This window comes from Varanus komodoensis, unplaced genomic scaffold (assembly GCF_004798865.1).
Source record: "Varanus komodoensis strain SLA01 unplaced genomic scaffold, ASM479886v1 scaffold17, whole genome shotgun sequence".
Taxonomy (NCBI): Eukaryota; Metazoa; Chordata; class Lepidosauria; order Squamata; family Varanidae; genus Varanus; species Varanus komodoensis.
The window spans coordinates 2,864,350-2,936,438 of NW_025335505.1; positions in this window are offsets into that span (position 1 = coordinate 2,864,350).

Consider the following 72,089-nt stretch of genomic DNA (forward strand, 5'->3'; position numbering starts at 1 on the left):
CTATGTTTCAAGACAAAAGCCCTTCACAAAGTAGCTTATCATTCTATAACATACTTCTTATGATATAGAAGTACTTTAAATAATGTGTTATATAGAAATGTTTTACATACAGAAAAAGTGGGACTCTAGTCTAACTGGTCATTTGCAAATGCTACACTGTACAAAGTCATTTTACAAGAGGAAAAATCTCACTCACCCATTCAGAGTATTCACCATCGTTTATTTACTTCACATGGTAAATCTTTCGGAAAACTTCCACCTGTAATGTAAGATTTTCTACTTAGATAATGACACTTTTGGGGGGAATTGTATGCATTTGCTGCTGTGTGTTTGCATGTGTGCCTTTAATATTTGAGCGAAAGTTGTCACCTTGGGAATTATAGAGAGTTATTAATGAGGTGGTGAGGTTGGTTCTCTTCTCTTCTCTTCTCTTCTCTTCTCTTCTCTTCTCTTCTCTTCAATTTGCCACAACTTTGAGTGGCAGCTTTTGTGGTTGCAGCCACCTGGCAGAATTCCTTAGAACAAAATGCCCTTGGGAGCGAGGAATCTCCTCAGAAACCCTGTTGGATATCTATGACCAAGTAACCTGCCAATTGAAATGATGATGCAGCATTTTAGAGTAAAAGAAAGGAAAAATAAAGAATATCCATACTCTGCTACTTCATTCAAAAGTAAATGCAATCCAAAACAAAACTAGTGTGACATTTATTTACCTCCTGAATAAAATTGATATTCTCTTCGTTCCCCCCAGAGGTGTGTAACAAAGCTGTTGCCACACATGAATTCCCTAGTGAAGAGAAAGAATATCTCCCCAAAACACGGCCAAACACACCCACACAGGTGTTGGACTTCCGCTAGATTTCCCTTCACATTTTTCAATTTCATTTCCCATCAGCTCTATCGGCTTTTGCTTTCCTTCTTGAAGCAGCAGTAGATGTGAAGGAAAGGTGCCACTTGTGTAGCATGCTGGACTTGCCCCTAGCAGGTGCCCTATGAATGCTGGGCATGCTCTTCAGGAACTCAGACTTTGGGCTGCTCCAAAGTGCCGCCCAAAACAGGGAATCAGATGGATTTTCCATGCAAAATGAATTTCTTGAGCATCCCTATCAGAGAAGTGCATAATCTCAAAGACAGCTGTACTACAGTCTGAATATCCATTCGGATAATGTATATGAGATTGGTTTACTTTAGCTTGCAGACCAAATTAATTTCTTGGCCAGCTCCATTTTTGCCTGCTGAGATTTCATTCTTACAATAAAATATAGAAAAAGTTCAATCACAGTATATTTTCTATTATAATGGTTAATGTTTCAGAAATATGAATATCTCATAAACATTAGGAATGAGTGGCTACAATTTGGAGAGAGAAGAACATGTAGTGCATGGGCAAAATCCAGATTTTATTCCATATTATTGAGTAATGGCATAAGCATATGGCATTACAGAGGCTGGCTTGTGTACAGGTGCAGATGATTATTCCTCAGAAATACAAAAGTAATTTCACATACCAGCTGACACTTTTGCTGGACACTTTCCAGATGTTTAGTGAAGACATACAGCATGAAATTGGTCCCCAATTTAGGCAAACCTTCAGGCAATTTGCATTTTGAGAAGGTTCCTGATTGTTATTGGTTATGACTAATACTTTATGAACAAAAACCAGCCTATGAGTGTGTGGATGGGAAAACAAACTTTGTGAATAAACAAACAAACAAATATTTTAAAAATGAGAAAATGTTTGCTTTGTCTCATGGGGCAAAACTGTCATCCATCTCCACCTGATGTTTGTTTCCTTGAGACACACCCCCAAGTAAGTGCACATAGGATTTGAGCCTAGAGAGCGCATCTGACTAAAGGACAGCTTGGACTTTTTACAAAGTCATGGAAATATTTTAGCAACAGGTTATCTGAAGGAGTCCAAGGCAAAATAAGTCGGACACAGCTTCTTTCGCCAAGCTTTGGCAAGAACTGTTTTTGAAGTTCAGTACCATCAGTACCAGCTCATCATTATATAAACCTGTTCCAGAGAAATTCCCATCACCAATTAGCTACAGAAATTATTCATACAGTACTAAATTTTCCACCTGCTTTGTTTTTCAGGGAAATTGGAGTCCTTTTGACAAAACATTCCCCAACTGCTCTTTTGTTTCTTTTTCCAGTTTCCACTTAAGCTCCTGCTTGTTTTGCTGCTATTTTAGCACCATTTTGTTTGTGTTATTTTGGGGATTGTCCTTAACCAATCAGGGTTCACAAGTTGAGTGTGATGCCACACTGCTAAAATGGCAACACATCCATTTCACAAAGCCATTTGAGAGTGAGGGCAATGAGCATCACCCTCATTCTGAATGGATACATATTTTGATGTTTTATGCTGACTGCACCCCAAATCACTCAGGTCATGGAACCTTTTCTAAAGATGAGAATTTTGAAGGCAAAATCAGATGCCATTTTTCCATGGATGCACCTTATTCAGAAGAGCTCCATAAGTAATAATTTTGATGAAATGTGCTTTGAGTCCATTCTAAGAACACATCCACACAGAAGCTCACCATGTTTTCTCTTTATTTTAGTGACAAACGTGTGGGCAGAAAGATGTCTTCAAGACAAATACAGTGTGGTATGGAAGAACCTGAACACATGAAGCTATATCCTGAGATACTGTAGCTTCATCTAGCTTAGTATTGCCTATTCTAGCTATAAGTAGCTTCACAGCATCTACGGTAAAGGACTTCTTCAAATCACAAGCCATGCAGGTCTTCCCTTTAATTCAATGCTGGAAGCTTCATCATCAAAAAACAGTCTAAGAGTGTGCAGAGTGTTATAAACATGACACAAGAAGCCACAGTGGTTTCTTGTGTAGGATGGTCTGTCATGTTGCTGAACCTTGTCATGGCATTTTAGCATGGTTATGTTTGGTTTTTAGAAACAACAATGTTTCTAAACAGCCAGGCAACAGCCAGAGTAGGCCTGGGTGGACCCCAGACCCCAAGTCGAAAGGAGTATGAGAAGAGAGTTAGAGCCAAAAAACAGTTTTATTCTAGTGCACTTTAGAATAAAAGACAGACACGGGCAAACATCCCCAATCAGAGCCTTGAAAGTTACAACCCAGTACATGCTTTTTATACCCTGCATAAGCAATCAGGTTACCTAATACACATCTAACACATGAGTACATCAATGCAGGCACCCCTCACCCCTCACTGTTTGCTTTAAAGAGTCTTTCTTCTGTCAAGGACCAGACGTTTTCCGTGTCTCTTATCTGCTCGACATTCACACAGGCTCACCATGTTATTACTCCTTGCACATTTGCAACTTTTATGGAGGCTATAACCAGTTTCCACTGTCCCTTTGATTACTGTATTCAAGGTCAGGCTAGCTTGTTGGCTGCAGGTTACACAAAGTTCATTTTGTTCTTATCCCCGCTCCCTTCTGGGACAGGAAATTCAATATGGCTGTGGTGCGTTTACTGTGTGACCTCCCTCTGGCCAACTACTTTTGGGGTGCTGAGACTGGTAACAATAATAAGAAAGAATGGTCTGTTCTATTGTTACCATGCTTCACCATGGTTACTCTGATCATCCAGATCCATCATTGTGGTTTCTATGGTCCTGATATTAAGCTACCACTGAGTCCCTTGGAAATGGTGGGAGCAGAATGAGCTGCTCCAATAATCCACTGTGAGGCTAAATTGCAGGTATGATGGCTAAAGGGATGCATGGCAACAGCAGGAGGACTCAACAAGGAGACTTGACACCATACTAACACAGAAACAACTTGATCATTTTCCAGACACATCCAGAGGGAAAAAAGCATTGCGGAAACTATGTGGGGTTGCTTGTCATGAGGTGTAAATTCAGCCAGTGAACTGCATAGCCTTTTACCAGCCTTCATGAATACCACCTGGAAGCCTTGGGGGAATGGTTTCCCTCCCTATGTGCCTTCCCTCCCCTTAAGATCTAGGGTGGAGGTCCTTCTCCGGGAGCCCTACCTGAAGATCAATTTGGATGCTGTGCTCCTCTCTGTTTTATTGTAAGACTGTCCCAAGACCTTGGTAGTTGTCAGCATATAAGTTATAAATAAATAAGTAAATAAATGCTCCCCAACATCTATCAGAACCTTTATTAAAACCAAATAGCACTCATAGATTCTATGGAGCTACTTGCTTCCTAATGAGCATTGCAACAGAACTATACAAAATGAACCTCTTCTTACCCATATTTTTATAACAAAACAGCATGAACTACAACAACAACAAACTACTACTACCCACGCACCCAATCTCCTGGCAACAGCCCCAATACAAATAAAACTGGCTGAGAGCCACTAAGTTCAAATGTCCTTTTGAATACAACACAAAAGAAGGAATGCAAAATGGCCTCTTCAACTGGTCTGGATACAGAAGAGTCAGCTGCATACACAGAATCCTCAAAATCCTGGAATAAAAGACCAATTAAATTGTATATACATGAATTCATTATGTGGATTCATCTTCACCCATGACCCCCAAAACAAACAAGTAGGAATTTTACCTAAACCAAGTCAGAAGAGCAATTCTCTGTGAAACTTTCTGCACGATTGTCTAACTTGTCCTGAAGGAAAACAACCAGAGCTAGCTAAAACATTTTGGAAAGGGGCTGGCCTTTGCTGCCACACTACAGTCTTAATCTATAAAAGAGTTATTTTTCTTGGATATGCTTTTAGGACAGAATCTGTCTGTAACTGGCAAGCCCAGAAGATAATCAGTACACTATGCAGGAAGAGGGGAATGACCAATTTTGGCCATCTGAGTGGCAACACTGGAAGGGGAGGAAAGGAATCTGAGGCAGCATCAGGCCATTTCATATCTTATTGGCATCACTCTCCTCACCTCCCTGCTCCTCAGACCTCTCTGAGGTCACTTCTATGGCATTGGAGAAGCAGCCAGTATTGGCTGCATTGCTGTATTGGCTGTGCTGGGACAGAGTGCTCTGAGCACAGAGGCCAAGCTCTGAAGTCAATGCTGATTTGCAACATCTTCGCTGGGACCAAGAATCTGTCTTGGGGCCATAGGATTGCTCTATCCTTATGCAATATTTCTATACCACCTTTCATTCTTTTGGGGCAGTGCAGGGTAGATTTCACAACAGTGCACCATTAATTATAATAACAAGAATACAATAAAACCATAATACAGTCCATAAAATCAGCTTACAACAGATTAAAACACTTGGATAAGAACAAACGCAAGCTAATGCAGCTTATCCTGAGATACTCTGATTTTTTTCTAATCATATTAATTAGATGTACTACATTTCTGTTTTATAAGCCTAGCAAAAAACATGGGCAAAGCTGTATTATTGGAACTTACGTGAATTGTAAATGCACTTGTTTCCCACTGGAGGGTCAGGTCTGCTGAAATGTGGCTGGTGACTTATTTCTAATATGAACAGAAGCAGAGGTAGCAGCTCTGTTTTGTTACAAACCTGATCAGATCAGATAAACTGGGATCAGGTACTGTCGAAGTAAAAGGCTCAGATAATGCAATATAAACAGCATAGACACAACATGTCTCCAGTGATCCCCTATTTTATCTTTTGACTGAGGCTCAAATATAATGGGGATCACGGACTTACAGAATGGATGGTGTTGCTTTGCACCTTGCTGGGAAAAAGAAGCCATCTTGAACAAAGTTTAACAAGCTAACCCCAACGAATGGTACTTATCCAAATCAGGGAATTGAAATGTGGAGTGTTCAGGGAGTGATAATTATTTTAACAGTGGTTATTTGGGTGATAATAGAGTTGATGAGTTAATATATATATGCAGAGTGATTAAAAAACCCAGCTTTATCCATATTCATACCACAGGAAATAAAGTGGAATCATTCGATACATTGTATTTTCACTATTTCACATTGATGTTTGTCTGTTGCTCAAGGATGGCCATCAAAAGGTCATTAGCAGAGCGTTTCTGTGCCCTCTGAAAACACAATTGACATCTCCTCTGCTATCCTGTCTTGCCCTACAAGGATGTTCAAGGAATTCTGCCAATCTGAGGTTCACACATTTTGTGAAGAGGACAATATCCATGACAGCAGATACCAAAAGAAATATGTTCATTTTTTAACCTGTGTGTAGCTTTTGATATACTATGTACAGTTTTGGTCCCTGAACATTAAGGAGGACAGGGGAGAGTTGGAATAGGGGCAGAAAAGGTCAATCAAAATAATCAGGGGACTGGAGCAATTCCTATGCAAGGAAAGGCTGCAATGTTAGGAGTTATTTCATTTGGAGAACTGTAGACTAAGTGGAGATGCATAACATTATGCATGTCATGAAGGAAGTATATGCAAATTTTCCTCTTCTCTCAAAATACTGGCACTTGGGAGCATTTAATCAAGTTGAATTGTAGGACATGAAGGGAGGGAGGGAGGAAGGGAGGGAGAGAGGGATTCATTGCACAGCACAATAAACTTACACAATTTGCTTCCTCAAGATGTGCTAGCAGCCACCATTTTACACAGATTTAAAGATTGCTAAAGGTTGTTTACACAAATGCATGGGGTATATTCTTTCAATAACTACATACTACTTCCAGGATCAAAATGGCAGCATGCCTCTAGAGATGTGCAAATCAGGGACTAGGGCTCACAATAGTCCCTAAATTCCATCTCCATGCTAATTCCACTTGAGTCTATGCAATTCCTACTCGATTCCCATGCAATTTTCTTTCCAGGTGAAAGTCTATGCATAATCTTGTGAGCATTTGAAAAAGAATCCACATCAGTTGTGAACCTGTAAAAAAATACATGTTCTTCTTCCCTTGACTAAAGTTCATCAGTGTACATTTTTCTAAAGAACAATTTCATGCATATTTTTCTGATGTCCCCATAACGATGGTACATTTTTCATTTGTGGTCTTTAAATCATGGCAAACTTGGAAATGGATACAATCTGCAATGAAAGTTCATAAAATGTATGTTCACATATGCTACCAACTGAGTAAAATCCCGATCAGCAGAGGTATAAAAGGGGACTCCACCATGTTTCATGGGTCAATTATCATTTTGCTGTGATTGAACCTCATTTTCCAGAATAAATCAGAGTTTTGTACCTGTCATCCTTGTCGGGCTTAATTGAGCAAAGCGCACCAGGTCTGGACCCCTTGAGTGCCTCACCACCATGACCTCAAAATGCATACTTGAAAAAAAAACACAAAAAACTCACATCTGTAAGTTTGGAAATCTGTGTAAATTTGGGAATTCCTGGTGCCACTTTGATGTTTGGCATCTGTACATTTTTTGCCACATATATTGACCAGCAATCTCAAAGGCACATGCAAATCCAGGAGAGATGAGCAGCAAGTTGATGTTTGCAGAATCTTGGTGAGCTCAAACATTTGCTTGTTTGCCCAACCCTATGAAGAAGAAATCTCAAATTTAATCCCCAGAACCTTCAGTTAGCAGGATTAGGGACCAGATGGTGGTAGTCATGTTTTCCTCTGCTCCCTAGACAGCACTGTCAGACAAACTGACAATCCCAAGCTAAATGGGCTCGGCCTTGAGCCTTATATTCTCATGTTCAGCCTTGAGAAGACTGAGGGAGATCACGATATCCCTCTAGAAGTACCTCAAAGGCTGTGACAAAGAGGAAGGTCAAGATACTTTCTTGAGGATACCAGAATGCAGGACATGGAATAATCAATTCAAGCTGCAACAACCCAGATTCAGGCTGGACATCAGGAGAAGCTTCCTCAGTCACTGTCAGAGCAATATGACAGTGGAAGCAGCTGCCTAGAGAGGTGGTGGGTTCTCCCACACTAGAGACATTTGAGGTGAAACTGGACAGTCATCTGAGTGGTGTCCTGCAACAGCAGCGGGTTGGACCCAATGGCCTTCTTGGCACCTTCCAATTCTACTATTCTATAATGCTATGATTCTAAGAAATCTTCTGATATTCAGTATTCTTTAGACCAACTAGTCTGACATTATTCTTGCTACTAATGTTCAGTGCTAAAATCATCTTCCAGGTATGTCTGATCCAGTTTTAAAGCCATTCAGGTAACTAGTCCTCATCATAGTATGGAAAGAGCGAAAGCCACGATGCAATTGTAGACTCATACTTCCTTTGATCAACCTTGGATCAAATGTAAATCCATTCAATTGCTGACCCAACATTATTTTATGATAACAGTGGGTGAGATATTGCACTTTCTTTGGTGTCTTCACGTGAGACCAAGTTCTAGAAAGGTTTCCTTCTACTTGTCATCTTTTCAAGCCCCAAATACTTTTACATGTTGCCTGTAATAAAGTCCTTTCACCATTAATTGCACTGGGAGCAGGCTTGTAGCTTTTGCAAACAGAACTACTGTTTCCTTTTGTTCTGTATCACCACTGCCACCGCCACCGCCACCGCCACCACCACCACCGCCACCATCATTGTTATTAGAAACACATTTTCCCTTTGATAAAATTCACCATCTATAATTAAAGCAATTCCTTTCATTCGGTTATAATATTAATACTTCCCACTAATACATTCAACAGAGAGTCTTTATTCCTTCCACCCTGCTTTTATAATTGAATGCATATATTATTATGAGATTGGGCTAATTCCTACAGTCTTTTAATACTTTTATGCTTTCTTGGTTGTTCCATTCAGCTTCCCTAATAATCAATGCTTCAGTTCAAAATAAGGTCATGGATATTTGGAGGATGTGCACGTACAACTAGTTAAGATTTAATCCTCTTCTTCTATTTCAGAAAGTGTGGTCAAATGCATGAAGAGAAAATAGTACTCAGTGCACTAAACACATAAAATTCCTAATGCTGTGCTGAATGTTCTGATTTATTTATTTTTGAATACTCACTGGGGGAGAGAGGTGAAAATAAATTGAGGGAAGGGGAGAGAATTTATGAGACATGTTTTAGTGTGCAGTTATTAAGCACTCAGTGTATTATAATGAGGTGGCTCAGAATGGCTGCATGTGTTCATCCTATCTTGCTGGCTGAAACAGGAAGCCACCACCTTCCTTCTGGGCTGCAGGAGAACTCACCTGGAGAGCTATCATGAGACTTCAGGCAGGTGGGGGCATGTGCCAAGAGGATGGGCAGCTTCCCCAGGTTGCCCCATTAGCAGGGGACACTAGCAGGCACTCCTGATGAGAGTGATGCAGCTTGCTCTTCTTCCCTGTCCTGGCATGTGTCTCAATCTGCCTACTAATATGTCCTGATCTGGCTTTTTCTTTTGAACTTCAGTCTCATTCTGATGGACTTGCAGTAGGGATGTATGAGATTTTCTATTTTACTCACAAAATATGTACTCGTACTCCCCATTTGAAGGCCCAAATGTGAGTGTGAGCTTGTCTCCTCTGCTTATATTCATCTTGTTCCTATATCACTTTATGCGTATTTCCTAGCTTATTCCCCTTTACCAACTTCAGCAAGTTTCCTCAATAGATTGAAGCAGACCTGCTTTGGTTATGGAGGAAATTTTCCCAAATGTTGGTAGATCTGCAAAAATATCCCACTTGATCACTCCTCGAATTGTGCAAATCATCCATTCAATTGCTGCTCAAGCTGAACAAACATTCCCTTCATGCAAATCAAGCAGCAATCACAAATCCAGACAAGAATCGGACATGAGATGAATGGCTGGAGAGTCCTAGTGATCAGCATTGCTCATTTACCTCCCCCTACTTTTCAGCCTCTTTGGTTGCTTCTACTTTCTGAAGCCAAAGGAGGACTTAGTTCTTTCCCAGAGGACTTAATTAAGTCTTCCCCCTTTTACAGGTTTCTGGTACCGCTGCCTACTGAATGTCTGAAAGCAGAATGAAGTTTGTCTGTATTACTAAAAGAACTTTAGTAAAGTATTACTAAAAGAAGCCTCCCTTTCTCTCACCCTTCAGTACCCAGTATGCAAAAGTACTAGAAAGCCCAAGAAAGGAAAACCAGATTAAGTCCTGTCTCTCTTTTTTTTCCAGAGAGCACAAATTGGTCCCACCGTATAAGCAGTCTTTGAACATTCAGGGAATTCCCTTTCAGACCTTCCAGTTTCACATGGTAAAGAACCGCCCCCCCAAAAAAAAAAACTTGGGGTGGGGATGTGGGCCATGCCTCTGGAGACACGGGGCGCAGGGCAAGCATGCAGAACTCCATGTCTCCACCTGCTTTCAGCCCACGTGTGCTCAGGCAAAAGACTGAGCAAGGCTTGAAAGGAACAAAAACTGTTAGATAGCTCCATCCCTGCCTCTGACCAGTGATCTTTTGACTTACCAGGCAGTCATTTCATTGAGCTATATTTATAAGTTGTCCTTTTTATCCTCCTAGCAAAACAAGAATATAAACACCTAGTTTAATAGTAAATGTGCTGAAGTCAGAATAGCCTCTTTCAGAACAATGGTAACAACTTTCCTGAGAGGTTGCTAATAGTAGGTCTCCGTTATAAAGTAACTATTGTGCTTAATGTGGATGGAAAGTTTTTGCCTTTCATCTTTCAGCACTTACAGACTGAGTCCTACCCAGTCCCCACCCGTGCATGTGTATACATAAACGCACAAGAGGAGGAAACTGTATTTATTTATTTATTTATTTATTTATTTATTTATTTATTTATTTATTTATTTATAAAATTTGTATGCAGTCCATTACTTCCGTCTCTGGATGGCTTACAACATTAATCAGAATAAAATCAATTAACTAACTTTACTATATTAAGCAGTTGAAACTTCAACTGCTTATTAAAATGAGCCTGTGAAGAACCTCCTATTCTGAGATAGCAGTTATCCAAATGTCCCCTCTGATACCAGCTTTATCCCTTTTCTAGTGAGCCTGAGCTACTTGCAATGCAACTCCAGAGTGCACCATTTACACAAACTGAATTGTATTTGATAGATTACTTGCAGAAAGCAACCCTGGTACTTGATTGTCTAGATGCACTGCTAACACATGACTTTCACTAAGAACCAAAAGGATCTAAGCTGTGAATATGGCCAGATCTTTTGTCAGGCAGAACCTTTGTTTCTTTTCAATACTATGTAAAGTTTCCCTGATTTTTAGCTCAATGTGTTGTGGTCCCCTCCCCATACAGGCAGAGGTTGAACATTCTTGTTTAACTTCAATCTGTGAGAAACTGCAATAAATCCAACTGTACAAAAGTATTTATGTGTGATGTGTGCACAGGATACGTTCTGCCTATACAGTAGAAATTGAAAATGGTAGAACCTTTTACTTGGTCCATCTTTTTAATCCAAGATGTAGATCGAACTCCACATCTTTTTGAATTTTGGGAAGTGATTTTTATTTCAAAGTACAATACAAAAATCTCTACCCATAAAAATGGCTGTATTAGGGAACATTGTGTAAACTATGTGTGCTGTGGAAAACTGAATATGAAAAGTAATGTGCTTTTCTGAGTGTTTTCCTTTCATCACAGGGCACTGATGGAAAATCAAATCCATCACAGTGCACAAATATATCAAAATGATGTAAATAGGAAGAGAGAGAGGAGACAGGTAGTGGGAGCACTTAGAAGGGAGGGAGAGGATCTGGTTACTGATGTAAGGTTACAGGCATGGATATTAAATGATTATTCTGCTTCTGTGTTCTCCCCAAAGTGGATTGAAGGAGTTCTATCTGGGGGGCTAAATGAGCTTGGGGTTATAGGGGCACAGATTGCAGTCATCTCACTAGAAGTCGAGGAGCTCCTCAGGGACCTGGATGTAACAAAGGCAACAGGCCTGGATGGGCTACATCTGAGGGTACTTCAGGAATTGGCAAGGGTGCTCTCACATCCATTGGTCTACACTTTTGAGGCCTCATGGAAAATGGGAGACATTCCAGAGGGTGGGAGGGTGGCATCAGTGGTTCCAATCTTCAAAAAGGGTAGCAGAGGGGATATGGAGAACTACAGGCCACTTAGCCTTATGTCCATTGTGGGAAAGATGATGTAAAGGCTCATAATACGGAAAGCTCTAGAAAGCCTAGATATTGATAGGAGGTTGGCAGTCACATAACATGGCTTCCTCAAAAACAGGTCCTACCTGATGAACCCTGTAGAATTCTATGATGGCTTGACAGAGGGGACAAAGTAGATGTGCTGTATCTGGATCTCAGCAAGGCCATTGACAAAGTGCCATATGAGATCTTGGTCAAGAAATTGTTGAGCTTTGGGATAGATTGATGCACTGTCTAATGGATTAAGGCATGGTTGATGGACTGCAAGCAGAGGGTGACTATCAGTGGGGAATCATCAGGATGGCAGCCCATGACAAGTGGAGTCCCCCAGGGCTTTGTCCTGGGACCAATCCTGTTCAACCTTTTTATCAATGACATGCAGGAGGGGATAACCAGTCTGTTGACTAAATATGCAGATGATACCAAAATGTGGGGAGTGGCCACAACTGACAAGCAGGTGATCCAGATCCAGAAAGATCTGGACAATCTGGAAATGGGCGGGGGACAACAGGATGTCATTCAATATGGAATCCCTGGAACCAATGACCTGGGGAGGTTGTGGGCTCTCCCTCACCGGAGATATTCAAAAAGCATTTGGGCAGTCACCTTAATGGGACAGTATGACTTAGTGTCCTATATTAGCAGGGGATTGTACCTGATGGATTTTTGGTCCCTTCCAATGCTACTATTCTATGATTATATGAGATAAATTTGGCATCATCGATCAAGCTTTGTAGCTTTCTCCATGTGCCATTTGGCACAATCAGGCCATGCTAACTCTGCCAACTCTGATCTGGTGCAAAACACATGCTTCAGTTTCCAGGATTCTTTTCTGAGTTTTGGGTCCTGATTAGGGTATATCAGCAATATTTGGCAATGCTACTGTTGGAAACTAATTTCTTGTTCACAAGAGTAAAGTTGTTGCTGTTGTTGTTTTTGTTTAGCAAAGTCATATCCAACCCATCGCGACCCCATGGACAACATTCCTCCAGGCCTTCCTGTCCTTCACCATTCCCCAGAGTCTACCTAAGCTCACACCGACTGCTTCAGTGACTCCATCTCTCCACCTCATCCTCTGCCGGCCCCTTCTTCTGTTGCCATCAATTGTCCCCAGCATTAGGCTCTTCTCCAGGGAGTCCTTCCTTCTCATTAGGTGGCCAAAGTATTTGAGTTTCATCTTCAGTATTTGGCCTTCTAAAGAGCAGTCCAGGTTGATCTCCTCTAAGACTGACTGATTTGATCGCCTTGCGGTCCAAGGGACTCGCAGAAGTCTTCTCCAGCACCACAATTCAAAGGCCTCAGTTCTTCAGCGCTCAGCCTTCCTTATGGTCCAGCTTTCACAGCCATACATTGCAACTGGGAAAACCATAGCCTTGACTATACGAACATTTGTTGGCACAAGAGTGAAGTAGTCTCAGAAATACAAAGTGTTACAGATTTAGCAACCAAGTTCTGACTTCCAAGCACATTACTCCCATCATCCTTGCTTCCAATTGCCCTTGCTTCCGATTGCAAGAGGTGTCCTTCTCTTTGCCTCTGACTTAAACCCAACATGCACAGTACTCAGCATTTTAGAGAGCACTGCCAGCATTATAGAGCTCCCCTAGGGTCTCTGGGCACAGTCCCACTGACCGCCCCACTCCTGCTATGAGCCCCCTGAGTGCCCCAGTTCCCTTGACAGACCCACTGCCTGTCCCTCTGAAGCACACTGGGCCCAAAGGGCACAACTACTCACCATTAGCTGCTGTACAACTAGAACTATCAATCTTCTCACATCATTAGTGTCACAACTTTGAGCTGCTTTCAATCATTCCCTCTCCTCCCCAGGGAGGAACTAACAGACAGAAAAGTTCTGGTGCCTGCTGAGGCTGCCCCTCAGAGGAGACTTCACAAATTTCCACAGCTGCCAAGATGAGGTCTTAGGACCTTTTGGTCCCTTAATGGCTGCCATTTGAAGGACAGGCCTTGGCACACTCAGCACAATCAAGCACAACAAGAATGAGAGGGGCAAAACTGATTTTTATTCTTTAGAATAGTTTGATTGCAAGCGAAAGGGCAATTGACCCAGAATGCATGGTACACTTCCCTTTTATACCTTTGATGACCAGGTTTTCTAAGACAGATATTAATTGGCTTAAAATTTCTACCACGGATGCTGATTGGTACATCTGGATTCCCGGGGTCTCCACTCTTTCCTGGGAGGCTGGGCTGCCTGAAAGGCTGGGGCTTGGAGCAGTGAGGCATTTTGCAATCTTCACCTCTGCAGGAGACTTGATTCACCTGCTGCATTAATGCTGGCCAGCCTGGTATATCCTACAAATATAACTAGAAAAACAAACAAAACAAAAACAAAGAAGGGGAAAACATATTAATAAAAATAAAACCTAACATACAAAGCTGTAATAACAACTTTATTCAAAGATTCACCAAGTAGAATACAAGTCTGTCTCACTTGATTTCTTGGAAAAGGGTCATTTTCACAATTGTTTGGAAGATACATGGAAATGAAGACTTTTCTGAGCAAAGAATTCCATAAATCTGGTCCCATGACCCAAGGGCCTTAAGCTTTAATTTTCTGCACTTAACTGGGGGTATGTTCCACCAAACTAACTTGGGTTGACTGCAAAGTAGACATGCACACATTCTCTCTCTCTCTCTCAAACACACATACACACACACACGAGCAAGTGAGCGAGAGAGTTTTATATTTATTCTTATTCCTTACTCCACAATAAAACTAGACCCCATACCTCCTATCTAGCAGTGAGCCATAAATATAATGTTATTTCAACAGGTTCTCAGCATTATTTTCAAGTGATTATACAGTATCTTAAAAATTTCATATTAAAATGAATTATACTGTTAAGGGGAAACATACCAAGGGAAAATGTATTGTTGTTTATACACCAACTATCTCAATGGGTTGACAGTTGGTGGAAGAGGACTGACTGGAACCTGAAGACCATATATTCATTTACTAAGCATGAGACCATTACATAAATCATTTTGTTTCTGTAAATCCTATTGTCATGAGTGTCTCTTTGTTCTACTTGCATTGTTGTTGCCTGTTTTATGATAATAAGAAATGACTTAGCTACTGAAACAAATAAATGCAAGCTGCAGTAGAAATTCTGATGATGTACAGCAGAAAGACAGACACAGCCCATTAAATGTTGTGGGGAATTTGATTGTAAAGCCTTCAACTTTTCATATGGACAAACATAAGTCAAATAAATGTACATTTGGCATTAAAAATAGAGACAGATGACCTGAAAACATTCCTACTATGGTGTATTCTTTCTGAAGCACCAGTCAGGTTCCTACATTGTGAACTTTAAGTAGAGAATTCATTTCTATAACTTCCTGTAGTTTATGTCCTAGTAATATAGAAGACAAACAAAAAAAACTTACTTCTAGTTCGATCTCAAATTCCTACTTCAGAATTATATTCTTAGAGCTATAGCCACAAGATTACACACTGGCCCCTCTGCTCACACAGATAAGGCTGTATGGTTGTGTTTCCATCAAAAAATACAAAGGAAATGAGAAAACCTTTGAAAGGCATCTGTTGCTTGCATCACGGCTGAAAAGTACAAACTGTTTTATATCTAACCCTGAAAAAACACACCAACAGAAGATATTTCTTTCCTCACTCTAATGTCATGTGTATCTGTATATTTGAAACACAGATTTTAGATTTCATTAATACAGAGAAAGAGAAGTGATATACAACCACCTTTATCAAACATGGGCACATCCGCCACATGCATTCACATGTGATATGAACCCAGTAAAGGCATCACAAGTTAATATTCTCAAGGGTGACAAGAGTTTCAGCTTCCTACTTCTGATTGATCCAGTTCTTGAGAACTATGCCTGGCCCCAACCGAGCAGACCCACCTCTTCCTTTCAGCAGTTCCTCCTGAGTCATGCTGACAATTATTTATAGAGAGGCATTCAGGATCCAAAGAACCATGGAACTTGTACACTTGCAAACTGCAAGTGTAAACAAACTATTCAGACATCATACGACAAACTGCCTTTGAAACTGAGGAAACTGGCCCATAAAAAATGTGGGTCAGATGCTCAAATAGATTTAAAAACAGGCAAACCACATAATTATCAGAATCCTTCAAGAATACATGGTAAAGAAGAGTGTAGAAGACTAGCCTATTTTCCACTGTCAAGCCAGACCTATTTTTTTACACCAGACAAAGCTAGTTGTAATTTGTTCCCATGTAAATTACTGGGGCTTCACTTAAGTTATGTCTAAAACATTTCATAGATTTCAGTGGAAATAAAGCTCAGCTGACTTAGTGTGGACCCAACTTAAAAACAACAAATTAAATATGTCTATAACTAAGAAAATATAACAAGGATTGAGATAGGTATATGATCTGTAATGCAATGAAATATATGGGCATATATATGTTATTGGTGTATGCGATGATGCAAACGTTTTGCCTTCAGACTCACATATAGCATCAGGCAGTTTTGAACTATGAAGTTATTGTTTGATCTTTCCAGCATCCATTTTCTAGTTCCATCTTTAAGAAATTGCTTAACCCAATTTGTCCAACCTGCCCAGCATCAGATGGCAATTTGTGAGTTGAAATAATAACAATATTAATAAAAAGCAAAACCACAGATTAAGCCTTCATAGGAACTCAGACACAATGATCTGGATCCAAACTTAACCATGCTTTAATCTCATTGAAATTAACAGATCGAGTTAATGGTGACTAACTGAAGGGCTATTGGTTCTAATGTAACTAAAAATGACTCATTCAGATCCAAGCAAACAGGTGGCATTCAAAGGTCCTGGCACAACTTGAAGTCAGTCGCACATTCATGTGTCTCATTTTTACTAATTCCTTCCTCTTCTATAGACCTTGTGACATGTCCCATTTCACTCCAGCGAGATTCAAAGGCAGTGTTCAGGTGCAGAAAGCACTGCAGTGATGGGGGAAACAGGTCAGCCCTATTATGTGGTAGGAGTTGTACTTGTACTTCCCTGGATCCAGTTTGCTATTTTTCAATTGATTCAAGTCCTGCATTATCTTATGATGAATTAGATATGCAATTTTAGGTTTGCTTGCCTGGGAGGAAGTTCTATTGAACACAGTAACTAAATTTGTAAAGATTTTCCAGGAATCATGCATGTGCAAACAAGCCTTGAACAGAAACATGACCCTCCCCCAAATGGTTACACTTTATGAATGCATATTTGTTTTTGCCAAATGCATACTTGAAAAATGCACACATTTCCAAAATGCACCAGTGTTCACAAGTCTGGGAATTGTTTCTGGGGCTTTCCCATTTGCTTTGCACAATTTCTGCATTTGTACAAAATGAACAGTGAATGCAAATGCAAAGTTAGATGGACAGCTGAAGTGGATGTTTGGAAATCTTGGCAAGGCTGAATATTCCTTGGTTACCCATCCCTATTCTAAAAATACATCACAGTTCTATTTTGAAGCTTTCCAAATGATTAATTGATGATAACGATGATGATGCGGTATGTGTGTGCTTGAGTGTTTTAATTAATTCTTAAACAGCCATTGGTTCCATAATAAAAATAATATTTCAGGAAAATACCTTGGTAAAACACAGATGACAAATGATGCATGCCATAAGGAACATTAATCATAGAATATCTTCCAACAGCTGAATTGAAACTTCATGCAAATCAGGTGAGAACTTTGGAAAAGCTTATGATTACATTCTGATCCATTGCATATGAATGCATGTTTAAATACCATGTAATTTTCTACTCACATTCCCAAAGGACATTTTCTACTATTTCCCTTCTTCCTTCCTCATTTATGAAATGAAGTAAGTGTTAAAGATATGTGCTTCTTATGAACACTGCCAAAATATCTAATTCACTTCCTTAGCATTTTTCCTGTTTTTTACCTTGACTAAATTGTGACACAAACGTTTGGCATTTTGTCTGTGCCTTCCATATGTGGGCCTGTCATTCTCATGGCAATCTGGTCCCTTCTTGTGTACCTCACCTGAAAGCACCTACATATCAGTCAGGTTTCCTTATGGATGTAAAATCTGAAGAAATAACTCGAGGGGGTAGAAAAGCAACTCTGCCTCAGGGAGGAATAAAAGCTGTAATATCGGGTTTTGTGAGGGTCACTGAGAGAGGGCTAAGATGGTGTTCTGTGTCCATATTGAATCTTTGCTGCAATCACAGACCTACTACAGTGTCACAGTATGAACTGCCTTTTCAACATATTTTGAGGAAAAGGCAGAAAAGAAAAAAAGAAATACACAAAAGGCAAAAGGCAGAAAGATAAACATTTAAGTGAAAATAATTAGGTGGAGAGATCTATGGGAAAGCGTAAAGATTTCAACAAGCCTCCTGATGGAGCAGAACTCAGCATGGGGCAGATGGACTTGCACAAAGAAACTCCTTGCATGTTACAGAGAATAGCACTCATGGAGGCAAGGGATCACCCCACACTGCGAGCTCAGAAAAGGTCAAAATTTGAAGACTGTGAGCTAAGCTAAGTGCCATGACAGGAATACACCACAGGGGAAAAGGAAATGCATTGGGTTTATTCCTAGTAAGTATTTCACAGTATTTCCTAAAATATATTATTAAAAAACACCAGTATTTTCATCTCTCTCACTCACTCAATAATCAGACGACAAAATATGAAACCATTAGTGTCTCCTGACCTTGGAAACATACAACTTTCTATCCTCTTTCTTCTGGGAAGCTTTTTTCCATATAAATAGGAGAGGTGCCATCTAAAGAAAAGAGTGAGAAAACTTTTTTCCCTCCCTCAAGGTCAATGTGGCCTTCAGTGACACTTGAAATTTGCAATTCAGCAGTGGGTTTTGCTAGAGGCAGACCCAAGTGGATATAGTTATAGATACAAGTGTTACATTGGTTTCATATCAACAATGCATCCCTCCAAAGTGGATAGTTGCATCCAAGAATTATCCCATGGCAGTTTGTGCAAGATTTCATTCAGCTCTTTAGTTGGGGAAAAAAATGTGTTGTATCTAGCATAATTCTGGAAGGAATCTGCTAGCATGACTCATGTTCTATCATGAACCTATCTTGAGTGTCAGCACAAGAGAGAAACCTCAGTTTGGGCAAGAAGGCATCACCACCCCAGGTCTCATCAAGAATACTGGAACTAAAGAACTAGCAAGTTACTTCAAGAGAGTCTAGATTGATTTTATTCTCAGCCTAGAGAGTTTTTCTGGAAACTCTTTCCCTTCGGGTGCTGCATCTGCATGTTGAAAGACCCACAGCCTTTTCTTGCAGGCATTAGTGTCTTCCAGAGAATGAAGGTTGTAGAAAGGGGATGCTAGTTGCAGGCTACCTCCAGGAACTCCCTGTTCACTTCGCACACTCAGATAATAGTGGTACCCCAAGGAACTTGCCTGAACAATTTATGGTGTCTGACATGATGAGTCCCCTTCAGAAGGACAAGGAACTGGTTCTGATACCTTCCCAGAGACACTAACCCTAGAACAGGGGTCCTCAAACTTTTTCAACAGGGGACCAGTTCACTGTCCCTCAGACTGTTGGGGGGCCAGACTACAGTTTGAAAAAAAAATGAATGAATTTCTATGCACACTGTGCAATTAAAAAATAAATTTAAAAATTAATAAAATTAAAATTAATTAAAATTAAAATTAATTAAAAATGTTTGATTGCTTGCATGGAGAAGGCCACAGCAGAGGTCTGGGAGCCCTGCAGTTTTCTCCAAGTAAGCTTTCTCCCCTGCGGCTTTCTCTGAGTAAACCGTTTTGCCTCAGCCTATCTGCCCTAGGTGAGGTGAGGCAGCTGCAGCAGCTTGTTCCCTCAGAGAAGGCCACGCAGCCTGGCTTCCCCCAGGCTCACATAATTAAAAATAGATTTTAAAAAAGTATTTTTCTTACCTTTAATCCTTTTTTAGTTTCTTCATCTTTGTCTCTCTTTCTCTTACGCGTGCCTCTCTTCTGCTTCCCACTTCATATTCCCGCTCTGTATATGCATGTAATTGGTGGGTGGTGGTGGGGGGGAGATCTGGCACACGTGCAGTTTAGCTGTTGCAATTTGGCGCATGCGCCGGCTCTCTCTCTGCTCAATTTTAAAAGTATGCCTGTGCTGGCTCAGAGGTTTTGGACTCCGAGTGAGTCCAAAACCTGTGAGGCAGGTTGGATAAATGGGCATGGCGGGCCGGATCTGGCCTGTGGGACGTAGTTTGAGGACCCCTGCCCTACAGGCTTTATTTTCTAAGGGATTCCATGTTAATGGCAAGACCTTCTCCCAATCTCTTCCCTCTTGCAACCATCCATGCTGCCTGAAAATCTGACCCAAGCAATTTCTCTATCCTCTCCTGTGGATTTTGAGGGTGAGCAAGGTACTGTGCGAGGAGGGGAAATTGACTTCGGCCCTTCCCACTGATGAAAATGCCTTTGACATAACACTGTGGGATAGAACCCAATAGCCACAATAGAAATAGGGGTTAGTGTTGGAGTGTGTCCTAAGGCAAGACTGGGAATAAGAGTGAGAGGACGGGAGATTTGCATTTGGCTTCCAGACTTGCCCCAACAATGTTCTAAAGGGGCAACCTATTGCTGCAAGAGACACCCCTAATGCCCCATTTCTCTAGAGATTGCATAGGGGGAAGGTTCTGCTTTCTTCTGCATTTGGATAACATCACTGTTTGTTTAAGCCCAACAAATCCCTTTCCTTGTATCAGTCTTATCTGCATGCACAGCAACAAAAATATTATTCTAGAGCAAACATGGCTGTGCTTAAGGATTTGGAAAGAAAACGCTTTACTGAAGCCTATTGTTTTTGGGTGCAATTGTACCAGAAAGACAGAAGTGCATGTGGTTCTGGAATTTTTGTTTTACACAAATGCAATTTTGCTGAAGATGTATGAGAAATTTGTTTCGGTTTGTCACTGATCAGATTTTCTACAGTTTGTAGCTTCTGGACTGAACACAGCTCCCGATGCAACATGTGATCGAAGTCCACACATTCTGAGCATGCGATGTATTTGCAGACCAAGACAAAAGTGTTTGACAGATGGATTCAATTGGAAAATGCACATAGATTTTATAGTTTTGAAAAATATATCAAATATGCTTCGGTCAGTTAGAGAAAAATGAATACATTTCACAGATGCTCAGCACAGATGCGCTCGTCTGGAAAAATGTGCACAAAAATATGCATGGATTTTCATGCAAAAAACAAAACTACCATCTGATACAGACTCAGGTTGGAACAAGTTTTGAGACTGAAATTGGTATATTTTGGCAACCTCAAGTTTTGCTTCTCCATATATCTGTCCTAATCTGTCATTCCTTCATCACCTACATGAAGCCCCAGAAGGATGGGGGAAATGGGTAGATTGTACTAATACTTAGGGAGTCTCCTAGATGTTTTCAGTTTCCCCATATGTGTCTAAACTCACCATACCATCATATGTGAAGAAAACCTGCCTTTTGAACAGGTTAAGGTTTGGTTCTGAAGAATCCCAGGTTTGGTTCTGAAGAATCCCAGGTTTCTGGGTTGACTTGGTTAGATGCTACCATAGTCAGTAAATGTAGTTCTAAATTCCACCTATGAGATAAATGCATATAATGCTTCTGTGCCAATACATGTGCTGAAATAATATGCAGATTCTTAAAACAAAACCAAGCACACACATATGAAGCTTGGGCCTCTGTTACAGTTTTAATAAAGTAAGAGAGTGATCCTAATCCCCCAGACAGCATCTGTGGAACATTCTTCAGATTCCCAGATCTGTGGCTGGAAACAGAGATCTCACCTCAAAATTAGAAGTTTTTAGAAATCATTTAAAGATCCTATTCAGCATTGTAAAAATAAAATGCAAATATCTGATTTTCAGCAAAGGAAACAGGTCCTTGGTGGGGGGCAGGATCACCCCCCCCCCAAATGATTGCCAAAAATCCCTTCCTGCACAGCTGGTGGAAAAACAAAACAAAACATGCTGGCTGCTTCTCCAAGGTTGGAAAAGCAACCAAATTAGAGGGGGTATCTCAGAGACCACACAGGGATGAGACTGTGGCCACCAGGACACAAGGTATTCTGGACAGGCTTCAGCTTCTTTAACTTCCCATCTGGAGCATCCCAGCAAAATCAGCTGGTTTGCAGAGCAGGAAAGTAGGAAAGCACAGATCAACTCTGCTGTTCCCCGAGGTCTGCAGAGGATGGTCACAGGCCTATGAATTCAGGGACACAGAAGCATCAAGGCAGGGTCTTCCTCAGCAAAAGCAGCTTTCCATAGCATTGCCTCCAGACCAGAGTTCCCTAAATTCCATCCCATCCAGTTTCTCAGAAACAGGTACATCGGCCATTCATGATCTGCGTCTGGCCCCAGGTCTTCCAACTTTTGGTTTCTAGAAGAATTCAGGTGTTTTACAGACTACTTAGAGTAGTTCCGCTGCTCTCACAAAAAATGGGAATTTAAAGTGCACTATGCATAACTTGATATTATCGTGTGTCTTACATTTAGTAGTATGGTTCATTCAGACAACAGTTGCCAGTTTAGTAATGGTCCAATAATCTCCTCCTATAAAGCGTGAGAAGAATGTGAAACTCTTCAGTGTAAGAAAGGATTTGGCAGCACGGTAATTGTACCCTGGTGGAGTCAGTCTCTACCCAAACCACCCCCCAAATTACCCACAAAAGCATCCTGGTCATTCTTATGAAACAGCTGCTGCATGATTCTTCCCATGCTGATGGGGTGGGTAGCTCAGGGCAGAAGTCTGGCTTTGAGGTTGGAGTGATTCTCCATTCTCATTGTTCAGTTTCTGAAAAAAATCTGTGGCTGTCTCAGTGCTTTCTAGCAGACATGGAATTATGCTTCCTTGGTAAATAATTTTAAATTTACATTTTAACCAAACTTTCATGAGCAACCTAAGCAGTGCATAGTATATTTTATGTTCCTAGGAATTTCCTTTTTTTTTTCATAATCCAACCCCCATGATATGCTTGAAGCATCCTCCCCCGCTCCCATGGCTTCAACATATCTGGAAATGTCTCTATTCTCAATGCATTTGGGAATCAGGATATGTACATATATATCCTCCATTATGAAATAAGTATTAATCATAATTTTTGTTTTTGTGACCATAGATTTAGATTTTGAAAATTGTGACCAATTCTTGACACCTCACACAAACTAAGGAAAATGCATATATGATTCTGCAATGGCAACCATGTTGGAAGGAACTGCAAAGAGTAGTTCTAGAGGGGTGGCTGGGGACTTTTGTGCAGCCCCAGGTGATGGGCTATATGGATGTAGTCCTAAAGGATAGTACTACAACCTGTCTAGTGCTCCTAGTTTTTGTTAGAACTGAGAAGGTATAAAAGTTTATTAGGCCCCAACATTTAAAAGGGAAAAGGAGTTCCTTGTAAAGTTAATTTAATTGGATTTTTGCATTTGCACTAGACTTTATTAATTTAATCTAAGTTGAAGTCAATATCCTGGATTAATTTCATTCCTTCATATTCACTATTCAATTGTTAAATTCATTAAAATGGATTGGTCTATGGTGGAAATATTAATATTGTCATATTCCTCATTTTCAAGGCCAAACAGGTGTGGCATGGGAAATCTGCAATCCAAGTTCCTGGAAGCTGTGGGCTTTTTAGAAATGAAGCATTAAAGCAGCCATAGGGGTTCTCTTTTGACTGGAACAGTGTCACTAAAGGAAAGGAGGGCGGCTTTTCTTCATGCCCATGTCTTGATCTAAGGGCACTTTTCAGTGCTTCTCATGAGCCAGACATAGGCAGCTAGTGACTGGCAAGGAGTCCAAACATTCACCCTCAGAATTCAACAGGATGTCAGGGCAGCAATAACATTAACAAATAAATAAGACACAGCATCGCAAATAATATATAAAATCAATATTAAAACAATACTAACATTTAAAATACTGGGGAAATAAAAAGAGTTTGGCTTGGCACAGAAATGAAAAAAGTGTTGGCAGCAGTTGCACCTCTCTGGGGAGCCCATTCCAAAGCTGGAGTGCCACCACAGAAAAGGCCCTTCTCTGGGTAGTCACTCCTGATCTCCTTCGAAGAGGGCTCCCAAAGAAGGACCTCCACTCCAGATCTTAGGGGGCAGGCAGGTATATATGGAAGGAGGCGCTCCTTCAAATATCCAGGTCCTAAACCATTTAGGGCTTTATAAGTCATCACTAGCTCCTTAAATTGGGCCCAGAATTCAGTTGAAAGCCAGTGGACCAGCACTGTGCGTGTATATCTGCCGGTTCCTGTTAGCATCCTGGCTGCTCTAGTCTGAACCAGTTGAGTAGCTGGACCATCTTCAAGGGCAGCTCCACATAGAACACATTACAATAGTCCAGTCAGGAAGTTACTAAAGCATGTTGCAAGTCTTTGCTCATCCAAGTAAGGGAGTAGTTGGTGGATCAACCAAAGCTGAAGGACACCACTCCTCACCACAGCAGTCACCTGGAACTCCCAAGGATAACTCTGGGTCGAGGAGCACTCCCAGGCTACACACTGTGTCCCTGGAGAGTGCAACCTCATCCAGGTCTTCAGTGTTTACAGCTGGTGTTGGGTGTTTGAGACAGATTAGGGATTTTCCTGGTGCACTGCACACGCAGATTTCCTGCCTGAGCTGATGGAGATGGCCTTGGACTTGGTGTTGGAGACCCCCAGGATGTTAGTTCTAGGGGATTTCAACTTCCATGCCAAAACTATTTTCTCCAGAGCAGCTCAGGACTTCAGGTCTGCCATGAGAACTATGAGGCTGTCTCAACATGTCACCGGCCCAACACACAAAAGAGAGTGCACACTGGCCCTGGTCTTTTCAACTGGGCAGGAAGATGGCAATCTGGAAGTGAGCGATCTGACATGGTCAGAACACTTCCTCATGAGGGTTAAACTTGGAGCCAGATTAAACTGGTCTGCCCCTGGAGTCTTATGGATCCTGATGGATTGCTGTGGTCTCTGAGGGACTTTCCATCTGCAGTTGACACAATCGCCCCTATGTGTCCTCTCTCACTGAGCAGAGCCCATGTAGAACCTTAAATCCATAAAACTTCTGCGTTACGTGTGATGAAGCAGGATGGGAGACAACTAGAGTGTAGGTGGAGGAAAACTCATGCTAAATCTGACCGAACACACCTGAGAGCTCATGATTCAGCTTATGCTGTGGCAGTGAGGGTGACAAAGAAGGAACTCTTCTCTACTTCATTGCTTCCTCACAGTGCCGTCCAGCTGATCTTTTCCAGGTTATGTGGGGCCTATTACATTCTCAGCCTAAGACAGACCTTATTGCACCATCAGCAGCAAATCCACAAAGCTGCCCTTTTTCATTGGCGATTGGGTGTTTTGGACAAATACTAGCCTTTTGTTTTGCTTTAAGAAATGGGAGGTCAGCTTTAGCCTTCACCCTAAAAGTCAGTGCAAGTAAAATAATTGTGCTTGAATCTAAAGGTGTTTGGCAAACTATTGTGCAAAGTCCTACTCTCACCTATCTTTAACAGTACCCAGTGCTGACCTAGTCTTTGAACTCATGCAGTGTTCTGTCAGGTAATTTTAGATTCTGGATGTAATGGTTGGTTTACCCTCTTGTGATGGGAATGGCTATAATTTTGCTTAGTTCAAAATGTTGCAAATCAAACCTACTGAATTTGGGGAGGGGGTGTCTTCCTGCTCATTCTACAGAATGGGAACTTGGATCTTGGCCCCAACTTCTTGCTTTGATGGAGCCACTAAGCTCATGCAGGACTATTGGAGGTTCTAGGTTCAACTGTTGTTTCTAAATGCTGCCATAAATGTCTTAATGACAAGAAAATCAGAAATAACTGCAAAGAGTCATTAAGTTATTGGGTGAGTGACAATAATTGACTGAGTAGGGATTAATAGAACAGATTAAAAGATAATGATTAATGTGGGGAGCTTCCACTGAGAAAATATCAAATGGGAAAATTCTGTTTTACACTTGTTTCTGTATTATTGTTGAGTTGCTAACTTTAATCCCCTTTGCAACTTTCTCCAGGGAGAACAGTCAGAAACAGAACAGGAGATACTGAAGTATCTCCAGGATTTCTCAGGAATATATTCTCAGGAATGTACTAGGAATTTTCAGCACTGTGTGTACCAAGAGTGGGAAAAAATACCCAAAAAGAGTCCACTGAGGGTGTGCAATCAAAAGAACATCTGCAGTTCATTCAGGCATCCATGCAGCATGCAGGCAGCCCCTAGAGAGACTATCAAGATAGAATCTGTACAAGACAATTTTGTAATATAAAAGCTACATATACTAATACATGTGTATTAGTGCGTATTTTTCCTTTCCTTGCTTCTGGGTCATGTGTAATATGACTATCTTCCAACTAGTTCAGAGTATGAGTTTTTAGAGCTGGCACATCACCTGAATTAGAGTCAGAAGGGGTCTCCTGGGCCATCTAGTCTGACCCGCTCTAGTCAGCTCTACACATGACAGGCCTACCATGTGCATGTCCAGCCTATCCTTGAACACCCTCATAGATAGGGCTTCAACCACCTCCCGTGCAAGCCCATTCCATACCTCAGGGGTCCTAACCATCAGGAAGTACTTCCTGGCATCCCACCCTAAATCTTGGTTCCCTGAGCTTTGCTCCATTGGAACAAGTTTCTCTCTTAAAAAGTCTGACAAAACCTTTTAAAACTGCATGTCCAGCAGAAATTGAGCTGGCATAACTTTTCTCATATAGTAGGAGGCATATAAATGAAACAAACAAGCAAACAACAGAGAAGATTCATCTATAACATTTCTGGTTCATCTTAGTGACATTAGACTCAGTAGCTTGGCCAAGAACCTTAAAAAGATGGCAGCCAAAAGCAATTCCAACTAGTAAATGAATGTGTGTGTGTGCCGGCATGCCTAGGAAAGTTCCATTGACTTCTTGCTTCTTTTCATTATATTTCTGTAGGAACATAAAGACACATCATGCAATGATTTATTTTCTGAATTGCAAATACACTGTTTAAATCAAGGGTGGCCCAGGATTGCTATAAATGCAGCCTAACACAATATTGTAAACTTACTTAAAACATTGTGAGATTTTTTGCCATTTTTTTGTAACTTAATTGCTTGCTTCTCAAGCATGAACTTTGTAGATGATGTCAATGCAGCAATGTCATGTAAAATAAATGTACACATGCTCTCACTATTTGTATGCATGCATGACTTCAGTTTTACAGTGGTGTGTGTTATCTTCCAGGCACAGGCAATTGTTGTAAACCATCTCAAGATATTAGTGATGGGATGGTATATAAATTTTTAAATAAAAAAAAAAATCAAATAAATCAAATTCACACCATCAGATGTTACATGTGCTTGTGGTGACTTGGCAAATGAAACACAGTGATTTTCAATAATATTTCAACCTACCATTGCAAATGAGAGGCGCCTAATGTTGTTTCAAAGACAGGTAAGCACTCTTATTTGATTATTAAGGGTACTTCCACACTTTGGCGGCACCTCACACATCATCACCTGCTGCTCTTTACAGTTTGGCCCTCCACCTCAAGCTGCTTTGGCAGCCAAGACGTGGAAGGGTCCAAACCTTGCTTTCTATTTTTTTCTCAAATACAACATCAAATATCCCACTAGCCTTATGTTTCCCTCTTTTACTTTTTAATAAAATATCAAAAAGTCAATCAAGTTTTATTGACTTAGATATGCCCATTTTCTATATTAGTGATACAAACTTGAGACCTGCTCAACGATTTTAAAAAGACTTTTCAAACCCCTCCCCCTCTCTCTTTTCTTTGTTTGCTCGTCAGCTATTGTTAGTGTTTGTGTATTTGATGTGTGGTCCAAGAGAATTCTTCTTCCAATGTGTACCAGAAAAGCCAAAAGTTTGGACACCCCTGATTTAAATGATAAAGAAGATATTTAACTTCATGAATGTAATGTGTGTATAGTGAGGAAGGGAATTATAAGGGTAGCTCAGCAATTGTGCAAGCATCAATTGTAATATTAGGAAAGCTCATCTTGGCACTTTTATAATTGCTGCAGCACTCATCTTCAGATATATGTAAAGATAACAGGGGCTGTTGCTTCAACTGGAGTTTGTAATGCAAATGTAAAGGCTACAATAAACCAGAATTGCTCCTAGTTGAAAAAGTCCAAGTAAATCTTCAAATTAAATGATATGATTTTGTATGTTCTTCAATATAAAATCTGTCAGCAGTGCCCTAACTTCTGCACCCCATCTGCCAGATTTTTCTTTCCTAGTTCCTTTCTGGGAAAAAGGAAAAACAGCCCCAAGCTATGCTAATGCTCCTCCTGTTCTCAGATAAGGCAAGCTGCTAGCCAAAACAGTGTTGACACAATGTTGCCAACCAACAAACAGCTGCATTTCTTTTGCAATGTAACAATACCTAGCCAGTTCATGCTTTGTCATAAGGTAGCTCAAGATTTGTCTTAAGGAATTTTGTATCTGATTGCAAAAGCCACATTTTAAACCTGTTAAATAAATCTGTTACTCAAGCCTTTGATGTTTTTCCTGATGCTTATAATGATTTCTCAATGTTTCTGTATTATTCCTCATTGACCTTGCCTTCTCACTCATTCAGAATCTCATCACTGCCTTGAAACTGGGTATATAACCCACAACTTATTTAAAAAAAAAACAAAAACCCTCTGTTTAGTGTTGTTGTTGTTTTTTCTCTTTCTCAGAGAGGAGTCCCTGGGAGTTCTGCAGATAAACTGCTGAGACTGAATGTAGTGTCTTCTGTGTGAATCCAAACACACGTTCTCCTGGTTCTGCAACTCCAAGATTTCCTGACATCCTCCACATTGCAAAGGTTACTTCTCCCTTTTCCTTCTGCATAAGCAAAAAAGCAAGGATTAGATCCTAATATAAATGATGCAAGGAAGACTCAAAACCTTACAGCTTAGAGAGATGGGGCTGAATCCTACAAGGGTACAATGCCATGTCTTCTGATTTTGAAATATCAATTTATTGTTAATTTATTGTTTTGATACTCTCTCTCTCTCTGCATATGTGTGTGTGTGATTGGAGGGAAAAAACATGAAGCTTTCAGCCTACCTTGCATATCACCCAGTGGCGATATAAGAACAAATCTTGCAGGTTAAGTACACTTTTTTCTTTTCCTTGCAGCTGGATCATGCTTACCAACAGTATCTTTCAAGTATGTGTTTTTAGAACTGGTATACCAACTGAATTCAAAAGATATATTCAAGCAGATATACTGTACAATCCCTCCTTCACACACGTGTTGGTCAAAAACTCCTACAAGCTTTGTTCAAGTTATACTTCAAGTGTTTAGATGTTTGAATTTAAAGAAAACTACCAGCAAAAAACATTTGTTACAAGCTGTATTGAGAGGCATCAAGAATAAGGGAGGAGGACCCAGAATCTCTTTAAAATGTCAAGTAACAATTCTGTAGTTTTACTGTTATTTTCCCCAATAATTATCTCATCCTAGCACTATGGGGCTTTCAACAACTTTGCCATCTGTGCTGAAAGTCTACAACACTTTGATCCAAATTGAGACAGTGTACTTTCCTCTAGCAGAATTATTGTAGTACCCTGACAGTGAGTGAAATCATTCTCTTTGTGAAGTCATCAAATCATTCTTTTCATGGTATATTATGGTTAAGGACACTATACGATTGCAGTTTATTATGTAGTGGTAGTGTAGTGACATTTCATCTGAATCATCAGCATCATATATTGTTACCTACCCATAGTAACTAGAGGGACTATTTCGCTCTCCTCCTGTCATTCTTACCTACCCCTTCTTCCTTAATATACTATATGGTTTTAGTTAGGCCACTCTTCAATTGAGTAGATTCAAACAAGTTACCATTAACACCTAACAATTCAAATAGAATTAAGTGATAATAAACAGTAGAAGCATACGTTAAAGCCAAGGGAGTCACTAAAGCAAAGTAAATCAGAGAAAAGCATTTCTGAAAAGTTTAAATGTCCTCTTAAAAGGCAGTTATGGATCTGTCACACCATGCTAATGGGTTGGCTATGAAGGGCAACCACTAAAAAACAAACCACCTCAACATGTTGGCTATGGATACCTTGATTCTTGATAATTAAACTGCCAAAAGACTGTCGCCAACGAATGTTAAAGAGTTGGAAGAACATGTGAGAAAAGTGTTGATCAAAATTTACCCAGTCTCTAAATTGTGAACCAAATGGAACTGCACTCAAAGGATGTACATTTCTGAGCATGTAAATTGATTCATATAACAAACAAAATACTCATACACTCACAGCAATTGATTAAAAATATGGGCAAGTATGTTTTAGTCAGTGGAAGGAAAAATGTGTACCTTTCACAAATGTGCACAACTGTAGTGCACATTTGCAGAAAATATGTATGATAATAGCCTTGAATGCTCATGAAAAAGAAAAAGAAAAAAATTACCTATGACCTCATTCCATTGATTTATGCATCCCTAGAAAATAAGTTATATGCTAGGTTTACTGGGGACAAATTTTATTCTGAAAAGCAAAATGGAAAACAAAATATGATTGCCTTAAGACAATCTAAGTACCTTTCTAAGGTACTTGATGTTGTACCTTAGAAAAAAGGCAAAACCATGATAATAGAAACAAACTCCTTGTTTGTTACAAGCTTACAGAATATGGCAACCCAATCTAAATCTGCCATATTCATGCCCTTGACTTCTAGCTCAACTTAGGCCACAATGTACAGTTCCATCATTGTTTCTTTTGAGTATTTTATTTCATCCATCTTCGTAAAGCAAATTGATCTGACTGACACTTGCCAGAACAATACACAGGTCAGCACAGTCCTATATTTGTGTAACATACTTTCCTCAGTGACAAAATCCAGATCTGATCTCTAAAATGAGCCCTGCTCTGTGCTGCACTCAAGGATGCTAGAGACCTTGAGCCTGCCTCAACGCTCCACATGGCTGGGTGGCAGCCAGCAGTGCTGGGATAGTGCAGGAACACAGCTGCAGCCCTTTTCTCCATCTGGGCTGCACTGGAGGTTGGACTTCAGTGGTAGGGTTTATTTCTGGGTGCCAGGCTTGGGTGAACCCTAAAGGACAACACGAAGGGGCACAGCTGGTTTGTGCCTGCCTGGCGTCCACTTGGCTTGGCATTTAGGGAGGTTTGTGTCATTGTTGTTGTATCCCAGCTGAGGGAGGTTTGGCTTTGCCAAAACATGGAAGGGAGGCTTGTGGGCACAACCATAAGGGTTGTGATGGGTGGGGGTAGATATGGTGGTAGAGGAGGGACTTGGGAACCCCTCTTCTGGTCCCTCGCCCAGCCAAACAGTCCCTGGTAGTCCTGTCAGGCTTCCCTCTGGCCTGCAGATGCTGTTATGCCAGAAACCAGAACAGTAGAGTTGGAAGGGGCCATGAAGGCCATCAGGTCCAACCCCCTGCTGTTGCAGGACACCAATTTACACAACTCCATTCAGATAGCTGTCCAGATTCTTTTTGAATCTCTAGTGCGTGTGAGCCCACGGCCTCTCTAGGCAGCTGGCTCCACTCTCATATTGCTCTGACAGTGAGGAAGCTTTTTCTGATAACTACCATGAATCTGGTTGTTGCAGTTTGAATTGCTCCAGGATAAAAACTCTCTTTTATGACATGATTATCAATGATGGGATCAATCTGGTTTGTATCACTGAAACCTGGCTGCACACTGTAACACCAAGTGAGACCACTGAACCATCAGTGGTTTGATGTTATGAATTTGCTCACCGCTTTGAAGACAAAGTCACTCAGATACACCACAATTTGGACTCTACAGTTGACTTAGTCCTATTGAGAGAGGTGTCCAGAGCTCCATCTTGTTTGTCTTTGATGAATAAGTTTCAATTATTGTGGCCTGATAATGTCAATTAGGTACTTGGTTCTGTTCATGCTAGCACTTGCTCACTTGATCCTTGCACAACTTGGCTTATTAAGACATGAGCCAAGGGGTTTATGGTTGGGTCCAGGAGGCCCCTTCTGACGCACTCAAGTTCTATGTTTCTATTAGCCATCCATACCTATTAGAGGGTGGCTCTTTCAAAAGTGCCTCTGAAACAGATCTTAGAGGCTGGGTAGGTACATAGAACATATAAACATAACAATAGAGTGAATCAGAAGGGACCCCCCAGCTCCAGCTGGCTCCACTCATGACATGGCTACCATGTGCATGTCTTGCCTATCCTTGAACACCCTCACTGATAGGGCTTCAACCCTCTCCCATGGTTGAAGATGGGCCTTCTTTGTTGTTGTGCCTCACCTATGGAGCAGCCTCCCAAAGACAGCTCTCTTGGAGCCCTCACTACAATCTTTTCAGCACCAGGCAAAAACAGCTTTATTCTCTAGTCATTTTAATAATTGATTTAATTCTGATAATGTTAACTCGTGTATTGATTAATACGTCCAATTTTAAGCATTGCCCTCAGCTGTGTACTCTTTTTTATTGTCTTTCATTCATGGTATTTTAATTGCTGCATTTACTGTTATTATATGTTTTATTTATTGCGATCACTTAGAAGGTTCTCAGGCTGATTAGTGAAAAATAAGTCTAAAAATAAACAAATAAAATGCATATGAAAAACCATATTTCAGGAATTGACGGTCTGGGGAGATGCATATTGAAATGATGTTAAAGTTGAAATAAGGTGTTCTAGGCATTACTGACAGGAATAAAATAGCTTGATAGCGACACAGGGTTGCTGAGTTTTTTTCAAGCAACCTTGTGTTGTTTTAAGTATAACATTCTGCTCTTATATTTCAAGCATATGCCCTCCTTACTGTTAAAATTATAATAACAACATCATTTGCTAGTTTTTGGACTTATAGGCTATAAAGAATAACTTGTAATTTCAAATATAATATTCTGATTATTTAAACTTCCTCAGTACACATCACAAATTCAGTAGCAATTATTAACTGAAATGCACCAGTGCATGATAAAACTAATAGGATGTGTGTGTGTGTTTTAAGGTATTAGATACAGTAAATCAAAGCTAATGAAGCAAACATCGGCAGTTTTATGTTGTAGGTTCTAATTAGAAAGTCTGTTAATGAAATTGGGGCATTTACTTAATTGCTGTGAACAATTATTTTCAAATTAAGACTGGCAATTAAAATCCACGATTAAGCTCAGAGAACATGCTTTTTTCCTAGTGAGATAAAAAGTATCTTGCCCAATGTGTTCCACGTGGTAGTCAACAGTGTAAAAAGGGGGGAAATAATCAATTAACTAAAGTATATCACATGTCACACCTGATGTAAAAGCTTAACTGAGGATGGATTAGCATAAAAACAAATGCAGTCGCATTCAGTATTTTGTAAGCCAAGGAACAGAGGGAACACCTTGACATTTATTAAGTTGTGGCTGGTAAGGTTAACAAAAATTACATAGCTGCTATATGCATTGGTGATCTGTAGAAATAGATTTCCAGCCGAATTGCTTAAGGAAGTCTCTCTGTGTAAGAATTAACTTTAATTGCAATCATATGGTCTGTTAGAGGGTGTCCCAGAACAATAAGATCGTATTCTCTCTCATGATCAGGGGATGGGTGTCTGCAGGCAGAAGAGAACCTTCTACTGTTGCAGCTTCTCTGTCACTGGTACTCCTCCAAAATATGACATGCCTGGTCTGATCAAGGAAATCCATGAAGTCTAAAATCATCCTATTCCCTCCATGTGACACTGGTGAAAGTGGACAAATATGCCATCCAAGACAAGCAAGAAAGTAGAATACGATTGTAGGAGGGGCAGGGAGAGAAGACATTCCCATTGAGGAAATGGTAGAGGATCTATTACGGATTCTCTTAGACTGAGCTCCAAAGGAATGCATCTGTTTCACTAAACTGGAATGCAGTTTTCACTGTCCCTCTAACTCTATCGGCCAAGCTTAATGATTTTGAAAATCATCATTTCTTGTCATAACACATGCTTTTGAATAGCTATTCCCTTGATATTCTATGGTGATTAAGAATTATTTATAGTCAACCCGACCAAAACTAAGGGAGGAAATTAATCGTCCCAGCACAATCTTTTATTGATGTCACTATATCATGAAGTGATAATATTAACTATGTGTGGACAGGTAATCTAGTGCTTGAGTATTTTATTTAGTCCAGTTTGTTTAAGCAACTTATCTGACTGACTCTTCCCAGAATAACACTGATATCAACACAAAATTAATATGTGAGTTACATTCTTCTCTCAATAGGCATATTCTTATTTTAAGAATAGGCACATACAATGTGTATTTTAAAATAATTAAATAATGCTGATTGATGTCAGAATAGAGTAGAACAGACTCATAAATGAATACATGCAGAGTTGATATGGACTGGAATTACAATGATCCATCTATTCCTGAGAGAAATTCCTTGTAGGCCAGTAACTTCTGTAGATTAGCTAGGCTGTATAATTATCCATGGGCTAATTTCCTAAATAAAACCCAACTAGGAATGCTTAACGACACACACAATCACACAACACTTTTATTAGATCAATCTTTTTGCCCATGTACTCATCTGTCTTTTTGATTCCCCACTCCACTTAATGTACATGGATGATAAATCTATGTTATTTCCTTGTTCAAGTGTTTACCTTGAAAAATAGATGAGGCAGAAATATGGGGAGGGATCTTACTTTTTAATAATCAGACAAGAGGGATATAGTCATTATATCTTTGCACCATTTCAAATATCAGAAACATCCCTGGGTGCATATTTAGTGGAGCCTGTTACTGGGAAAGACACCTCCTAGTTAAGTTTTATCACAATATTTAAAAAAATTGAACAATAAGCTCTTGGAGGTGGAATTGAGCTGCCATCATAATTCTGAAGGGTATCTTTTTTTGGTCTTGTGTGTGTTTATTTGTGATCTTGAGTCACACTGGATTTCTTTGTTTCCTAAGTGATCTCTCTCTCTCTCTCTCTCTCACACACACACACACACACACACACACAGGGGAGGCGGACTACCTTGGTCGAGTCAGTTATACCACTCCATTGATTTGGGCTTACCTCAAAGTGAATCTGGTCCCACCACCAGTAACTTGTGAGGTATAATTGGGGCATAGATGAGCAGCATGTGTGACATGGATTTGGAGATAGATCATCTGACATCTTGTCATAGCTGTCCTTTCTTCTCAGATTGGCCCGTCAGCAAAACCAATGACTGGTGATCAGAAAAAGCAAACACAATGAGAAATGAGGAAGCAGGAAAACGTGAATAACAAACTGCAGCTACCACTCCTTTTGTAATTGACTGGTCAATGTTAATGCCATGGAAGTGGTAAGAGTGCACTGGCAGAAATCCAGTTTACGATTGATCAGAAGTATCTCATTTAACATTCAGCTAAGAAAACAGCAACTGCATAAAGAGTAGTTCTCAGGGTCAGCCAATGACTGTAGAACTTCTCTTTGCAAATGAACATCTTTCAGAAAATCTATAAGGACTTTGATAAAATCAAATAAAACAAGTGGATTATGCAATGGTCCACAACTGCATTTTCAGCATGTGGGTGACATATATAAAATGGTTCATAATACAAGGGGCATCTAATAGAAAATGCAGTAATGGGCCAGAGGGTTAGATTAGATCAGATACGCAACATGGTGACTATTGACCAAAATGCCTCCAGATGCCGTTTTTGCCAGCACACCCTACTCCTCCCAATTTGTATTTTAAAACGTATTTTATATTTTATTACTAGCACTTTGTTCAAAGCGAGGTGGGACCCTCTAGTTGCTTCCTCCTTAATTTCCCATGAGTGCCTCCCATCTCAGTTTTGTGGTTGAGCCCACACTGGTTTTCAAAGCTCCATATGTTCCACAAGTCTCAAAGCTTGCCTATTGCAGGAACAAAAGATCATAACATCCCTTCCAACTCTACAATTCTTTGATTTCAGAACTTTGTCTTGCCACACACAAATGGATATTTTTTTCAGTAGACTCAGTTTATTTGATAGGCACAAAGGGATCAGTATTGAAACATATATAAATCACACCCGAATGTATGTAATAGGCATAATAATAAACTATCTAAATGTTTACCTCGATTGTTGAAACGTCTTGATGAATATGACAATATCACGTTGTTTCTTCAACATTTGTGTTTTTGACGGTGAAATATGTAAAGATATGCACTGGGTTTCACCATTTCTCCACGAAGTCTTTGAACACAGTCTTAGTTTTTGATGGAACACATAAGCACATAATCATGACATCTCTATTTGATCCTCAGATCAGATTTTATGCTGTCATTTCCCCCCTGCTTCTCTGGGGCAAACTAAGTGTATTCGATTTATGGAAATGATCCATTGTTCTGACACTTCAAAAAGGCTCTCATGACTTCAAAGAGTTTTCCTTTGCTAAGAGGCTTCTTGCATACAGCATGTTCTTCCAGACAGAGGAGATAAGCTTCTCACACTCTGAGATGCTACAGGTAACAGCAATCTCTTCTAAAAACAGACACATTCATTCAGAAAAGTGCACAGAAAGTGCGTACACGTTTAGAACCCTATGCTCCTTGACAGTGCTGGTGGTTCGTCATAAGTTTGACTGTTTCCCCATGGAAAACTAAATTTAAAAAAACATCATTCTTCACATGAAGGATTAGGGCAGCGCTATTGAATGGGTTCACCATTACTAGAGCTAGATTCTGCACATGTACCTTAGAGATGCTTGCGGATTTCATTCAGCTGGATTTCATTGGAACGGAGCTCTTTTTTTCTTGGATTAATAAATATCTACCCTCGCGATTACAAAGGCCCCTACATTTTGCAATACAGTTATTGGGTCAAAACTATTCTAAATGCATTGGAAATGTCTGTTTTAGGGTAAACACCTATAAAATGGACATATGGAGTTGAACAAATTTTTAAGAAACAATATAAATTGTAAAAGCTGATGATTGTTGAAGAAATAGAACAGGCCATACATATGCATGAAATGGATGCAGACTGGAAATAAACTCATCTGCCTGCCTCAGGGCCAATGACCTCAATTTGGATCTGGGCAGTCTGGATCATCAGCAAGCTGAATGTCATCCTTTGATAACCAGATAAAGACAGAAAGTCAATTCAATTTCATTTTTAACTGGTCTGACCAATCCAGAGTCTTCATACGACCAGCCATTAAAAAGAGCTTATACTCTGAGGCCTAATTGTGTTTAGACTCAGGTGGCTCACTAGGCAGAACTCAGCTCTGAAAAGGAAAGAAAGGTTTGTGTGGACTCATATCACTGTTCATTCTAAATAAGCAGACTATCCAACTATCCCTCCTCCTCTAATTGGAAAGATAGGATGGTATCATAGTACAAAACTACAAGAGGTAAAGGTAAAGGTTTTCCCCGTGGCATTAAGTCCAGTCTTGTCTGACTCTAGGGGGCAGTGCTTATCTCCATTTCTTAGCAAAGGGAGCTAGTGTTTGTCCACAAAAAGTTTCTGTGGTCATGTGGCTAGTATGACTAAACACTGACACTCATGGAACACTGTTACCTTCCCACTGAAGTGGTACCTACTTATCTACTCATATTTGCATGCTTTTGAACTGCTAGGCTGGCAGAAGCAAGAGAATAAAATGGTAATTTATTTATCCAAACTAAATCACACTCCAAATGGTGCAAGTTAGTCCTTGTGAGGTATTGAAATACTACAGGTGTTTGCATAGTTAGCATCTTGCAGGAGCCAGTGAAAAAATCTATAATGCTGGCCTTTACCCTGGCTTTTACTTTGATTGCATTATGTTTCAGATTTTCCAATGATTTCATACTATGTTTTGTCAAGCTGAATTTAACCTATCATAGGTCCATCTAACCTAGTGTTAGTGACAGTTCTCCAGGGTTTCAAGACATTCTTCCAACCTGAGGATACCAAGGATTGAACCTGGGACTTCCTGCATGCACAGCTGATCTGCCACTGAGATATAGCCTTTCCTTTAATCTGAGCCTAGAACAAAATCACCTTGTTCCACTGAATGTTTTCTCAGCTTCTATATATACGATTTCTGTAGATTTGCAACCAAGGCTGATTCATCCCATGTATATTGGGCACCATAGGGGTTGATTAAAAGAACATTGACTAACTTTGCTTGAGGCTGGTGATGTAATGTGGATCATCTATTGCTGAGCCATATGATACAGGTGTGCTCTCCCGTGGGTTCCTTTTGGTTGGATATTTCTGCCTGCTTATGTTTTGTTCTTGAAAAAGCTGCAATAATTAAATATGCTCATGCACCTTTAAATTCAGTTCTTGCAGTGTGGGGATAAAAAAAATAGATAGAAACTCAGAGTTCCAACAGCTGCAAAGAAACTTATTTTCTAAGCCTGGAAGGATAAACACCCAGCATCTACCACTCAATGGATGGAAAAACCTATAACTCTTGCTGCATTTAAATATAGTCATGCATTTCATCTGGATGCTTATTTGGACATATGTTTTGCTTATAGTAAAATGCATATTTGAAGCAGAAATGTCAAAAGTTATTTTAAAAATCACTGATATTGTAGACAGTTATGATAATCAGATGTATAATTTCATTCTTGCTTTTTCAAATGTTCTTGCAAATTATCTTATACCTCCTAAAACAAACAAGCAAACAAACAAACAAAACTTCCTTTGCTTCTTGTTTCTTTGATGAATGCTGGAAAGTGGCTTTTGTTCAAGAACATTTTGGAACTCACTGAAAACACACTGGCATTGCTGTGATGCAATTGCCCTCTTCACTATTTTGCTTTCACATCTTCCTCCCCATAGTTTGTTTGTTTTTCTATATGATTCTCAGTTTCTGTTGCTGATATTAGTGTTTGCATCGAAGATGTTCACATTATTGTGCTGATTTTAAAAAAGAAAGAAGAAAACAGAAAAATCATGTGGATTGACAAAGCAGATCAACTGAAATAACAACTGAAGTACCAAGAAGAAACATTCAAATGAAAAATGAGGCACAACGAGCACCAAATTGATGTGGATGCTTGTTCAGGCATTCTTGTTCTTACTTCAACTTGCATCTTCTCACCAACCCTATGAAAAACAGCAGATTAGGACTGATTTTGAAGCAAAGATTAAGGGGAGGTTGTGGTAGGGAACGAAGTAGCACATTTCTTCACTGTCTCTTTGCTTGAGCTTGCAGTGTTATATTTGAATATGAGAGATGTGGCAAGCAGAGCTGTGCTCATATGGTCCCAGAAAATGATCCTCTCAAATTTCACTGAATTGCTCCAGAGAGAAGATAAACTCTCTGAGAATGTTCACAAGTAGGCTTTCTTTGTTTACTTTTCTTAAGGTTTTGTTTTGCTTGTTTTTTTGGCCCCAGCAAGGGTAACTTGCTGGCAGCCTGGTCTACATGTTCTACACGTCACAATCCTCTAAATATAGCATTATTCCAGAGCTGAGGTGGTAGTGGTAGTGTTGGTAGGAATACAGCCACCACACAAACAAATGGTGAAGAACACATGGAGAAAATTTGGTGAAGTAGCCTTCACTTCCAGGGAAGTGATGAAAGAAAAACAAATGTAATTCCCAAGAGAAAAGATCTTCTGAGAAATGTTTGCTCAGCTCTAGCTATCATTCTACAAAGGATCTTTCAAATGTTACATTTCTGACGGGCGATTTTGGATATATCTGGATAGTAATGCAGTGCTGAGAATATCTCTTCTTTCTTTCAAGCACTGCAGTGTGGAATTCTTGCATTCAGCTCCAGGGTAGAGGTAGCATTAGTGCTATGCTAAAATCTGATCTCTAGTTTCTTGAAAGCTTTCTTCCCCATGAGAAAGGTATTCATCAGGGGATATATATGTGCATATTTATATATGTGTGTGTTGAATTGATTTTGGAGATGGGCTCAGTTCTCTCTCTCATTCTCTCTCTCTCTCGTTGTCCCTCCTTCTCTGTTCTTTCTCTCTCTCCATTACTCTGCAGCCTCCCATGTTTCCAGCAGCTTCTCAAAGAGCGCCGTGAGATGTCTTCCATGGGGCAGGAAATATGAGAAGCCAAGGAGAGATGAATGTTCCAGGAAAGACAAGACAAACATGTGTAGGCCTTGGCTATCTCAAAAGTATGGTGAGTGAAAGAATTATGAATCCAATCTGATGAAAATGTGTACAAAATTGCTTCCCTTTTGACTTAATTTTCAAAAGCAATTTTATTGCTATCAGCTATAATGAGAATGATAAAACAGGTATGGCAAAAATGGCACAGCTCTAGTGGAGAAGATAGTGTGCGGAATTTTGCCAAAATCAAAGAAAATTAACCATATGAATTTTCACTAGTTGGGAGGGGATGACCAGCAAATCTTTTCCATCCTTATTACTGAAACCATGGTAAATGAAATTTGGGTAAGAATGAATGAAAAACAGACACCCTTGGTTAAATAAAAAAGAGATGTGTAGAGTCTATGTCTTTCCACACAACCTGAATTATCCTGACACAGATAATAATGAGATGATGGTGGTGATGATGATGATTTATGCAGATAGTAATTCCTCAAAACAAATGTTAGCAGGTAAAGCATATCACTGTCAGTCTGGACTCAAACTGGCATCTGTGTTAAAACAACAGGTAGGGAATGAGCAGCTCCAGATGGAAGCACTAGCTTTAGAAAATAAGGTGAAAATCTATTGGCCCTTTATACCATGTGGTTTGTTTGCTGTGTACCTGCTGTGATGATGCTGGATGGATCTACCAGGTCTTTGGGCTCCCTCTGTTTCCTGCTTCCAATACCTGCCCCATGCTGATTCCATGGCTTTGTTTTTATTGTTAGCCTTTACAGAAAACAATGGATTTTGAGTGGGTTTTCTCCTCAAAAACTGCATACTTTAAGTACGTATTTTTCCAAATTAAATATATTCTTCCCCATGCCCACTTCATGACTGAAGCATAGTTGTGTACAGTTTTGAAATACAGTATATGCATATTTCCTTATGGTTTTTTCAGTTGTGAGTATTTCACCACACACGGTTTATTTGTTCTGTTCTGTGAAATGCATCTCAGGTCTGGAAATGTACAATTCCTGAATGCAAAATGCAGCTGGTTCATGCCTGTTTTTGGCTGATTCAGTTGGAAAAACATCTATTTAAATGTCTAATGGAGCTGATTTTTCATAAATCCAAACCAGTAGGCCAGGAAATACTTTCTCTGCTGAGCTATCCTGGGGGCAAAGAAAGTTGCCTACATTCTATTGTGGAGTCAATTGTTAGTTGTTGTTGGTATTTCACAGTACATTTTCTTGGAGCAGAACTGCATTATTTTTCCTGGTGTATGCATCTAATTGGTTTTTAATCAAACCAATATAGGAACATAATAATAAAAATAGTGTCTGTGAATTACCTTGGAAACATTCATTACTAGGAATCTTGAGACAACGGAGATGAAATAAGTCACAAACAGCTAGCAGAAAACAGATATAAGAATGATCAGCCACACAAACACTTATTTCTCCAAACTGAAAGGCAGGAATAAATATTTGGAATTAATTCTATAACTCATATCATCAGAAAGGAAGGAAAGAAAAAAGTGATAAGGGAAAAAGAAGAAAAAGTTTTTAAAAATTCAGAAAAAGAAGTATGGGAGGACTATCAATTGGTGATATCACTCATTTAATTTTATATTGTCAGAATGTGACCAATGTAGAAATGTTTCATGTGAGCCTTGCAGCTGACAAGCACTACATTCTAGGGATGTGCGAATTTGCTCCTTTACTAAGGTTGAGAGAAGCAGGAGTTGTCCTCAATGAATTCAGGGCTAGAAAGGCTGTGTGCACCCTCCCTTTTAACAGGGGACTATCCTACTGTTTCAAATTATCCTCTATAAGATGCTCAAACCCAGAATAAAAAATTATCAGAATTGGGCCATGAGCAAGCCCAACAACAGCACCTGAGCAAGGCATAAAGCTATAATCTTCCATACTATGGGAAGATACACTGCATTTCTATTGTTTCATTGTTTCTAAATGTGTACCAACATGCATAGATTAGTATATGCAAACATCATGTAATTTTATGCTAATTTTGTCCTCTGCTTTGGCAATGCATTTCCTCCTCCTCTTCTTCAGAGATTCATAAGTGGCCACACTAATCAAAGTATAAGAATATTGATTCAGAAGTTACTCATTAATTATTGTGCTTTACCAAAATGAATTGAAACAGTCATTAAAGGGGTATGAGCGGAGAATAAACCATACTAAACCATTACATTTTGGAATAAAATGTTAAGAAGTTCAGCAAGGACCCCAGAGCCTCGCCCTATAGTCTTGTGCCCCTCAACACCCACACTTTTGCCCTCCTGCCCGCTGCTCACAACTGGTGAGAGCAGATGTCGAAGGCAAGCGGAGCATCCACAGATGGAGGGGCAGAGCAGCGTCAGAGGCCTTAACTTGCTGGCTGCAGCCCGAGGTCAGCAGCCTTGAGTCAGCGGCCAAAGGGCACCGCCCTTTGGAGCCATTCAGGGTCGGGTCGGGTTGGGCCAGGGACGTTTTGGACTGTACGGGCAGGGTGGGACAAGCTGGCTATCTATTCTATCCTATATATTCTTGTGGTGCTACAGAGCCAGGGGCATTACTGCAATAGGACTGTTTTTATTGGTTTGTTTTAGTGCACAGCAACTTTGTTTGAATTTTAATTGCTATTGTATTTTGTTATATTTGGTTTTAATTGCTTTGGGAGTTCCTGGTGAGTGGATGGGTGAGCTCATTGTGGGGGGGGGGATGTCACTCATCCAACTGTGACTGCCCGAGTATGGGGTGCTGCACCAGCCCCTCCTCTTGAGGGAAGGGGAGTGGCATGGCCCTAATTCACTGAAATTCAATTTCCCTTGTGGGGCTTCCTGTCCCTTTGAGACCAGGTCCAGAGTGTTTGTACTTTGTGCTGGGCAATTGAGACAGATTAGGCATTCTGTTGGTATACCATGCACCCTTCTGCCCATCAGACTCCTACCTGAGCTGACAGAGATAATCTCAGACAAGGTGTTGAGGACTCCCAGGATGCTGGTCCTGGGGGACTTCAATTTCCATGCCGAGGCCATTTTGATTGGGGCTGCTCAGTACTTCATGGCTGCCATGACAGCAGACCTGTCCCTGGAATCCCAGGTGGCAGCAGTGGTGAGGAGTGCCTTTCTCCAGCTTCAGCTGGTCTACCAACTGCACCCTTACCTGGATGAGCGATGCCTTGCAACAGTGACCCATGCTATGGTAACTTCCTGACTGGATTATTGTAATGCACTCTATGTGGGGCTGCCCTTGAAGATGGTCTGGATACTTCAATTGGTTCAGAATAGAGCTGCCAGGATACTCACAGGTCCCGGCAGGTATTCATATATAATGCCGGTCTTGTATTGTTTCCACTGGCTACCAATTGAAGTCCAGGCCCAATTTGAGATGCTGGTGATGACCTATAAATCCCTAAACAGCTTGGGTCCTGGATACCTGAAGGAACACCTTCGTCCCTATGTGCCTGCCCACCCCTTGAGATCTGAGGCAGAGGCCCTCCTCCAGGAGCTGTCCTTGAAAGAGATCAGGAGGGCAACTACCCAGAGGAGGGCCTTCTCCGCAGTGGTGCCCTGAATGTGGAGCATGCTCCCCAGAGATGTTTGCCTGGCTCCAATGCTTCTTTCCTTCAGCATTAGGCAAAACCCCTTTTATTCTCCCAGTATTTTAATTGTTAATCTGTATTAATTGGTGGTTTTATATTTACATTGGATGCTGTGCAACTGATACGTGTATTTCTATTTTTATTCTATTTTATTAATTCATTGTAAACCATCTTGAGACGTCTGTGAGGGGATGGTATAGAAAAGTTTTAATTAGACAAATGAATCAATGAATAAAAATAACACCATGTACATTAATTGACTTATTGTTAAACTGTCCCAAGACCATGGTAAGGGACAGTCAAAAAAGTTTTAAATAAATAAATAAATAAATTTATGGGAAATTTAGAATTACCACCCTGAGAATTGTTTTTCCCCTCCAAAATTTCAGAAATGGACTAAAATATTCCATGACATTCCCAGGGCTGGAATTAGGATCAAATGAATCATGTTTTAGTTCATGTTTGTTTGCTTGTTTTACTTGAGGGATGTACTAGAAAGGATTGTCTGCTTCCCTTATTCATACTTGACTCAAGTTTGGACAAAATCCTAATATCCATATATTTGTGCATAATGTGTTAGAATACAAGCTTATTGTTTTAGGAAAAATGAATAAATATTGTTATGGAAAGTTCTTTAATATTTAAGGGAACACTTTTAAAAAAATTATATACCAATCCCTCGGAATTTCATGCAAGGTCAACATAAATGAGTTTTCCATACCCTTTTGACAGTTAAAATAACCTCACATTGGAAGGATAAAAAGCCATTTGCCATAACAAAATGGGCAAAAGAGTTAACGAAACTTTCAATTTTTGAATGGGTGGCCTGTGGTTGTAAATTAAAAATGGATAAATGCACAGATATTTGGACAGCCTTTGTTGAAGCTTATGCAAATTGCTTTCAGTATTGGTAGTATTCCCTGATAGTTGACCTTTCATCGTCTTTTGATGCGAGAAAGCCCAGTCCTGCTTGGCTTTAAACATCTCATTTTTTTCCACAATGAATTCTTCCTTATCTTGTCTGAAAAAAGGTGACAGCAACCTCCCTCCAACAGTTTAAAAATAAAAGATGCATAAATTTCATGTATCATAAGGACATCTGTACAGACCACCAAGCAACCATTTCAGAATGCTGAGTTCTGTAGAATAAAAATAGTTGTTCTTGAATCCAGTTCACAGTTCATATGCAGCATACATAGCATCTCATTTGTGCAGCACAAAATGCTGTGCTGGGCAAAACATAAGCAGGTCTCCTATAAGGACATTTATGTTTTGCCTTAGAAATCGCTTTGCAAGGAAACATTCATTTCGTTGCATTGATGTGTATCTGGCATTCACAGATCTCCCAGCAGCTTCTCACTATCTCTTTATGCTACTGGCAAAGCCTGATGAGAAAAGAAAATATTTGCAAAAAATAAAATTGCCTTAAATAGGGGAAGGGGGAAAGACAACTACCCAATTTAATGCAGTTGATTAAAGTCAAGTGTTTGCACTGAATGGTTGTATCCCTTCTCTGAATCTTTTATAAGCTCTCTGAGGAAGGATCATTTGCTCTGTCTGTCTCTGTGTTTAAGGTAGTGTGATGAGGCTCCATGGAATCCATCTGTCTTCAGTTTGCAATCTACCGTCTATGCTTGGCCCTGTCTTAGAAAGCTTGTCCCATGAAATATGCAGCCACAGCAACAAGGAGGGAAGGCATATGAACAGAAGAGGGACCCTGCTGGCCCAGAGGTTATATGGGGCTCACTTCTGGGCAAGGGCTATGTGAATGCTCTACACACTCACCAAGTCAGAATCACAGCCCCAAGCCCAGCCAGATCCCAGAAAGCCAAAGATTCCTGATTGATTCACACCTCCAAAAGGGATTCCCTCAGGCATCCTTAGTGTCAAGACTTGACCATGGGATTCATGTGCATTCGCTAGGCAGGGATGCCATACCCCTTTCAGCCTGAGTTTCAAATTTCATTTCATGGAAACTTTTGTTGGCAGGAGTCATGTAAGAACTGAACATTAAAAAGGTGGTGTCAACACCAAAAAATATCTCAGGAAAAAAAGTCTAGCATATTTTACCTTAAAGCTCTTATTGGTTTTTAGAATTGGGAAAGGAATTGGGAAAGCAAACACCAGTAGCCACCAAATGATTGCCAGTTGTGAAGAAGGAGATGGGCTTGGCTGAAGGGCCCATCAGTATTTCTAATTGATAATTCTTAGCAGCATGAATGAATGAATTAAACTCCCATTGTTCATAGAGGACTCATGGCAGTTACATTAGCTTGGAATAGATGCAAATCTTTATGAATAGACCCCTAATGAGCATCAATCATATGGCATCTAGGGAATGGAGTACCAGGGCAGCTGTTGCAGGAATTTTGTGGGAAATCTGGCATGATGGGAGCCAAACATGAGCCAAAATGGGCAGGTATGTCACATAGGTGGGAAGAGGCTCTGATGAAGAGGGGCACTGCTGGCTAGCTCTCTGGGGAGGAGGGGGGTGTTGTCTTCAACTTGGCATCAGCCCTAAGGGGCTCCTTAGGCAGATAAGCATTCTTTATGATGTATTACAACAGTTGTGGTGACACTGGTTAAAAGACACAGACGCCATTTCTTCTAGCTGTCTTTCAGTACCTCCTGCCTGCCTACAATATCTATTTTTCTGTGTAGCAAAATGCTTGCCTAGCCCTTTACCATAAGCTGCAGGGAGTTCCCAACTGCAATTAAAATTCCTTACAGTCATTAATATAAATCACATAACATTACACAGTAATGATCATACAATTAATTAACAGTAGCAATAAAATGGTCCACCTAGCAAGCAAGATTGAACTAAGGGGCATAAAATGGGACAGCAGTGAGGTCCACTTCCCTGTTTGCTCCGACAGCTCTTTCCAAATGCCCCAAAGTCTCAGCTTCATTCCACTGATGTCTTGATTTTTTTTTAGTTTGATCAGGGCCTTCCTAGGAGATAAGATAAGGAGATTCCCTTAGCTCCAGTACAAAGGGTCAGGTAGCAGAAAATGAATGACTTCTTGCCCAGAGATATTGCAAGCTACTTCCAGGCATATTAGCCAGTACTTGCCTAGAGGCACAAATAGTTGGACCCTGGTACAAGGAAGCCTCCTTTGTCTTTAGGATTTCAGTTGAGAGCAAGAGGTTCATAGTTTCATCTAATACACAGCACATGCATCCTTGGAAAATCTCCTTGCATTCATCCCCTGTAAAGAATAGCTGGCACAGGACTGGATGGGCCCCTACAACATAAAGCATAACATTCAGAAGGTCTGTGGAACCTGAGGTAGTATCCAGTTCTATGCAGATTTAGACACAGCAATATAAATGAGACTTCTGCTGATCATGACTGACTTAAGTCCAATTCTTTTCAAAGGGTCTGCTCTGTGCATGACTAATGTTGGAGGTTACCCCTGCCCTAAGGGACTTTGCTAGTCCATGGAACCAAGCAACAGTGGTGATGGCTTACATCAACAGCAACATAAAGATGTGAAAGTGCTGACAGTGTACTAGCAGTACATTGTTTCTTCCCCTTTCCCTGTCTTCACCAAGAAAGCACACAAGGTTTTTCTGCACTGTATATGACTTCCTGAAATGAATGAGAAAGGAGGGGGTGGAATCATCCTGATCTGTGTAAGGTATATACTGTGCTGCAGTCATGCAGACTGGCAAAATGCAGTAACTGGGGAAAAACTGCCCCATTCTTGTTGTGTAAAATCTGCTGTGTCTATAAAATGGAGTGGCAATGAAGTTTCGATTCGATCTCCACAGTAATGCATAAAACTTGAAAGCTGTGCAGAAAATCAGCAGCGGTGGAGGCATGCTTGGCTATATTCTGAATGCGAACAGCTTTGTCCATTGCAGATTTCTCCAAGTAATCTAGGTTCCTGGGGAAAGAATTCAGATTGAGCCAAAGAAATTCCATTTTTCATATATATGTTTGGTCATGCAAGATGCACCTGCTGCATTGATGCACTCTCTCCCCCACCTCCCACCCAAGGCTCTTTAAGAAAGTTTGCCATTCATTCACATTGGCTTGACATGCTCTCACTCTCAACTTACTTTGCTACCATAATCGACATCACCATGCAGCTACATCTGACGGGCAGTGCAATCAGTTCATTTACTACATGATTCCTGATTGGCTAAGCTCACCCACTTACAGCTCACCCATTGCAGATGCCTTCATTTTGTCTCAGCGAGTGCCGTCATGCCTGTCTGATTAGCTATACTTCATTATTTCATTCCATATTTTTGTAAGTGAAAAAATGGCACTGAAAATCAGTGAAAACAATTGAAAACCAAGGTGATTCCTGGAAATTTTTCCTACTGACCAAATTTCTAAAATCCTACTTTCTACTGTCCAAATAGGAATAGACACCAAAATGGAGAATATTTAGTCCATTCCTAGATACTAGATACGTTGAACATTCAAGAAACTGAACTGACTGCAAAGAGCAGGAGTGTAGCATTAAATAAAAATAGGAATGTGGAAAGTGTGATAAGCAACTGAAATGCAATTGTTTAATTTTTTATTTTAAATAAATGTTTAAATTTTTGGATAACAATGAATGCCAAGAAAAGGATCCAAAGACTTTAACTGCAGATTTCTGGACATATATTGGAGGTTCTCATCAAGAAACCAGATACATTTCTAAATAGATCTGGACCTTTGGAAGAGGTTTTTGAGAATGCATGGAAGGTTTTAAGCAAGGAAATTCTCAGGTATGCAAGTGGTTGTGGTAGAACTTCCTTACACAGGCCTTGGTACAAGACCTGCTTTCTGAAATGCACTGATGCATTTAAGCCAAGTGGTGGTACCTCAGAAGAGGTCAGGGTGTCTGGGGACTTGCTATGCGAGCCACTTTCTCACTCAAAACAGTTTCAGAGGGAAAAGGAAGGAAGCTTGCAATTCCAAGATACTAGATGAAATCATAAGCTTGGGTGGCCAAGGCCAATTCTACAGAGAAGAGTCCTCTATGCTGGAAAGCTGGTAAAACATAGCCCTGTATTTCAAAGACTCTTCTGTGTTTGATGGGTTGTCCAGTCCAAGTCTAGTTTAAAGTCAAAGAACCAGAAGAAGCGGGGAGAGTAGGGGCCTTGAAGTTGCCTATCAAACATTGAAGGAACCTGGGACTGAACTCGCTGCCCTGAGACACTGTATAGGGTGGGATACAAAAATTTTAAATAAGTAAATAAACAAACAGTATTGGGTACTACGGGCATGTCCTTTGAATATCATTTTTCAGGGGCATGGCCTTTAATAGCTGAAACTCCCCAGCTTTTTTGAGCTTAAAACTCATAACACAGCATAAAAAATAAAAAGTCCCTAAAACCTGTGCTTCTATACCTACTTTCTGAGTTCCTTTTCCCTCTCCTACCTCCCTTGCATAAGATCAGTAGTGTTCCGTCAATGGTAAACAGAGTAAGCAGAGGAGCAGCTTAGGCAACAGCTTTTGAAGATCCTTCTAGATAGCCTTTCTCAGACATTAGGACCTCTCAGCCAGTCACCACAAGGGGCTTCATCAGCACCATTCCCACAAAATCTCTCCATACATTACAATACAGATGGGTGGGCATTCCACAGTGTCACCTAACAGGTGCTGTCTTCATGTTATTACTGCCATCTCATTGAGCTCAGCAGCCACAGTAGAAATGATTTGTAATCACATCAATTAAACATTCTTAATTCTTGCCCTGACTAGAGGGCTGTGTCACAGCTGGATGATACTGTGAGGAAGACAGTTTGTTCTGGTCTTACCAGATCACTCTGAACAGCATCATTTATCTAAATTACTCCCAGCTATGTTCAAATGCACTGCTTGAGTTCACCTCTTCAGGGAGTCTGCACAAGAACTGTGTGGGTAACTTAATGGAGATGCATAAAGAGACAGTACAATGGGGGCAAATTATCTCAATGGCAAGAATACAATTGCCAGGAGATAAGTGTGTGTGGTGTGTGTGTGCATGCACACACAAACAGAGGAAAGTATAAGACCGAAATTTGTTGATCCTCTTGTGCAAGTCAAATGTGTTTCCAATGCCTAGGAAAGTATAGCAATTAATAACCAGCAGTTTTCCATAATTAGCATTAGAAAGCCAGTGAAGTGTGACGGGAAGAGATACAGCTTGCAACTGAAATCATGTTTAAAATAAATATGAAGAACCCTAGAGTCTTTTTAAATGAAATGTTTGAGAATGTTGAATAACACCAGCTGAAGTTCTCAGAGTGATTTCAGTTATACATTCTAAGAAGGAATGTTGGACTTTTCCCATATAGAAAAAATAGCAACCTAATTTGGGAGAGTGGCCATCTCTCAAACTAGCAGGATTCTTTTGAGTTTATTTGGGATTATACCATGGCAGAACTTCTCATACAAATGGCAGATAAATGTGATGAATCAAAATGAGTATGTTTGCCCCCAAAGTGAGTGAAGATAGCAAATTGCATCAGGACATTTGACAAAATCTGAAGACCAAGCTTCATTCACAATTTTTAATGAATATTGGTGAGGACTTTGTTCATTCCACACAGTTTGTGTTAAAAACATTTTTATGTGTCTCAATACACACATATGGGGAGTTCATAGGGTGCAGTCATATGAGAACACTTGTCAGGCATCCCATGGTGTGCTTGCAATTATCAGCCAAACAGCCAACTTGTTGAAGTCCCCATTACATGGGGCAGGGGGTCTCCTTACTACACAAGGCTACAGTTTGTGGACACATTATCAACACAGCAGCAAACATAATTGGCAGTGAAGGAAAGAGCATTCTAAAGTCCAACAGCTGATAGTACAATTAAAAATTCAGCACAGAGTGACAGGGTCACACTAGGGTCCGGAAAAGCTCATGATTGCTGGAAGGCAGTTTGATTTGCTAAAAATGTCAGAAATGGAAAATGTTTTTTTCAGTCTTTGAACTTTTTTATGGAAGTGGGAACTCATCTCAAGAGTGGATTTCTTCCCAGACACAGCAATATATATGTGGGTTGCATCTAACTTTAGCCCTACTTAGAGTGCCCACTTGAATTAATGGAATTTACCCTCAACTAACCTTGGACACACATGTAGTTGTGTATTAAGTCCTCCAACTCCCAGTATTCCGAGTTCTTCAGGCCAGTCTAAACATTCCTCAAACCTTGCCCAGTGGATCTACGCGTAGTCAGATCTTTTCATCAGTTTAGATGTGCATGACTCTCATTTCAGTCAGAACCTTGCTATTCTGAAAGGGTGGATTTAAGTTTTTCCCCCTGTTGTATTCACTACCAAATTCCACCCTTTGTGTAATAGAGGATTTTACAAACATATTTCCATTGATTCATGGATTAGTTGGCCCCATACACATTTCTAAGTGATCCAGGATGAGTGTCTACTATATATTTTTATAATGCTCTGCTTTCTTCCAGTCATTTAGCTGAGAAAAAAATGGTAAATGATTTGAACTGTTTCTGCCTCTTATATTGTGGAATCAAATATAGACTGTCAGATTAGGAAAAATGCTGTAAGGAAAAGTTAGGACACTGGTAAAGAGCATGAATGAATAAATGAATGCATGCTAAGATGTGAATAAGATTGTTGCTGAGTTCTTTTAGACATGCTTGTCCCAATAAAATGAAAGTTAGACTTTCATAAGACCACTTAAAATGCTTTGGAGGTTTACTTCCAACCATAAAGTGCCACCACATTTCTCTGGATCTGAGCCCAACGCTGCATGCTTCTGGTGATTACTTTTTGAAACAATTCCAACTATTTGCATGAATGGAAAAAGAAATTCTGTTTATGCATGGAAGATCCCTCAATTTCCATTTATCCCATCCTGCTCCATAGTACAGCCATCAGTGCCTTCCAAAGAGTAGGGATGAGTAGAGAGGATTGTCATTTTCCATTTCATTCAGTTTTCCAGTGCAAGGCTTCTTCCATCCTGGTTGCATGAGAGTTCTCCTTGCCCACTCCTTACAAAAGTCATAGAATGCACAATTTTATTTTATTTGCATCCATCCACTGATGAAAGCACATCTATGCACATTTTACAAATGAACACAATCTTGTGTACATCCTTTTCAATTCCGTGCATGTTGTTATGTATGCATCAGAAAACTGGAACTGTATGGAGTTATGACTCCGACTTGCTTTGGGGGCTAACAGGGACTAATTATGTAATCTTACATAGAAATAAGAACCCAACATAGTTCTCATCTATCCTTGATTCTGAGGATCAGGGGACTCTTTGGACATTACTCAGGGGGCTACAATGGGTAGATGGTATTGGTGAAAATTAGAAGACCTCTGTTACATAAGCAGAAATGTGTTATCCGTGTTCAAAAGCATATTGGAATACAATATACTGATTTTGATATGAAAATTATACAATATGAAGAGAACAATCCTATATATATTTATAAAGGAAAATTCTGACAACTCCCAGCATTCCCCAGCCAGCAGTTCTGGCAAGGGAATGCTTGGAGTTTTAGTACTTTTTCCTGTCTAAATATGCATCCATTTGTATCTTAACTCTCTTCCTATTCAAGCCAGCAGGTCAGATTCCCCAGTCATATATATTTTCTCCAAACACAGGAATAGGAGTGCATGAGTCAATCATTACTGAGTTTGTTGTGGTTGTCTGAATGAAGATCATGGACTCAGACCTGTATCAGACTGTAAGCTTTGATTTACTTCGTCTCACATGAAATTCTCATTTTTTCAAATTTACATATCAATTGCACATTTCAAAATGTACTTATTTTTTATTCATTGAGGCTTGTTCATGTATTATTTTCAAAACTGTGCATTTTATGATGCACATTTCTTTTCAAATATGCATACTTTCGAAATACCTTGCTTCTTCTGTGAAGGTTAAAAATCTATGGATTTCAGCTGTAGATTGCGTTCAGGTCTATATTTGCTTCCAGAAAGTATGAATAAATATGTATGAATAAATTCTGGAAATTAATTTGATCTGCAATTCATTTCTCAAACATTCCTGCCTGAGAAAGAAGCCCTCCTTTCTAATCATGCTAGCTACTTTTATTTAACTCTGTATTTCACTCTTCCAAACTGGGACAACAAGAGCTTCGTATGGTATTCACAATGTCACATCAGTGTAAATCAGGTCTGTTCAACTTGCAGCCCTTCAAGCCATTTGGAATCTATTCACCATATGTGGCACCTCCCCCCCTCCGTGAGTTGATAAACTTCTTGTTTTTACTACTTCTCTGGGAATGAAAAAGCACAACGTTTGTCATGCACCTGATAATCCATAATCCATGGCTGGGGGCTGAATTCAGCTTAGCAGGTTATGAATTGTGCAGCTCTGCCATAGATTATGCATTGTAATTCTTGCTCATTTCATTTTCAACCCTTTTTCCCAGATGATCTTAACAATGAATCTCAAGATACCAAAAGAACCCGGAAAGGCAAAGAATGCTCTGTTCTTTCTTAGTACATAGCAATTCATCAGTATGGATAACCTAAAATAACATTTATACTCTCTTTAATGGTGCTTTAAATCAAAGAAACTTCAAAGTAGGTTATATAGCACAATGCTATAATGTCTACTTTTAAAAGTAAGCCACAATGACTTCAATAGAACTTACTCCCTGGTAAAGGTGTGCACAATAGCAAGTCCAAGACTGCAACTCTGAGCATGAGAGTAAGTCTCACTGAACTTAGAAGCATACTTAATTGTTTTATCTAATTTTTGAGCAAATATGAGTAGGATTTGGTTGTATACCTATTTTTCTCCACAGACTTCCTGCTGTGTCTAATTATTTCAAGTGCCACTAGAGAAGTCTAATATAAGGGAAGCATATGTTGCAATTAGTTTGCACAATGGGTTGCATTTGAAGGAATTTTGCGAGTGTTAAGTTCAAACACAATGCACTTTAGAGTAATTTTGTGAAATATAAAATGAACCTACAAAGAACAACCACAAAGAACACAGCCATTGGTGCTAATATGAAGCTTTGTCTTTATGCAACTAACCATTTCTGAGGGGACATTTTCATCAGGACCACAGTGGGAGGGAAAGGAACAGTTAAATCCCATCTTCCCATTCCTGGGCCCCAAATCCAACTGATTACCCTATAACTGTTCTCTGCAGTTTTGAAAGGATTTACAGACTGAAAAAGACACATCTAGGACTGTGTGTTGTTTTTATTCACAGTTACTGACTAGCTAGCATTGTTCTCAGCCACTCTGTGTAGACTGGTATACTATAAACTAAATTATGACTTTCTATTTTAATAAAGTCAAGCTAATCAAATAATACACATGAATAATATTAGTTTCTCACAAAAAATAATGGAATTATTACTTTGATTGTGACGTTTATTTTATTTATTTATTTATTTAGGGGACTTCTATGCCGCCCCATTCGCTGAAGCCTCGGGGCGGCTCACAACCATAAATAAATAGAATTCAATAAAACAATATAAATTAACTATATAAATTAAGTCACCCTGGCCAAAGAATAAAATTAATAAATAATATTAACAATTAAAATAACATTTGAATAAAAAGGTCTTCGCCTGGCACCGAAAAACAAATAACGATGGTGCCAGGCAGACCTCTCTGGGGAGCACATTCCATAGATTGGGCACCACCGCAGAGAAAGCCCTCCTCCGAGTACTTACCCTCCTAATTTCCTTCACGGGGGATATCCTGGAGAAGGGCCTCTCCCGCTGATCTCAAGGGGCGGGCGGGCATATATGGACGTAAGCGCTCCTTCAGGTAACCAGGACCCAAGCCGTTAAGGGCTTTATAGGTCATCACCAACACCTTGAATTGGGCCTGGACTTCAATGGGAAGCCAGTGAAGCTGACGGAGGACTGGAGTCATGTGAACATAACGCCCAGTCCCCGCCAGCAGCCTGGCAGCTCTATTTTGAACCAATTGAAGTATCCGGACTGTCTTCAAGGGCAGCCCCACGTAGAGCGCATTACGGAAGTCAAGTCAGGAAGTCACCAATGTGTGTGTCACTGTCACCAGGCAGTCGTTCTCCAGGTAGAGGCGCAGCTGATGGATCAGCCAAAGCTGAAAGAAAGCGCTCCTTGCCACCACTGTCACCTAAGCTTCCAGTGAAAGCTCTGGGTCGAGGAGCACTCCCAAGCTGCGAACCTTGTCCCCAAGAGGGAGTGCAACCCCATTCAGGACTAGGTTCAATTCACCCTCCCCGAAGCCCGATCTGCCAACCAACAGGACCTCCGTCTTCTCTGGATTGAGCTTCAGTTTATTGGCCCTCATCCAGCCCATTACCTCAGCCAGGCACCGGTTCAGCACAGCCACTGCCTCACCTGGATTGGTGGAGAAGGAGAGGTAGAGCTGGGTATCATCAGAGTACTGATGATTCTGCAGCCCACACCTCCTGATGACCTCTCCCAGCGGTTTCATGTAGACGTTAAACAGCAAAGGGGACAAAATGGATCCCTGCGGTACTCCATGGCATAGCTGCCATGGTGCAGAGCCATAGTCCCCCAGCACCACCTTCTGGAATCGGCCGTTGAATTGAGATAGGAGCGGAACCACTGCAAAGCAGTGCCTTCGACCCCCAATCCCGCTGGCCTATCCAGAAGGATACCATGGTTAATGGTATCGAAAGCCACTGAGAGGTCCAGAAGAATCAACAGGGACGTACTCCCCCTGTCCTTCTCCCTGCACAGGTCATTGTACAGGGCGACCAAGGCAGATTCAGTACTGTACCCGGGTCTGAAGCCGGACTGAAATGGGTCCAGATAATCAGTTTCATCCAAGAGTGCTTGGATTTGCCCCGCCACCACCCGTTCCACACCTTGCCCAGAAACGGGATGTTGGCCACTGGTCTATGATTAGTGGCCATCTCTGGATCCAGTGACGCCTTCTTCAGGACCGGTCGGACCACCGCCTCCTTTAAAGGGGCAGGTACCTGACCCTCCCTCAGAGAAGCGTTAACCACTTCCAAGATCCAGATCCCAATCCCGTGCTTGGCATTGTTTATTAACCAAGATGGGCAAGGGTCCAATAGGAAAGTGGTGGGATGCACTTGTCCAAGCACCTTGTCCACATCATCAGGCCGCAATAACTGCAATTCATCCATTAATTTTGGACCAGACCGTGACATTGGTATCTCCTCAGAAGCCTCTGAATCACTAGTAGAGTCTAGCTTGTGATGAATCTGAGCGATTTTCTCCCTGAAATGCTTGTCAAAGTCATCACAGCAGGCCTTCGATGGTGGAACCAGACCTTTCCTAGGGCCAGGACAGGACCAGCCCGAAAAAGCTCCGCCGGACGGCATTTTGAGGAGGCAATGGAAATGGAGAAGAATTTCTTTTTTGCTGCCCTCACCACCACAGCATAGGCCCAATAATGGGCTCTTAAGTGTGTTCGGTCAGATTCATCCCATGATCTCCTCCACCTATGCTCTAGCCAACTCCCAGCCTGCTTCATTGCCCACAATTCAGATGTATACCAAGGGGAAGAGTGGGCTCTGCCTGATGGGAGAGGATGCTTAGGAACGATCGTGTCAACAGCCCTAGTCATCTCCCCATTCCATAGTTTGACCAGAGCCTCAACAGGAGCACCAGTCTTGTCAGCCGGAAACTCCCCCAGGGCCTTCGGGAATCCATCTGGATCCATCCAGCTCTGGGGGCGGACCCACACAATCGGGTCCGCACCCTTACAGAGGGAGAGGCTGCTCTCAAGCACAAACCTCATGAGGAAGTGACCTGACCATGAAAGGGGTGTCAGACATAAATTCCTCACCCTCAGACCACCCTCTTCCTGCTCCGTCGAGAAAACCAGGTCCAGAGTGTGTCCACGTTCATGGGTCGGGCCTGTGACATGTTGAGACAGTCCCATGGCCATCATGGAGGCCATGAAGTCCTGAGCCGTCCCGGTCAGACCAGTCTCGGCATGGAGATTGAAGTCCCCCAGCACCAACATCCTGGGGGTCCTCAACACCAGGTCCGAGATGATCTCTGTCAGCTCAGGCAGGGAGACTGTTGGGCAGAAGGGTGCATGGTACACCAACAGGATCCCCAATCTGTCTCGATCGCCCAACACCAAGTAGAGGCACTCCTGCCCTGGTCTCAAAGGGACTGGAAGTCCCGTGAGGGAGATGGAGGCTTGGTAAACCAAGGCGACCCCCCTCCCCTCCCCTCCAGGCGTGGACAGTGCTGAACCAGATACCCAGGTGGGCACATTTGAGAGAGGGTGACATCCCCCCCCTCTCGCCCAGGTCTCTGTTATGCAGGCCAGGTTGGCCCCCTCATCCACAATCAAGTCATGGATGAGGGAAGATTTATTGTGGACTGACCTGGCATTAAGCAGCAGCACCGTCAGGCCCGAGGGGCGGTTGACAAGACTACATGGAACCCTCTGGCTGGGGGTAGAACCAGAAGGAGGGACAGGTGTCAGCCATCTGTCCCTCTTTCTTCTACATAGACACGTTAAGCCCCCACCGCTGGAACATCCATTGCCCATGACCACCCCAATGGCGGCACCCATGCGCTCCCCAGGAAACTCAACCATCGACATGGCCAGGGATGACTCCATAAAAACAAATTAAAATACAATAAAACTTTAAAACAGTAAAAACTCCCCATCTACCTCCCCCGATACAAAATTCCACCCACCAACCTAGCCCCCCGCCAGCCCAGCCCCGTATGGCCACGAACGGCCACAAAGGGCAGCAACCGCCCTTTGGCCGTTGCTCTTCAGCTGCCGGCCAGATGCTGCCGGACCCAGGCCGTGCGCCCCGCCCCAATCTGGCGTTTCTCTCACCAACGCCGGCAAAGGGGGGGAGCAGAGAGGGGTGCAGAAACCCGCCAGGCAGCGAGATGGCGGCACCCTCCTCTGCACCATTGACGGCAGCCCTGGCGTGGCCCTGGCGTCCTCCGTCCCCGGGGTGGCCCAGCGGTGGCCGCGGGAGCAGCATCAGCTGGCCTCCGGCCCAGCAGCGCACCTCCAAAGTAAAAATTGAAAAGTAAAAATACAATTTTCCTACAGAAATTAAATTACATACAATTGGTATGTACATAAGAGGGTGGGGAGAGAAAGAGGGAGATTGAGAGGGACAGAGAAGTAATAGAGTTAGCAACAGAAACAGTTATGTGCTTGCTTCAAAAAGAACAGCCATATATTTATCTGTCTGCATGTGGCATTTGAATATTACCAATTCAGATGCTGGAAGTGTTGCTATCTTCTCAACTCATCATGTTATAGTAGGTATGGGGTTCTCTTTCCAGTGTTTTAACACGAGTCTTTGGCTCCAAGAAGGTATGCAAACTCCACTTATCCAGCCTTTGTAACACAGCAGGCAAATATGTTAGAAGATGTATATGATTAATTCTTAAAGAGCATTCTGTGACTTAGTTTATCCATACTATAGCATCCCCCCAAAAATAAGCAACAGCTGGGCATTATCAAAACATGTGGGTAAGCAAAGTGTTATTGAAATTACACCTACAATATTAAACTTACATAAATAAACCACATTAAATAAACAGAATATTATAGCTGTTTAAGGCACAATGTGAATCTTGATTTGCTACTCTAGTGTAGAATAAATAATGAATGCTGTTTTTACTCTATTGATGTGGTTCTAATTATGCTTTAGTATATTTGATTGTCACTGTTTTTAGCAAGTTTTGTAAGTAATTGTAAGCCCCACTGAGTGCTAATTTTGGTAGCAAGATGGAGTAAAATTCAAATGTATTAATAAATAGGATAACAATTCCTTCCCAGTGCTCACACTGGGGGACGGGAAGTGCGAGGGAGGAGGAAAAGCATCAGGAAGATATAGGAGCTGGACAAATGGGACTTGATGGGCAGAAAGGGGGCTCAATCCACACAGTCTGGGGAAGAGGTGGGGATCTAAGGGTGAACCCAACACAGTCTTCCCCCATGGGAAGAGGGGTCTCCGCAAGAAAGAGGCAAAGCCTGTGGAGTTGGCAGTAGGGAAAGGAATTGTTCTGCTGGGTGTCTGCAGCATGAAGGCCGAGGCAGCCCCTGGAGGCACTGACTGGTGGCAGAGAGGCACTGCGTCCTTCCCTACTCAGGACAGGCAGGAACAGGCCTATGGTTAAAGGGACAGCCACTCCTTCAGCTAAGCCTCTGTAAGAAGTGACCAGGTGGCACTGCTGTCTTTGTGCGCATTTATTGCATTAAAGGCATTACACTGCTGACCAGGGCTGCTCATGGTGATGGAAGCAGTGGCTCAGGGGGGTTCAAGATTCCCCTCCCCCCACTACTATCACACGTGCCTTGCACACATTTCCATCAAAGGTTTCCCAGAATCCCCCAAAGTGGAAAGATTACTGGTGTCCCAATCAAGAATGAGCGAGAGCAGAAGCAGGGACTGCATCCATTTTGTTCCTATACTGCAACGGCATAGATAGCTGATTTCAGCCATCCCTGTGTTTGGCTTCTTCTGAGGAGGAAGGTCTAAGACACCAGTAGATTATGTTATATCCTGTAGGAGTCTAACCAGGGCTGTCTTAACAGCATTATGGGCTCCGGGCAAAGCAGTGTCCTGTGGCCCCTACGACAACTATAACTACTGTTAATTTTGGAAGGTTTCCAATTTTCCAAGGGTTAACATGCACAGATTAGTATGGAGCCCACGGACAAGTGCCCATCAGGCCCAAGCGTTAAGATGGCCCTGAGTCTAACCCCTCTCCTGGAATAGTAAAACATACAGAGCAGTCTTGAAGCTGCAGATGAAATTTATTAATTTATTTGTGGTATTTCTATAATAGTCCATATTTAAACAGATGCCACAGCAGTAAACAGTTTCTTGTTATGTGCTGTCAGGTAACCTCTAACTTATGGTTACTATAGGAAAACCCTCCAAAATGTTCTGTCCATGGCAGCCCTGCTCAGCCTTTACACATTCAAAGATGTGGCTTCTTTAAAGGAGTCAATCCTTTTCATATTTGGTCTTCCTTTTCTCTTTCTTCTGCCTTTGAGTTCCCCTAGCATGATTGTCCTCCCAAGTGAGTCTTGCCTTCTCATGAAGTTCCCAAAGAATGAAATGTCCACTTTGTCAGTTTTGCTCCAGGTCAAGGAGGTCAAGGGGAACGTCCCCAACATTATTTCTTTATTTTACTTTTTTCTCTTGGCTGCTCTTTTTGCCTTAGTTTTTCACTCCTTTGTGTTTTTCCTTGTAACACACTCCCATTTAATGGTAGGATTGTGTTGTAATCCTTCAGAGAAGGCATGGGGAAGCACTGGGTGCCAAAACAGGCCCAGCAAGCTAGAATCAAAAAGCTAGCAGAAAGAATGAACCGAGAAGACCCCACAGTCCATGCAATGTCTGATCCATGTTTGTTTTCCTGACTGAGGTCAGCATGGGCTACACAGGCAACAAGTACAAACTAGTAGCCCTGCAAGAGAAAAAGGTGGGTTTTTCCCCTGAAAATAGCTTGATTAATTCTGAGCCTAGTTCCAAACCCAGTGATGTTCTGAAAGAATCTATGTGGAGACAACTTAGAACCTGATGAACCTGATGCACGCCTTACCGATTGTATTTGAAAAGTGCTGTGCTGTGATCTACCTCCAAGAGCTTGTGGAGCCAGCCTGCAAGGCCCACCCTAGTACCCACTTACTGCCTGTTTACCTCCCTGGCATCCATTGACCTTGCTTGACTTTCTGATGCTGGTGGTAGAGTAAACCTTTTTCTCCTGCTTCCCCCACTGGATCTAGTGCAGTATCCTGGTCCTTAGAGTACCAAAAAATGACGTTTCCCCACCAGTATTGACAAGTGAGTTTTAGTATATGTTACACTGGGGAGGGGTGGGGGCAGGAAAAAAAAAGCAGTGCTAGCAAGGTAGAATCAAAAAGGTAGCAGAAAGAATGGATCGAGAAGAGTCCGCAGTGGTGGTGACATGGAACGATTGTGCAATGTTCATTTTACTATCAGTTACTTCCAGAGAATCCTGCCTTAACAAAAGAGGAAAAGAAATGGATAAAAGGAACAGGAGGATAAAGGGGCAGGTGGAGGAAAAATGAGAAAGAAAAGAATATTGGAATAAGAAAAGAATGAGAAGAGAAGAAGCAGAAGCAGAAGCAGAAGCAGAAGCAGAAGCAGAAGCAGAAGCAGAAGAAGGAGGAGGAGGAGGAGGACAAATAAATAAATGGATAAAGAATTTAAAGAATTCTTTTTCCTGAGCAGCCATCAAGTGACCACTGAACAGTCACCAAATGGGGGGTGTCCTTTGGCATACCTCTTCTGCACTGCCCAAGGGCAGCCAGCTAAAAGGCTGTGGGGAGGGTCATCCTGCCCCTGGCCCAACATCCCTCAGTCTCTGTGCTGCACTGGTGAAGAAGCTGTTGTCTCCACCTGGGACAGAAACCAGGCCAGTCCACATGGAGAAGAAAGGCAGCGTGTGTGTCTGTGCAGCAGAAGGAACAGCTTGGTAGGGCCAGCAGTCAGGGACCCACAGTGATGGGGGCCAGATGGAGGGAGCCAGGTGGAGCAGGTGTGCGGGGTGGGGCATACAGAATGGCAGCCAACTAAAAGGCCATGGAGAGCGTATTCCTGCCTGTGGGCCTGCCTTCCTCATTCTCTAAGCCATGCCGCTGCTTGTTTCTTTTTAATAGGAAAACCATGATCCATCTTAGACATGGAAGTCCATGAGCACTAATTGGCACCAGTGCAGGGCCAATTTACAAGAAGTCTGGATATCTTAGATTTCTGCAAAAATTCCACGTATCAGTTTCTCCATACATTCCTACTGCACTTTCCATTTGTCCCTGCTGCTCTTAAAACAGTTGTGTCTGACTTTTGAGGATAAAACCCAGTTAAGTTTCAGTCAAGACCTTTGGAGGAGTGAGGAAGAGAAGCAAAAAGAGAAACTAGTGTTAAAAATGGGAGGAAAAGAAAGGGAAAGGCCACGCCGGCTCTCCCCCAGCAAGGTGATTTCTCTTTCACATGGGGTTGCTTATTCACACCGATCTAGGAGTAAATCCTATTGAGCTTTCTACATGATGGACTGGGCTCTCTGCTAAACTTCCAAGAACTCTGTTTTAGAAAACAAACATCTGATCCACACATTTACTGAGGAGTTCTTTTATTTCATTTTGGGCAGGGTCACAAAAGCATACCTGATTTTACCAGCTTACTTCCATTTATGGACTGAGAACCTCCTATAGTAATCCAAATGAGATGAACTATCTATTTACAGTGCCTTTCCCTCTCCTTTTCCTAGAAGAAGGACATGGAATTTTGTAATCCCTGATGAGTTTTAAAAAAGACAAAGCATTTTCAGAGTTTACAATGACAAAGAATAAATTATATCTGTGGTTTTCTCAGGTAGTCAGATACAATCCCGGCAAAATAAAAGGGACAGGAATATTGGTTCTCTGTTAACTAATAAGCAGATATCTGGAAACCTTTATTGAATCTAAAAATGATGAATGTATCTAACATTTACTGGCTATACTGGTGACCTTTACCAAATAATCACCTATATTCTGAAGTGACTAGAGGAATCAGGCCATAGAACATTATTATAATAAAAAGTCACTATTATGACAATTATTAATGTAGAAAACTGCCCCCTGAACATACCTGAGATACCCAGATCAATTCCACAGAGGCATCTCTACATATCAGGTATGCATCTGTGAATGAAATGAATGTGGTAAGCAAAATCTTACGTTATAGTGAAAGTACTGTGAGATTAGCAGAGACCTGGAAACCTTATGATTATTGTCTTCATAGCACCGTTTTCACACTAGAATGTAAGTGGACATGAGTAATGACCTAATTTGATGTCTTGTTATGATTCATTGAGCATAGATCTCTAACCGTGAAATTCTATATGTGTTTACTCAGAAGGAAGTTCCATTGTGGTCATCTGGATAAGAAAAAATAATAAGATATGTGTACCATCCAATGTGGCTGCCTATAACCCTCAGAACTCATAGGTTATCCAAAGGAAGGTGGGAGGAACACCAAGGCTTGGATTGTTCCCATGTTCTCTTCCATCCTTCACAACATTTAAATAGTGGTCTAAATTTTTGGTGTCTAAATATTTTTATGTATGTATGTATGTATGTATTTATTTATTAAAACATTTCTATGCTGCCCCATTCGCTGAAGCCTCGGGGCGGCTCACAACATAAAATTAAAATATAATACCTACAACAAATTAACAATACAAAATAAGTCGCCCTGGCCAGACTTATTTTTCCCTTTCTCATGAGAAGGAGAAGTTAAAGCACCTCTAAAATTCTTCCGAGGATGCTAACATCTCTCTTCTCCCTTTCCCACCCATCAGAATTTGCCTCCCCATCCTGGCTGTGAGGGCAGAAGGAGGACCCTGAGCACTTTTCCCAAGGACAAAGCTGGGGCTCTAACCTCTCCTATCCCCACTCTCCCAACAATATAAACAATTCATAAGAGTTACGGCACATGCTATCCATGTTTATTATCACTGTGTATATTTCCATTTTTGAAGCCCTGCATTAAAATAAAGTGCCTTTGCCTACAGTTGTAATATTGCCTTTCCAAATGGACAAACCACTGAGGATGAGTACAAGGTGTTTGATAAGAAATCTGTTCTGTTCTTCCTCCATAGCCGAGAGAAGTGTTGGAGGAGTTCTTTATCCATGGCAGCAGTAATAATTCTCCTGAGATGAGTGGGATAGTGGGAGAGCAACTAGAAAAATAGAAAGAGAAAATAGGGTTTTAAAACCATTTTCATTAAGAAGGAAACACAACCGAACCTTCCCCATTTTGCTTAGACCACAGAACAGTGCATAGCGGGAAAGTGTGCTGTTTGCTGAGAAGCATCAATGCCATAAGTATTAGACAATGAAAGATACTGCCACTGCCTGCTACATAAAAAAAATAAGTTATTAGGTACTTTTATGAGAACTGAGCCATTCAGACACAGTGTTTTCATGCAACTCTCCCAAATGAAATGCACAATTGCCTTGCCAGTTTGAAATCTTCCTAACAACATGCTCCATGCAGACACAGAACCCATTTGTGTGATGCTCAGGGACCATGAAGGAGGAACATAGAAACAGAGCGAGTCAGAAGGAGCTCCCATTCGGCCTAGAGGTGATAGTGCCCTCCACCTGGTCACTGCAAGCTGAGCAGGCTTGGCCCACTGCCTCACCCGGGGGCTCGGGCAGCCTTCGGCTGTGGAGGGCTTGCCTGGTGGGGGCTGTCACATCCCTTTGTGTGCCTGTGGAGATCAGTTGCGGAACAGTTTGTGTAAGCCACAGGTGCCTGTACAAACAAAGGAGCGGCCACGGTGGGCTGCCATTTGCAAGCAGGCCAGGAGGGTTGGGAGGCCGCTTGAAGGGGCCGCAGCCCACCCTCAGGGAACCGTAATCCAAGAAAGGCAGGCTGCTTACCTGTAGCTGCCATTCTTCAAGCGGTCAGCATATTGGGGAAATGGTCGTACCTTAAATGATTGCAAATATTTGGTGAATGTCCATCAATATTGATTTTCCCCCTTCCAAACAGTATGTACCCTAGCCTAACTGTAGCCCTAAGTATGAAATTTCCAAAAAAATAGTTGAAAGCCAAATGCTGCTTTTAAAAAGTAGATTATTTGTAAATCTTCATACGAATGTGTTTAATTTGGTACGATCATGATAAGACCATATTAATACATAGTCCTCAAAATTCCTGCTGGTAGATTTCATTTACCACTGCGTGATAACTCCATTACTCACTATTTGCACTTGGAGCCATCTGGAAATAAACATACTTCTGGAAAACAGTTTGCTACACTGAGTAACATGAAGAGGAAAAGTAATCAGAAGATTATATTTGTTAAAAAGCAATGATGAAGAGCTGAAATCTAAGAAAGAGAGAGATAAATGTCATCAAGAAAATAAATGACAGAATGAACTAATCAAGGATTTTTTTCCCATTGGATTCTGTAATATCTCAACATACAATGGGCATTTATTATTTGTCAGGCATCATTTAGAAAACCAGCACACAGAACTGCTTCCTCTCTCTATATATATGTATACGTGTATCCTTCTTGGATGTCTTTCCACTCTATAATTTTCAACGCTTTGTGACTTACCTATATTGTTATGGGTTACAAAAGATTTGGTCATTTGAGCAGTCTACTGAGACTGATTGGCCAAACTGCTTTGATGAGAGCAGTTACAAAGGTAGAAATGTCTTGAGCTTCCACTGGGAGAGGTGCTTTTATCCAAAAGGTGTCTGGCTGCAACTGGCTAAGCAGGTAGAGAAGCAGGCAGAAAAACATGGGGAGGCAAGGGATGAGAGAAATTGGGGCTTAGAAATAACAATGGTTAGGCAAAATGCCTTAGAACATTTCACACATTTCAAAATGATAGGGTATGTTGCAGTGCATTTTTCTAACTGTGTGGAAATGATCCCGGAAAAATGGATCATGTGAACTGGCTTTATAATACAAGACTGTATTTGGCCTTTAATAATATATATCAGTTTCCTAATCTAGGGCCCTCCAGGTAGGTTAGGATACAATCACCATAATCCTCAGTCATAGTGGTACGCTGGGTGAGGATAATGGAAGTTGTTAGGAATGTGTTTTTTCTAAAAATTATTAACTAGTTGAGGTTCTCTAAGTTCTATCTTGAAGCTCATTCTGACTCATGCCAAATTGTGAGCTCCTTTTCATTCACATGAGCATCTATGTGTATTTCAGTGTGCATTTTCTCAGTGTATACATCAAATGTGTACCTTTGTCAGAAGCATGCATTTTCCTTCCATTAAAAAAGTGCACATTTTCTCATCCATATTTTCCAAATGTACACATTTTCAAATGTAGTTTTCTTTGGTCTGCCAATAACATTGCAAGCTTGGCCGGTAGACACTTCAGCCACAGATTGAACTGAGCCCATGTTTGAGTCTGCGAAACGTGAACTGGATAAATTCTTGTCTACATTGAGTTTCTTATGTATCCCTACACCAGAATGACACCAGTTTGTAGAAGGCACAGTCTGGACTGGGTATTTGGATACTTTCTGCCATGCAAGCCTACCTACTTATTAAAATCTTGCCTGGAGCACTTTCCATACACCTCCTCCAACTGAAGTGTGGTGGATGCCTACATAATGGCAGTTTTCTCAGCAATGGTGCTTCTCATTGCACTTTTGAATTAAGGCAGCTCTGCTTAAGTGACCTTTTTAAACCCAGCCAGAATACAGAAAAGATCAGAGTTCTGTAGGATTGCCATGAGTCCCCAGTGGTTCATCAGAGATATAGGACAGTAAAGCAACCTCCTATTCACTTATTCCAGAAACTTAGATGTACACCAGAAATTATTCCAGAAATGTTGCATAAACAATTCATATCTAGGCAAGTTTTATTTAAGCTGGTCTTTGGCATGTGAACTTGTCTCTTTGGGTGCTTTTTACATCCTTTTATGGTTGTGCTTTTAATTGTGCTTGCTAATGCTTTGGTTTTTAGTATCCTTTTAATTGTGTCTTTGTTTTAATTTTTGGCTTTAAATGTTCTTGGCTTCCTTGAGAGAGCATAAGATATAAATAGAATAAATAGATAGGCATTGCTTATTTTTCAATGCATTTTTTGCAATCCAATGATACCAAGTTTAATACCTGCCTAGAACCCCTAGCTCTAATACTAAATTGAAGATATTAGGCACACAGCTAAATATAATGGGGGGGGGGGGGAGGAGAGAGATGCACCCATGGAAAACCCTTTCTCATCAGAATAGTGAAGGAATTGGAGGATACATTAACCAATGGTCAGACTAGTTCTTATGATACAGTTAGGCAATATTCACTGTAAGTCCTGAGCTTTTATTTGTTTATTTTAAACAAAATGAAAGGAGAAAAATGCAAACATGCAAAAATGTTGAGTAATATTATATTGAAATAATATTACAATTATATTACATTGGAAAGGTCACTGGCATCAACAGATGGACTCCAATCACTTTAAGAATCAGGTCAGGTTAGATGTATCAACCTGTCTTAAAGCCTTAAAAAAGGGGACACTTCTTTTTGTTGCCATTGCCGCTATTCTTAAATTTAATTCAAAATAAAAAGAAAGGAAAAAAGGGAGGGAGGGCCAGGTCTCACACTGTCATTCCTGAACAATCCACTGTTTTTTTCTTTTTGAGGTCTCTTTCCTGCTGTGCATACCTCTTCACAAAGCCATATAATTAAACATACTAAAATCAACCACATGGAAACATCTGGCTGAATCACACAGAGTGCAGACCAAGCACAAGATTATGCCTTTCAAGTTTTTTTTATTAAAAAAAGAAAACTGTACTTTTATTGTCTGTTCCTTTTGCCAATTAGTATAACAGCAAATTGAATTTTTTCCTTGAGGCAAGAAAGAGAAAACATATACAAGGAAAGGGAAAGTGTGTAAAAGAATGGCAGGTTCAGTTAATGTTCCTGCATTATTTCTAAGTTAAAAATACTTCTCTCTTCACTCCTTATTTTGGTTGTTGGGCAGATTTCTTATCTCTGGATCTCTCTCTCTTTCTCTCTCTCTCTCTTTCTGTACTCTATTAACATCTCAGGTATAAACTGTTTTCTACTCAACCTGACTTTAATGCACACAATTAGCTCCTTCTTTTTGGCATCCCAATTATTTAGCTGTGTAGGTGGCCTTAGTTTTGCATGTAGTGATCATTTCAAGGACAGCAGTACATGTGGATTCCTTAGCTGGGGTCTCCTCCAATCCCATATTCAACAGAACAATTTGAAAGTTTCAGTACAGGATGAGTCAAACCCCTTCCCATGATGTTATACAACAGAATAACAAATACCTGATAAAGATTCCTTGCCTCACAATGAATATACAAGAATCTTGGGGTCACATGTGACCTGTTCTAGAGACTAGACCCCCCCCAACAGCTTACTTGTTAAGTCCCATCAAGTTGTTTCTGACCTATAGTGAGCTCATAAATGAAAGCCTTCCAAAAGCCTTCCAAAATGTCTTATCCATGAGTGCCCTGTTCAGCTGTTGTAAATGCTAGACAGTAGCTTGCTTTATGGAGTAAATCCATCTCTTATTTGGTTGCCCCTTTTGTCTTTTACCTTCAACTTTTCCTAGCATGATTGTCTTTTCTGGGGAGTCCTGCCTTCTCATGATGTGTTTGAAACCTCACTTTTGCCATTTTGCTTCTAGAGAAACAGCTGGCCTGACTTGACTCATTACTCACCTATCATGCAGGGCCTATAAATCCCATCAGCTCCATGGGCTTCCACCACTTTGGAAGTCCTCATGCTTCAGTTCATGGTTTCTTCCTGCTAGCTGGAAGCCACCTCCAGCTGGGACATAAGAAAGGTGAGCAAGAGACATGGAACTCTAGGATTTACATGTATTGAGAAAGAATATTCACATAGACAAGCTTGCAGTGAGTGGGCAGCCCACTTTCAAATACTCCCCCATGTAAGAAAATCTCTTTGCTTGAAGAATTCCAGCAAGAAAGTAAAAAGGGTTCTAGACTGCCCCTTTATCCACTGTAAGGTAAAGATTAGGTAAAGGTTTTCCCCATGGCATTAAGTTCAGTCATGCCTGACACTAGGGGGTGGTACTCATCTCCGTTTCCTAGCCGAGGGAGCCAGTGTTTGTCCCCAGACAGTCTCCGTGGTCATGTGGCCGGCATGACTAAACACCGAAGTGCACGGAACGCTGTTACCTGCCCACCAAAGTGGTACCTTTTTATCTACTTGCATTTGCATGCTTTCGAACTGCAAGGTTGGCAGGAGCTGGGACAGGGCAATGAGAACTCACCCCGTTGCGCAGATTCGAACCGGCGACCTTTCAATCAACCACCCCAGCAGCTCAGCGGTTTAAACCACTGAGCCACCTGCACCCCTGATCCGCCGTACTACTTCTCTATTTGCAGGGATTTTTTATGCATGCAAACATTCCAAAATGCCCTCCCCTTCTGAGAAAAAAGTCCTTTACCATTCACCTGTTTCTTATCTAAATTTCTTATGTGTTGATCCCACATAAGCTAGGTTCTGACTGAAAAAATTCTAGGCCTGATCTGCAGCTCAGAATAAGTCCCACCTGAGATGCAAGAGACCAGATCCAGTATCAAAGGCTCTGTCGTGAATATAAAAAAGGATACAGCTAAAGTTTTTAGGAAGGCAAAGCTAGCTATTTCCGCAGAAAAAAACGTATGCACTGTCAATGAGATATAGATGGCTTGGGTGCACTTCGGTGCATAAGCAGGTCTATTGTGTTCTCTGCTATCAGGAGCCTCTGGTGTGATGGATGGCAGCTTGACTTAGAGTTAAAACAGCTTCCTGCTTTGTATTTGCCCTCTTATGCAGCACCCGGAATGGAATGCCCATATTGATGAGAATGAATGGAGAGAAAGTATAAATGGATACTGGTTTGTTCTGCATTTTTATGAAGACTTTTGGAGGGTAGGGTAGGATAACAGCCCTCTTGACAGCTCCTGCATACCACAACTCTGTTCCGCATTAAGCTGATGGAAGCTCAGCCCTTTAGCTCCCTCCCTCCCTCCCTCCCTCTCCCTCCCTCCCTCCCTCTCTCTCTCTCTCTGTGTGTGTGTGTGTGTGTGTGTGTGAGAGAGAGAGAGAGAGAGAGAGAGAGAGAGAGAGAGAGAAAGAGAGTGAGAGAGCGCAATCTGCAGGATTTTATTTATTTATTTATTTATTTATTTATTTATTTGGATATTTTTATCTCGCCCAATATGGTTCATCTCTGGACAGCTTACATTATAATAAATACATCAATCAGTAACAAAATAAAATGTGCCTGACGATATTGATAAACATAATTAAAATACTTAAACTTTAAAATATTGAGTGAATAAAAAGTTCTTGACCTGGTGCCAAAAAACATGTAACATTGGCACCAGGTGAATCTCTCTGGGGATAGCATTCCGTAGCCAGGGCACCACCACAGAGAAAGTCTTCTGCCAAGTATGTTCTTTCCTAACCTCCTTCATGGTGGGTTCCCAGATCAGGGCTTCTGCTGCAGATCTTAAGGGGCAGGAGGACATATAGGGAAAAAGACATTCCTTCAGGTATCCTAGTAGGGCTTTAGAGGTCAATACCAGCACCTTAAATTGGGGCCAGACTTCAATGGTGTTATAAGAGAATAGTGACTGGCCCCCAACAGCAATCTGGCAGCTCTATTTTAAACCAACTGAAGTATCCAGACCATCTTCAAGGACAGTTCCATGTAGAAAGCATTACAATAGACCAACCAGAGCATGGTTATCAGAGTGTGTGTCACTGTTGCTAGGCAGTGCTCATTCCGGTAAGGACACAGCTGATGGATTAGTCGAAGCTGAAGGAAAACGCTCCTTGCTACCACTGCCACCTGGGCCTCCAGGGACAGCTCTGGGTGAAGGAGCATTCCCAAGCTGTGGACCCTGTCCTTTAGAGGGAGTGCAACCCCATCTAGGACAGGACCAAAATTACTTACCTGGAAAGCCAAACCACTTACCAAAAGGACCTCTGTTTTATTGGATTGAGTTTCAGTTTATTGGCCCTAATCCAGCCCATTACCTCAGCCAGGCACTGATTCAGGACAGCCCCTGCCTCACCTGAAGTAGATGTAAATGAGAGGTAGAGCTGGGTGTCATCAGCATACTGGCGATACTGTAGCCCAAACCTCCTGATGACCTCTCCCAGTGGTTTCATGTTGATGTTAAAAAGCAAGGGGGATAAAACGGAACCTTGTGGTACTCCATGGCGAAGTTGCCATGGTACAGAGCCATAGTTCCCCAGCATCACCTTCCGGAATTGGCCGGCCAAATAGGAGCGGAACCACTGCCAAGCAGTGCCTCCTACTCCCAAAGAGGTCAGTCTATCCAGAAGGATACCATGGTTGATGGTATTGAAAGCCACTGAGTGGTCCAGGAGAACCAATAGGGACACACTCTCCCTGTCCCTCTCCCTGCACAGGTCATCATACACGGCGACCAAGGCAGATTCAGTACCATAACTGGGTTTGAAACCAAGCTGAAATGGGTCCAGATAATCAGTTTCATCCAAGAGAGCTTGGAGTTGTTCCGCCACCACCCGCTCCAACACGTTGCTCAGAAACGGGATGTTGGCCACTGGTCTATAATTGGCGGCCACCTCTGGGTCCAGGGACGCCTTCTTCAGGATGGGTCTGATCACCACCTCCTTCAAAGGGGCAGGAACCCAGCCCTCCTTCAGTGAGGCATTGACAACCTCCCGGACCCAGGTAACAATCCTGTATTTGGTTTTGGTAAGCAACCACGAAGGGCAAGGCTTGAGTAAACAGGTTGTAGTGTGTACTATTCCAAGCACCTTGTCCACATCATCAGGCCTCAACAACTGAAATTCATCTAACAATGATGTACCAGACAAGGCTGTTACACTCCCCGTAATGGAACCCAATCAACTGTGGAATCCAGCTCATGATGAATCTGAACAATTTTCTCCTTGAAATGCTGGACAAAGTTGTCACAGCAGACTATCAATGGTGCCACCAGATCTTTTTTAGGGCCAGGATGTATTAGTCCGTGCACCAACCAAAAAAACTCTGCTGGACAGCACTGTGAGGAGGCAATGGAAGAGAAGAATTGCTTCTTCACTGCCCTCACCACCACAGCATAGGCTCGATAATAAGCACGTAAACATGTTCAGCAAAAATCCTCCTGTGAATCCCGTGATTTCCTTCATCTGTGCTCTAATCATCTCCCAGCCTACCTCATCGCCCAATTTTCCCTTGCTTTTACACAAATATGGAACAGCTTACATCCAGGCACAGCCATTTCATTTATGTTTAAAACAAAGGACTGCTATTTAATTTTTTTTATTTTAAAAGCATGCACGTCTCATCTTCCAAGATTCATAACTGGTTGTGACATTTAAAAATAATAAGTAATAAAAAGACCCTTGGAGGTGCCATTAAGTGAACTCTATGCCTGTCTTCCACCCACAGAAGTCACAAAACACAAAGGCCTTGTGGTACTTTGGGAAATATACTGAGAATTCAGCTTTGTCAGAGCTCTGAGGAAAGGCAGTTTGAAAGCCGAGAAGCAGCTACTGAGAGAACAACTACCCTAGAAATGCATATGTATTTACAGAAGTTTAACTGTCATATCCTGCTTCCCAAGGAGCTGGTGGAATGCAAGCTTGTGAATGTTAGCTTGCCTGGGCAGAGAGACAGTAAAACAGGTATTGCTAAGGTCTACCAACCTAATCCCAAAGTGCAGGTAGAAAGGGTACCCTTTGAAGTCTCTGTATGTCCCTTGAAGAATTTGAAAATATCCAATCATAAAATGATTTATTCATTTCTTTGGAAGATGTATGGGCCACTTTTTGAGGGAAATCCTCCAAGGCAGTGAACACAATTCAGACCCTGCCCCCACACAACACATACACACACAAGCACAATCATCATCAGTTGAAATTTAACCATTGAAACCAGTTAGCATTGTTAATACAATAACAACCAATAAACTAGCTTATTTATAGGCAGAGACTTAGTGTGATGATTTAAGGTGTTATGAATGTGTTCACTTCAACATTGGTACGTTTCAGAAGACCAAGGGCAGTAAAAGAGGGGGATGAGTGAGCGATCTCAATCACCAATACTCAGGTGAGCGACTGAGAGTATATGAGTGGAGTTTGGAA